Consider the following 72089-nt stretch of genomic DNA (forward strand, 5'->3'; position numbering starts at 1 on the left):
GGGGCGTGGCCGGGCTGTGACAGCCCTTTCCCCGCCTCCCTCCCATACCCCTCTCTTTGGAGCGGCTGGAGCTGGTCGCACTTCCCACTTCCGCCCCGACGCCAGCCGTGGGGGGAACCGGCTCGGCTGAACCAGTCGCGGCTGCGGAAGCGCCCGCGCGCCCCGGCCCCTGCCAGTCAGTGCCTGTGGTCTCGCCCGCCGCCGCCGCCGTCCTGAGTCCTCGCGACCGATCGTGCGGCCCCGCAGCTCGTGCGCCGCGGCCGACATGAGCTTCTTGTTGTGAGTAGCCGGGCAGGGCCCACGCTTTGTGTGCGGGACCGGGGCTTGGCACGGTTGCGAGAGGGCGCCCGGCCCAAGCGATCGCAGGGGCAGCACAGCACAGCACGCCCAGGCCGCCTGCAATCTTCTAGCTCCGAGCCACACTGCTTTGCCTAGCCTCCCCCATGGCACGCCCCAATGCCCGAGGGGGGTGTTTCCCCTGCACCCCAGCCTTGCTTCCCTCAACTTTTAAGGGCGCCCTCCTGGCTCCGTCTCTTTTCTCGCAGGCCTTTTCTCTTGTGTCTCCTGGTGGGTTTAAATCTTCTGTGTCCCAAGCACAGAAGTGAGGGCGCCTTACTTACTACCCCCCTCACTTTTCTTTTTCTCCCCCCAACCAGGTCATACCAGCAGCCTTGAGCTTCTCTTTGGTGTCAAGGAAGGAATGTGAAGTGGGTTGGGATGACAGGTTGTGTGAGCATGGCACACCCCAAACAAATCAGATCTGCTGGTGGTTAATGTGGATTTTGGGGTGGGGGGCGCACAAGTCCTTTTTGACTTTCCTGGGGCAACCCCATCCCCAAGACTAGGAGCTCTCTCTCTGTCTTTTGAGATAGGCACCAGATAGAGATAGGGTCTGGGTGATGAAAGGCCCCTGCTTTGATCAGGTCCCTTACTCCTTTAAGTTGTCATTTGTAAATACTAGCTTGAGCATCATCTTTTTTTTGGGGGGGGGGTTGGATCACACCCAGCAGCACTCAGGGGTTACTCCTGGCTCTACACTCAGAAATCGCTCCTGGCAGGCTCGGGGACCCTATGGGATGCTGGGATTCGAACCATCGACCTTCTGTATGCAAGGCAAACGCCTTACCTCCATGCTATCTCTCTGACCCAGAGCATCACCTTTTTTTTTTTTTTTTTAGCACTGGTCGTTATTTCATTTATTCCTCGCCCCTCCTTTTTTTCCCAGATAAATGGAATGTGGGGAGACATTCGACCAGCCTCAAGTAATCTGGAGGGTTACAGTAGGGCTTTTGCCTTGCACGTGGCCCACCCGGGTTTGATCCCCAGAATCTCTTACAGGTCACCCTAGCACCGCCCAGAATGATCCCTGAGCTCAGATCCTGGGGTCACCCCTGAACACCGCGTGACCTGAAAACAAAACGCAAATGAAAACACACACAAAACCTCTTGAGAAAGGGTTACTTGAAAGTTAATAAAAAACTCACAGATTAAAACCCACCCCACTCCTCCACTCATTCCTTCACTGTGGAGAGAATAGCTTTTAAATATTTTTGTTCTGACTTGTTTTCTTCCATGATTATGTAGTCGTGTCATTGACACCTGAGCCTTACAATTGAACTAGGCTTTATTTTCATATACTCATACGTGGGAAACCAATTCTTTACAGGGTGTCAAAAGTAGGTTAACTGGCAGGTCGACTTGTTGAAATTTCTAACATGCAATGCCCACATGCCAGGTACTCTTGAGATTGGGGAAACCCCTCTCTTAGGCCAGTCCCCTCTGAGTTGGTTAGATTGGTTGTACTAGCTGAGAGTACTGGTTGGCTTCTTGAAAGTCTTTGCTTCCTATTTTAGTTGGAATGAACATATCCAGACAGCTCAGCTGGAAGCTTCTTCTGTTGAGAATAATGTGCAGTGTTGATATTTTATTTCTTCAGGAATTTAAAAGCTTTAGAATCTAAAAGCTATGTCTTTGAAATAGTGTAGAAGATGTACAATGGCTGCTACTCTTTAGCTAGGTGGGTCTTCTTTGAACTCAAATGTATGCAGAACCATATTTATAAACTTGGGGAGGGAGAAGGCTTTGGTGTATTTTCTGAATACAACTATTACAATATCCTACTTTTACTTTATTCAGTGTTGACTACATATAGAAATGAATAACAAATTAATTTCTCTAGAAGCATGTTAACTAAGAAAAATCTTGCTAAAGCTAATGTGTGTGTGGGACATATATATATATATTTAACTATTTGAACTAAAAAGTAAAATGTTTTAGTCAGGTGATATGTAGCAGGTGATATTGTAGTCTCATATTTGTTTCATGTTTTAAACAATCTAAGAAAAGTTGACCCAATATTTTATTGGTTTGTTTTAGGATTTTTTGGGGTTTTTTTTGTCCATACCCAGTAGGTCTTTAGGGTTACTCCTGGCTCTGTGCTCAGAAATCACTCCTAACAGGCTCCGGGGACCATTTGGAATGCTAGGAATCGAACCTGGGTCAGTCCCTGGTCAGTTGTGTGCAAGGCAAATGCCCTACTGCTCCACTGTCACTCTGGGTCTGACCCAACATATTTGATTTTGGTAGTTCTATCCTCCTGTAATTTAAATTTTGAAGACCACATAGCAGTGATTACTAAAAGTGAAAAAAAAAAGTTTTGTTTATTTTGTCCTTTTTTTGGTTTTTGGGCCACACCTGGAGTCCTCAGGAATTACTCCTGGCTCTGTGCTCAGAAATTGCTCCCAGGGGGCCGGGAAAGTGGCGCTAGAGGTAAAGTGTCTGCCCTGCAAGCGCTAGCATAGGACAGACCTCGGTTCAATCCCCCGGCATCCCATATGGTCCTCTCAAGCCAGGGGCGATTTCTGAGCGCATAGCCAGGAGTAACTCCTAAACGTCAAACAGGTATGGGCCAAAAAAAAAAAAAAAAAAAAGAATGAGAAGAGGCAAAGAGCCGCATTCATTTGGGCCTGGCGGTGGCGCTAAAGGTAAGGTGCCTGCCTTGCCTGCGCTAGCCTTGGACAGACCGCGGTTCGATCCCCCGGTGTCCCATATGGTCCCCCAAGCCAGGAGCAACTTCTGAGCGCATAGCCAGGAGTAACCCCTGAGCGTTACCGGGTGTGGCCCAAAAACCAAAAAAAAAAAAAAAAAAAAAAAAAAGAAAGAAATTGCTCCCAGGCACGGGGGACTATTTTGGATGCCAATTCTAACTAAGGTCTGTTCTGGGTCTGGAGTTTGGAGGCAAACGCCCTACAGTTGTGCTGTCTCTCCAGCCCTATTCTTTTTTCCCTCCACATTGGTGGTATTCAGGGCTTTTGTCTGGCTATGCACTCAGGATGTAACTCCTGCAGGTGCTTGAGGGACAATATGGGATACTGTGGGTTGATCTGAATTATTTCTTATAAGTGAGGGGAGAAAATAGAAATTTCTGCTTAGGATTGAATACAAAGACCCTTCAATTTTTGCAATTTTATTTGCAAGTTCACTATAAGTAGTTGGAGCTGCAGAAATTTAGGGTAGTGTGAGATAGGGTTGTAAAATTCATGAGTCATAACTACTGAAGGATGTAAGATAGAAGGAAAGACTTGACTAAAAGAATTTTTTTTATTTGCAGTACTAGGCACTGTATTGAATATCATTTATGAAGAAAAAAGGCAAAAAATCCAACGTTAGTGGAGCTTATTATGGTTTGATATGTGCCCATAGACACTTGAAATCAATAAATATATGGTAGGTGGTTGTATGTATGTGGAAAAAAAGTAGAGCAGGGTAGAGATTTTTGGGTAGGGAGCTGAGGTAGATTAGGTAATCTTCAGAGTGTAGTTAGAGGATATGCTTCAGTAAAATAATACCTTTGTGTAGATTTTTTTTTTTTACCAAGTTTAGTATAAATTTGCACTGAATCTGTATTTCTGGCTAGGACAAATGGTGCCTTAGAAAACTTCAAGGAACCTCATTTAACTTTGTATACTCAGATTTTTAAACATATCCTTAGCACCTGCTGTGTGTAAGACTTTGTGTAAGTTGTGTGACTATGGAGATGATAGTTTATAGTCCTTTGTAATAGATGAAATACTTGGGCCTGAGAAGAGAGAGCAGTGGGTTAGGCACTTACCTTGCATCCTACTCATCCGAATTTGATCCCCAGCACAACATATAGTCCTCTGAGCACTGCCAAGAGTGACACCTGAGCATAGGCCAGGAGTAAGCCCTGAGCATTGCTGGGTGTGACCCAAAAAAAAAAAAACAAAAAGGAAAAAGGAAAGGGGGCCAGAAAAATAGTACAGCAGATAAGGAAGGTGTTTTCTTTGCATGCTTCTGACCCAGTTTAATCTCTGGTACTGTATATGGCCCCCAGCACTGCTGGGAGTGCTCCTCTGAGCACAGAGCTAGGAATAAGTCTTGAGCACAGCTGGGTGTGGCTCAGACCACTCCTCTACCTCCTGGGAGGAAGGTTTCATAAACAGATGGATAATATTAGTGGGACATAAACAAAATATCTTTAAAAGACTAAAGTAAAATGGACTTTCCATCAGAAGAAATTGCCTGTAATTGTCTTTTTTCATTTATTTTTTTGACCACAGTTAGTGGTACTCAGGGCTTTCGGATCATTCCTGATGGGGTTTGAGACCATATGGGTTGCTGGGATAAAACCTGGATCTGTCACGTGCAAAGCAAGTACCCTGTTTGCTGTACTGTCATTGGCCTTAAGTGATTGTCCATTTTGAAGTTTAATAATAGTAGACTGTAGAATTTTGGAATAGATGAAATTTAGTAGTGGAATAAGTTTACTCATTTCCTTTTGACAAATTGTCCAAGCTACCATCATCGGCCCCCTAAGCATTTTTCAAACATAAATTTAAGTGATTTTATTGCTTCAACATCCTTACTTGTACAAAGTGAGTTATTATTTTTTGAAAGATATTATTGAACTAATTTGCAAGTGGGAGGAAATGTGAGAGGAGAGAAATAGGGGATATATCTTCAAGAGAGAACCCAGGCTTCTTCAAATGGAAATAGACAGCAAGGAAACATATATGTAAGTGCTATATATATATATATGTTCAAGTGAGAATATGGGCCTGATGAACAAGCCAGAAATTAGTTATTTTAAAAAGCACATTCTGTATCATTTAACCTAAAACAATCTTTTTTGTTGTTTGTTTTGGTCCCACACCCTATGTGCTCAGGACATAGTCCTGGTTCTACACTCAGAGATGTTGGTGCTTGGGGAAATCATATTTGGGGGTTGATCCTAAATCAGTCATGTGCAAAATAAATGCCCTATTTGTTGGACTATCTCACTGGCCTCAACCATCTTTTATAGTTTAGTTAATTAAATTATAATTAACTATGAACCTGTTTGCAGAAGGGTTTTTAATTTTTTTTTTTTTTTGGGCCACACCCGGCGGTGCTCAGGGGTTACTCCTGGCTGTCTGCTCAGAAATCGCTCCTGGCAGGCACGGGGGGACCATATGGGACACCGGGATTTGAACCAACCACCTTAGGTCCTGGATCGGCTGCTTGCAAGGCAAACGCGGCTGTGCTATCTCTCCGGGCCCGGGTTTTTAAATTTTAATTTTAGAAAAAATAATTGATTTTTAGAAAAGTTGTGAAGCATAATGAAGATTTGAGCAAGAGAGAAGCTTTGCACACAGCTGACCTGGGTTTGATCCCTGGCACTGCATTAAGCTACTCTGAACTCCTGCAGGAGGAATCCCTGAGCACAGAGCCAGGAGTAAGCACAGCTGGATGTGGTCCCTCCATCCCCCCAAAAAATATATCCAGAAGAGAGAAGCACAAAGAATCCATATGTGTTCATATCCAGAGGCCCCTATTTAATTTCATTAATTGCTGCATGATATCTTCAAAAAAGGATTCAGTTATAAATCGTGTATATATTCGGTTTTGTGTCTATAGCTTTCTGAAATGATCAGTTTTTTCCTTGACTTCCAGGACCTTTCCCCTGGCAGGCATGGGGGACCATATGGGATGCCAGGATTCGAACCATGGACCTTCTGCATGCAAAGCATTCGCCTTACCTCCATGCTATCCTTCTGGCCACTCCGGACCTTTACATTTTTAAAGATTGTGGGCAGGTCATGTTGTGGAATATCCTATAGTAGTTGAAGGCTGATTTTACTTTTTTTCTTTTTGCCACATCCAATAGTGCTTAGAGGTTATTTTTGGCTCCATGCTTAGGAATTACTTCTGGCTGACTTAAGGAACCCATATAGGTTGCTGGAGATTGAACTTGGATGGGCCTCATGCCAGGCAAATGCCCTATCCACTGTATTATCGCTCTGATTTCTCCTTTGCTAGAGTTTATTCTGATATTTATTTATGGTTAGACCTGGTTATGTTTTTGGAGCAGAAATATCACAAAAATGATGCATTTTTTTTAGCTTCTTATCAAGTGCATGTTTTTCTGTTACTGAGGTGATATTTTGATTAAAGTTTTTATTAAGATTCAAGTTATATCTTTATTTTCTTCTGTGTAATGCTTTGTGGGAGCTATTTTGAGACAGTGCAATTTACCCACTAGTTTTAGTTTCCCTTGGTTCTTTTTTTGTTGTTTGTTTTGGACCACACTTGGTGTGCTTGGGAGTCACATTGCTCAGGCGATCAGGGATAGTAGGGATTGAAACAAGGTTTCCTACTTAGAAAACAAGTACTCCAACCCTTTGAGTTTGCTCTCTAGTTCACTGTCTTCTCTTAAAAAAATTTCCCCCACCATTTTTCTTCCCCTTCTTTAGTTGTTGTAAGTGCTTGTACACTTAATTGTGATGTTCATTGGGAGTGGGGGTAGGGGACATACTTTTTTGCCTTCACTTTGTATGGCATCAGGGATCAGAACAAAAACAGCAGTGTTAATACTGTGATAGTAGCCCATGTTGTAAAGCCATCAACTACTACTGCATTTATTATTGGGAGGAAGAAATTACTCTTTTATTTTTTTATTTATTTACTTTTTGGGGCTACACACTGTGACACTTAGGGGTTACTCCTGGCTCTGAGCTCAGAAATTGCTCCTGGCTTGGGAGACCATGTGGGATGCCAGGGGATCAAGTTGCGGTCCGTCATATGACAGTCACGTGCAAGGCAAACACCCTACTGTTGCTCCACCGCTCTGGCCACTCTTTGTTCTTTTTTTTTTTTCTGTATGGTGTATGGACTTCTATTTAAAAAGTTGGTATGATGGGACTGGAGTTTATAGCACAGTGGTTGGGCATTTGTCTTGCATGCAGCTGACCAAGAATGGACCTGGGTTCAATCCCTGGCATTCCATATAGTCCCCAAGCCTGCCAGGAGCGATTTCTGAGTGCAGAGCCAAGAGTAATCTCTGAGCACTACCAGGTGCGGCCCAAAAAAACAAAAAAAAAGAAAAAGAAAAAGTTGTTATGGGTCGGAGAAATAACTCAGTGGTTGGAATACATGCTTTGCAAAGCAGGAGATTCAGATTCAGTTCTCAGTACCACATGGTCCCTTGAACAATATCAGGACCAACTCCTTATCCTTGAGCCAGGAATAGCCTCTGAGTGCTGTGGATGTGGCCACACCCCAAAATTATTAAAAATGTTTTTTTAATTTGGTGTTCAAATGATCTTTTTTTTTTTTTTTTGGCTTTTGGGCCACACCCTTAGATGCTTAGGTTACTCCTGGCTCTGTGCTCAGAAATCTCTCCTGAGAGGCCCGAGAGATAGCACAGTGGTAGGTTGTTTGCCTCGGGACAAATAGTGGTTCAAATTCCGGTATCCCATGTGGTCCCCCGAGCCTGCTTGGAGCGATTTCTGAGCACAGAGCCAGGAATAACCCCTGAGTGCTGTAGGGTATGATCCCAAAACCAACCAAAGAAAGAAATAGCTCCTGGTAGACTCAGGGGACCATATGGAATGCCTACGATTCAACCCAGGTCAGCTGCATGCAAGGCAAACGCCCTTTTGGCTAAGAGGAGCCCTGTTCATATTGACTTCTGTATCCTGGCTCTCTGAGTAGCACTTTACTCTTTGGCATAACCCAGTCATCTAAATTTATCCAATAATCTCTCTTGTGCAGCTCTGAGTTGGCCATTTTTCTGAGACAGAGAAATGTTCAGTGGACAATATTAGTTATATAAACCAAAATCTAGGTAATAGGTATGCTCAGTACTATCCATGTGCTATTAGTTTCTAGAATCTCTTATTGGATAGTGCCAGAAAATGTATATTTATATACATTTGCACCCATATTTTTTTTCCTCTATCATAAGTTTAACTGAATTGTTTCACAACAATGTCTATAATTCTAAACCAGCTGCTTGTAAAGGGTTTATTCTAGTCTGTCCCCTTAAATTTATTTATAGTTTTTTGAAAGTGAGAAACCTAACTCCCCTTCTCCTGAAAATGTGAAGTTGCTCAATTCTCTGTATATTCTTTAACCCTGTCTGACCACTTTTTTGTGGCTTTGGGCCCTGGCTGGCATCCAGCCACCATTGCTCTTCTAGTATGTACTTCAGCCATATATAAAGGATGAAAGCAACCTGAGACTCCATTGTATATGATCTGAGTGTGACACTAATAAAATGTTTTCCTTTGAACCTGCTTAGAGCAATATTCAAGACATGTTTGGAACTATTAGAGATGGTGAATGTAAAAGCTCTCCCTCAATAAATTGAAGTTCATGCAGTAGTGATTTATAGTTCATTATTGCTATCCCAACAATAGTTGTTACTAGTTTTTTTTTAATTTGTTTTTGTGTTTTGGGCTACACTTGTTCCCAGGAGCTCCTTCTGGCTTGGCGCCTGGGAGGAGAGGACGATCAAGTGGATTGCTATGGATTGAGCCCAGGCCTCTTGCATATAAAACATGGGTTCAGCCCATTTCTAGCCCTATTACTAACTTTTTGAAAATTATCCATTTATGATTACTTAAATCATAACCAGTTTTTGCAGGTTTATTATGATAAATATTGTTTTCTGGTTACACCTAGGAGGTCTTGGGATTGCTTACTCCTGGCTCCATGTTTTCTTGGGTCACTTCTGGCAATATTGGAGATACTGGGATACTTGGGATATCAGGGATTAAACTCAGGCTTCCTAACTACCAGATGTGTACTTCAGCCTAAGAAGCTATCTTGCTAGCCCATGCTCTTATTCTTTTGAAGTTAAAATTTTTTTTTTTTTTTTTTTTTTTTGGTTTTTGGGCCACACCCGGTAACGCTCAGGGGTTACTCCTGGCTATGTGCTCAGAAGTTGCTCCTGGCTTGGGGGACCATATGGGACACCGGGGGATCGAACCGCGGTCTGTCCAAGGCTAGCGCAAGCAAGGCAGGCGCACCTTACCTTTAGCGCCACCGCCCGGCCCGGAGTAGTGGCACAAGCCGTAAGGCATCTGCCTCACCCGCGCTAGCCTAGGATCGACTGCGGTTCGATTCCCCCAGCATTCCATATGGTCCCCCAAGCCAGGAGCAATTTCTGAGTGCATAACCAGGAGTAACCCCTGAGCATCACTGGGTGTGACCCAAAAACCAAAAAAGAAAATAATAATAAAAATTTTTAAGTGAGGACTTTGAAGGTAAGCAAACATTATTTGAATAATATAAGTACCTTGAGTAAAAACAGGTAGCATTATTGTTATTATTTTGATAGAAAGCTTGAATTTTCTTGTTTCTGCTATTTCTGTCTTAACTCTTTTGTTCTCAAATTGAAATTTGATGGGAATTGTTGAATAGTTGTAGTATTATTGGATATTAATAGGCATAAATTGCATAGAAATAGATAATGCTATAACATACCTGTATACAGTATAAACATAGAATTATCAGTTGAGCAATCAAAATCATTAATGGTGACATTTGGGCTTTTTTTTTTTTCCCACACCCGGCAGCGCTTAGGGTTTACTCCTGGATCTGCATTCCGAAATCACTCTTGGCAGGCTCGGGGGACCATCTAGATGCCGGCAATCGAACCAGTGTACGTCCTATGTTGGCCACATGCAAGGCAAACAACCTACCACTGTGCTATTTCTCCCACCTTAATGGTGACTTTTTTTTTGTTTGTTTTTTGAGTCACACCCATTAGTGCTCAGGGGTTACTCCTGGCTCTGTGTTCAGAAATTGCTCCTGGCAGGCTCGTGGGACCATATGGGATGCCAGGATTCGAACCACCAGCCTTCTGCATGCTATCTCTCTGGCCCCTCTAATGGTGACTTTTTTAGTATTACTATGAATAAGAGAGGGAAACATCAGGTCCAGGGGTCATATATAGCCTCAAAGTCATGAGGTCTGACTCTTGTACATGATGGAAGACACATGCTCTTCCTGGTTTCTTTTAGTGGTCTACATACAATCTGCCTGTATTGTATAGCATTTGAATGATACAAATAGGTAAAGACCCTTTGCAGAAAAAAGACTCCCAACTCTGGCCCAGAGTTTAGAAAATGTGCTCTGCAGATGAGCCAGCCATATTATCTTCTGCTCTTCAAAGAAATAATTTGTTTACTAGGATTTTGTAATGTGTAATTTAGCAAAAATAGCTGTTTTATTTTAAAATTCTCTGATGGGGCCGGAGAGATAGCACAGCGGTAAGGCGCTTGCCTTAAACACAGAAGGACAGTGGTTCAAATCTTGGCATCCCACACGGTCCCCTGAGCCTGCCAGGAGTGATTTCTGAGCATAGAGCCAGGAGTAACCCCTGAGCGCTGCCGGGTGTGGACCCCCCCCCCCAAATTCTCTGCCACTATAGTTTTGCTTATATATTTTGGTTCCATTCTCCTTAATTTCTTAACATACCCTACTTAAATATTAAACTGGCCTTCTTAGAAACTGCATTTTAGAGTCAGTGAACAACAAACCGATTTGTTAAAATTCAAGTCAGCACAGCATTATTTTGAGGACTGGTGCCTTATCTCCAGTCTATTATTATTAAGGGTTCCTAGAGGGATCTTATTTTATATATATATTTTTGTTTGTTTGTTTTTTGGTCACACCTGGTGGTGCTCAGAGGTTACTCCTGGCTGTCTGCTCAGAAATAGCTCCTGGCAGGCAAGGGGGACTATATGGGACACCAGGATTCGAACCAACCACCTTTGGTCCTGGATCGGCTGCTTGCAAGGCAAACGCCGCTGTGCTATCTCTCCAGGCCCTTATTTTATATTTTTTGATTTGGGGACCACACCTGGCAGGGCTCAGGGGTTACTTCTGCTCTGTGCCCAGAAATTGCTCCTGGCAGTCTCGGGGACCATTTAGGGTGCCGGGAATCGAACTTATGTCTGTTGGGTTGGCCGAGTGCAAGGCAAACATCCAATCACTGTGCTATCTCTCTGACTCTGATTTAATTTTTTTAATTAAACATTTGAAGGGGCTGGAGCAATAGCACATCAGGTAGGGAATTTGCCTTGCATGTGGCTGACCCAGTTTAATCCCTGACATCCCATATGGTCCCAAGCCTGCCAGGAGTAATTTGTGAGTGCAGAGCCAGGAGTAATCCATGAGTGTTGTCAGGTGTTGCCAGTAACAAACAAACAAAAAATTTTTTTTTAGATATGTTGATTTTAACTTGCAGGTAGAAACATTAATATTTGTTTAGACTATATTGCCTAGTTACAATTGAAGGTTCTAAGATACTGTTATCCCCTTGAATGTCATTTAAAGTTTAGAAAAAAAAGTCATGTAATTGGAAATTAAGGGTATTTTCTACGCTTTGTGGGAAGCAGACCCAGTTCTAAGATTGTCTAAATCAGCATCTGTTCATAACTGTAACTTGAAATGTCTTCTTTATCTAGTGATCTGCTGATTTAGTTTTGGCAACTGAATAATGCTGCTCTGATGTGTGACTTTTTTGAATCGATGTTTTCATATTCTTTGGCTAAATGCCTTGGATTAACACTGCAGATCATGACATTTCCATTCTGTTTACTTATTTCTCTGCATTTTCCCCTATCGTTTTTGTTGCAGTCACTAGCAGTCACTCACACTTGGTTGCAGCACTTGCACACCAGTTCAGCAGTACTCACACTCATGGGCTGTATTGTCATTTTTGGTATCGGTGCTTGCTAAGGCTCTCACACTTTCTGCTGTGCTCTTTCGATGAATTATAGATTACATACTGTGTTGTAGTAAAAGAAAACCCAAACAGCAGAGCCACTGGCATCATACTCAGTCAAGTAAGTAAGTTGGTGCCAGGGATTGAACCTTCAGTCTCACCAGTCTCATGTTTGCAAGATGGCCACTTTTGCCCATATGCCTTCCTTGGCAACCTTCCCCATGACTTAACCTTTCCACCCTCACCTCCTTTTGAAAAAGGAATCTGTACTGTTTACAGATTAGAGGCTGTTCTAATTTACATTCCTGCAGTGGACCAAGGTTTCTTTTTCTCTGCATCATCATTAACATCTTTGGTCTCCGTTCTTGTTAGGGTATCTTTAAATTTATATATGTAACATGTTCCTATGTGATGCAGTCATTTTATGCATACTTCTATACCTTCCTAGTTGTTTCCTCTTAGAAATTAATCCTCCATCCTGGTCCTTTTCTTAAGGTACCCTCTTGTCCATGCTGCATTTGGAGTTGAGCTCAGTTTCGTTACATATTGTGAAGTTCCACTGTTGTGGTCCTTATACTTCTCAATGTTCCTTAATATACCTCTGTACTAACTCTCTGCCTCACCTCATTCCTTATTGTTCGGGGGTGGAATTTTGGAGGGCTTCTAAACCATACTCAGGGAACATGGGAACCATCACCTGGCACTCTGGGGTTTTTCTGATGCCTGGGGATCTAACTTGAGGCCTTTATTATTATTATTATTGTTATTTTATTTTTTTACTTGAGGCCTTTTGAGGCCAGACATACACTAACCCTTTTGGGCCCCATTCACCACTTTTCTTTTTTTTTTTTTTTTTTTTTGGACCACATCTGGTGGTGCTCAGGGCTTTGTGCTCAGACATTACTACTGACAGGTTCAGGGGATCATATAGGATGATAGAGATGGAACCCGGATTGGCTGGGTACAAGAATAACTCCCTACCCTCTGTGTTATTACTCTGGCCTAGTCATTCACTACTTTTTTTTTTTTTTTTTGAGCCATGTCCATTGGTGCTCAGAGTTTACTCTTTGTTCTGTGCCCAGAGATTATTCTTCATGGGTCAAGGGAACCATTTGGGGTGACAGGAATCAAACCTGGTTCTGTGTGTGCAAGACAAAAGAGCCTTACTCGATGTACTATCCCTACAGCTGCTCATCACTTTTTGATTGCCAGTAATTTGTAAAAATAAGCTTACTATTTTTATTTGTCAAGAGATTAGAAAGATTACTTTTTCTTTTTTTTTTTTTTTTTTTTTGGTTTTTTGGGCCACACCCGGTGACGCTCAGGGGTTACTCCTGGCTATTCACTCAGAAGTCACTCCTGGCTTGGGGGACCATATGGGATGCCGGGGATCGAACCGCGGTCCATCCTAGGCTAGCGCAGGCAAGGCAGGCACCTTACCTCTAGCGCCACCGCCCGGCCCCAAAGATTACTTTTTCTTCTGATCAAAATGTTATTGATAGCTTAGAAAATTCAAATTCACAGAAAAAGGTTATTTTTTTGTATTGTCATGTAAAATTTAAGACTATTACTAGTTTGGGGGCTCTGTTTTTTCCAAATCTGAAGTGCATTGTTCTCCATCTGTCTCAATATTTTCTGGAAAACATGTCTAGATGACTCCTGTCATCCCTTAGAGTAAATCATATAAGGCAGTACTTGACTGTTCAAATTATGCATGGAAATAATTGCAAGCTGTATATATCCTGAAAAACTTAAACTAAATAATTATTTTTATTTCTCTTAGCAATAGAACCAGAAAACCATTTTAACCCAGGAAGAACTATGATGGAGTGACAAAAACAGCAATTGTAACTCATTTCAGTTCTGTGATTTTTTTTTTTTTTTTTGACCTGGGGCCTGGTGCACAACTGGTTTTGCTCTCTGCTTGTGAATCGTTTCTAGCAATGCTCAAAGAATCACACAGTGCCAAGGATCACATTTTTGCCTCTTGCATACAAAGCATGTGTATAGCCTTTTGAATTGTCTCACTGGCCCTACTTTTGAAGGTTTTGTGAAAACATGACTTTGGAAACTCATTATTAGGAGTCTTCAATGTCTTAGAAAATGACCTGTTTGTTATTTGAGAATTCCTGAAATTTAAACTTTTGTTTTTGTTTTTCGGCTACATCCAGCAGTATTCAGGGGTGGCCACTTCTGTCTTTACACTCAGGAATTACTCCTGGTGGTGCTCAGGGAACCATGTGGGATGTTGGGGCTTGAATCTGGGTCAGTCACATGCAAGGCAAATGCTCTACCCAATCACTCTAAACTTTATCACCCTAAACTTTAGTGATCTGGTAAATTGAATTTTATAATCTTGTGCTGTAATTTTTTGTTTGGAGGTTACTGTCTGATAATGTTGGCACACTCATCTTGAACTACACTCTTACTAGTCTCCAACATTTGAGAAGGGGCCGGGACTGGAGTCCGTGCTTACAAACATGCATATAAGGTGTTAGTGATGCGTCAAGTTAGTGTTTAAAATCGGGTCACATGGACCCAAGGATATTCCAAGGGGCCATAGATGAAAATTGCATGAGTTTTCTTAAAACTCATAGATCAGAGAGACTATTCTCTGTCTATCTTCTTCTGACTTATTTCACTCAGCATAATAGATTGCATGTACATCTATGTATAGAAAAATTTCATGACCTCATCTCTTATGGCTACATAGTATTCCATTGTGTATATGTACCAGTTTCTTTAGCCATTCATCTATTGAGGGGCATCTAGGCTGTTTCCAGATTCTGGCTATTGCAAATAGTGCTACAATGAATATAGGTATACAGAAGGCATTTATGTGTTGTGTTCCTAGGGCTTATCCCTAGGAGTGGTATTGCTGGATAATATGGGAGCTCAATTTCTAGTTTTTTGAGAAATCTCCATATTGTTTTCCATAAAGGCTGGACTAGACAGCATTCCCACAAAGCAGTGAATGAGAGTTCCTCTCTCCCCTCATCCCTGCCGGCCTGATTGTTCTTGTTCTTTTTTTTTTTCCTTCCATTTCTTTGGTTTTTGTTTTTGGGTCACACCTGGCAGTACTCAGGGGTTACTCCTGGCTCTGTACTCAGAAATCGCTCCTGGCAGGCTCAGGGGACCATATGGGATGCCAGGATTTGATCCACAACCCTTCCATATGCAAAGCAGATGCCTTACCTCCATGTTATCTCTCTAGCCCCTGTTCTTGTTCTTTGATGTGTGCCAGTCTCTGTGATCTGAGATGGTACCTCATTGTTGTTTTGATTTGCATCTCCCTGATGCTTACTGATGTGGAACATTTTTTCGTGTGTCTTTTTGCCATTTGTATTTCTTCTTTGAGGAAGTGTTCATTTCTTCTCCCCATTTTTTGAAGGGGTTAATGGCTTAGATGATTTTTTCCTTGTTAAGTTCTGTCAGTGTCGTGTGTGTGTGTGTGTGTGTGTGTGTGTGTGTGTGTGTGTGTGTGTGTGTGTGTGCGCGCGTGCATTTTTTTTTATTAGCCCCTTGAAGGATTGTGGAGTCGGAGGGGGAGTCTGGGGAAATTTTGGGTACCTGGAGTGGGAGTTGGAGCCCGACTCCACAGCTCTGCATATCTGGTGGGTATTGGATGAATAGTGCAGAAGCTTCTCAGCTTAATACAATTCCATCTGTTTATCTCTGTCTCCACTTGTTTGGACAGTGCTGTTTCCTCCTTGGAGATGCCTTTAGTCTCAAAGTCATGAGAGTGTTTTACCTATGTGTTCTTCTATTTACCTTTTGGTTCTGGGTCTGATATCAAGGTCTTGGATTTGACCTTTGTGCATGGTGTTAGATGGAGGTCTGAGTTTGCTTTACTTTTTTTGGGGGGGGGGGGTCACGCCTGGCAGTGCTCAGGGGTTACTCCTGGTTCTGCACTCAGAAATTGCTCCTGGCATGTTCGGGGGACCATATGGGATGCCTCGATTCGAACCACCATCTGTCCTGGGTTGGCTGCGATCAAGGCAAATGCCCTACCACTGTGCTATCTCCCTGGCCCCCTAAGTTTGCTTTTTTACATGTGGCTGAGATGTGGTCATGTGGTCCCAGCACCACTTGTTGAAGAGGCTTTCCTTGCTCCATTTTGCATTTTTTGACCCTTTATTAAAGATTAACTGGTTGTGTGTCTGGAGAACTTTCTCTGAATACTATTCCATTGATCTAAGGGAGGTTCTAGCTTTTTGGTGATCTTTAAAATGACTGGCTATTGTCTAGGGGTACCTTCCTACTGCTCCCATGTGTCCTTCCCTGATAGGCTACCTGATATGGCCAGATAGCTTGGGACAGTGTTAATGGAAATAAGTTTGTGGAAACCTAGCATATGGCTTATACCTTGTGGTCCTTACAAAATGGCATCCCCCCCTTGTTCAGAACCCAGGACCCCACAGATTGTTGTAGAGTCTATTGAAAATTTATGTCTTAAGTATTGATGTGTTGCCACAAAAGCACCACCGGGAGAGTAAATGATCCTGAACAGAGTCTATAGTTAATCCCATGACATTATACTCCAAGGACGGAGAAACCCCATATCTCTTAGGCCAAGTGAATTTCTTTTCGAATGACCCCAATATTTATGTGCCAGGGCAGGAGGAAAAAAAAAAGCACAAAACATTGTTTATTTTTTATATATGATTTTTATCTTTATTTTTTATTATTATTATTATTTTTATTTACCTATCTATTTTTGGTCAATTTCTTTGTTTGGGTGTGGTTATTGAAGTTGTTGTCCCCAGTTATACTTATTTTTTTTTTTCTCTTCTTTTCTTTCTTTATGTGCTATGCCATGTTTCTTATCTCAAGACCATGGCGTTTTTTGTTTGTTTGTTTGTTTTTGTGGTGCTTATCGTTATTGTTGGAGTCCTCACTGGATATTTTACACTTCTTTTTGTACTGGTGGAGTCTTTCACCTTCTTTTTCTCCTTCATCTCTCAAATCGATGATGAGAGCCTCAGGAAGGATCCCGCCCATTTTCGGCATATTAGACTTTTACCCCAGTTTATTGCTCTTCTCTTCTTCAAACAAAACCACGTAACTTGAACTAGCTAGTCCTGCCTCCCAGTTAGAGGGGGAAAAAGGGAGGCACCAAGACCAAGCAAGTGCAAGACTACTAAATAGTGGGCTAGGTACAGAGGGGACCAAATATTCTAGCAGCCCTGGGGGTGAGGGAAGAGGATTTGGGAGGTAGGACAAAAACGGAGGTGTAGGGAGGACAAATTGGTGATGGGAATCCCCCCTGATTGTATGTAAATATGTACCTAAAATATTATTGTCAACAATATGTAAGCCACTATGATCAAAATAAAAATTATATTATTAAAAAAATAAAAGAAATAAAATGAAAGAGAAGAGAAAAAAGAAAAAGAAAGTATTGATGTGTTGAATCAGAGAATATAGTGGTCTAGTGTGTGGCTAATTAAGGTTTATTCTTTGACAACATTTATGGTCCTCTAAGTACAGCCAAGTGTGATCTCTGAGCACAGAGCCAGGAGTAACTCAAACACACATAAACAAAGTATATCTCTATTTCTTTTTACAGTGGTAGCCGGTCCTCTAAAACATTTAAACCAAAGAAGAACATTCCAGAGGGGTCTCATCAATATGAACTCTTAAAACATGCAGAAGCTACACTTGGCAGTGGCAATCTTCGGATGGCTGTCATGCTTCCTGAAGGAGAAGATTTAAATGAGTGGGTTGCAGTAAACAGTAAGTAGCCTTTCTCTTTCTCAACACAGTTGCATTGTTTTAAAGTTATAACAGTTTTAAGATCTAGTTAGCAACCTAATATAATTAGCATAGTAAAATTTAATGTTATCATTTTAGCTTTTACATTATTTTACTTGTATATGGAGTTTTATAAAATTATAATGTAATAGAAAGCACACATTTAATGTCTTAAATGTAATAATGATAATGTATAATAGTTATGAAATGTTAATTTATGTGTCTGGTATCCTGTTCTTTCTACATGAATTACTTGATTTCATCTTTATAATCTTATAATGAAGGTACTATTATTCAAATTTAATGGATACAGAATCTGAGAAGAAAGATTACTAATTTATCAGGTCATCTAAGTATGACATATGACATATAAGTATGACAGAACCTGATCTTATCTATAGAACTATAGCTGCTATGTAGTGGGTACTTGATTTATATATTTATTTTTAATTTTTGGGCCACACCTGTTCTGTCCTCAGTGATCACTCCAGGCTTGGCTTGGGGTGCCATATGGGGTGCTGGGGATCGAACCCAGTTTGGCCACATACAAGGCAAATGCTCTTAAGTACTACTCTTCTGGGGCCGGAGAGATAGCATGTAGGTAAGGCATTTGCCTTTCATGCAGAAGAACGGTGGTTCGGATACCGGCATCCCATATGGTCCCCTGTGCCTGCCAGGGGCGATTTCTGAGCCTAGAGCCAGGGGTAACCTCTGAGCACTGCCGGTTGTGACCCAAAACAAAAACAAAACAAAAAAAGTACTGCTGCTTCTGTGCTGTATACTTTTTCATCACTATGCTAAATTGCCACTTTTAGACAAAAAGCACAATCAGTTTTTTCTAAATTATACTTTAAAAACACAATTTAATCATAATCTTAAGAAAATAGTAAACTATATTTGAGATATTCTTAGCTCCTAGAAAGAAAAACATAAATTGGGGCTGGAGTAATAGCACAGTGAATAAAGTGTTTGTCTTGCATATGGCCGACCCAGCATCAACCCAGGTTTGATCTGCAGCACCCCATATGGTCCCCCAAACCTGCCAGGAGTGTTTTCTGAGGCAGATCCAGGACTAACTCCTGAGCACTGCCAAGTGTGGCCCCAGCCTCTCCCCTCCCCACCAAAAAAACATAAGTAAAAGATAAATAATATTCCAAGGAAATAAGCTTAGAGAAGGAAGGAAAATAAAAGTAGTGCTCAGGGGCTCTTCCTGGCTCTGTGCTTAGGGAGCCATGTGATGCAAGGCATCAAACTGGTATCTTTTTTTTAAAAAATATGGAACGCTTCATGAATTTGCGTGTCATCCTTGCGCCGGGGCCATGCTAATCTTCTCTGTATCGTTCCAATTTTAGTATATATGCTGCCGAAGCGAGCACCAAACTGGTATCTTAATGCTTTAATCCCTGTACTATCTCTCCAATCCTTAAAAGTAGTACTTTTTGATATTTGGGGCTTAAAATTTTTTAAAAATTGGGGGCCACACCTTTTGTTCTGGGTTTACTTCTGGCTCTGCTCTCAGGGATCACTCCTATATGTGCTTGGCGGATATATGTGTTGTGGGAATTGAATCTCTGTCAGCTGTGTGCAACTCCTTAACCTACTGAACTCTCTCCCTTTCCCAGTATTCAGGGTTTTTAAATATTAGTGAAGGAAACAGAATAATTAGAGAAAACTTTTGATTCTTGTGAAAAAAATTTAATTGAAGATGTTAATTAAGTTTAACATCTAAATGCCCAGGCTTTGATTAAGGAAAAAAGCAAACAGGGCTGGTGAGACAGCCTCTGGGGCTGTTGGGCATGTATAACATGTGTGAGACAAGTGTAAGGAAGTAACTCCTGCACAGTCAGGTATGACTCCAAAATATGAAAAAATGATGTTTCTGTTGGACTTAATGAATTTTATTATGGTTTGATATAAACTGAGCTGCCACCCATATTATGCAAGGAGTATTATAATGCACCATTCTCTTAGAACTAGAAAATGTATTTAATAAAAGAAAAACTATTCACTTGCTTTATTGATAAAACTCATTTTGCTTGTTGTAAGATGCTTCGTGATATTTCAAAGGATATATATGCAGAATTAATTCCTATTTATGTACTTATATACTCGAGTATAAGCCGAGTTTTTCGAGTTTGTGTTGAAATTTGTGTTGAAAAACCCAAACTCGGCTTATACTCAGGTCATACAGGTTATTTGATTCAATGCACTTGCACCAAATCAAATCCAGATAGTCTCCAGTTGTCTTCTGCCATCTGCTGGAGGGGGCTGTGCTTCAGCTCAGTCCACTTGTTGCTGCTGAGCTGAAGAAGTAGGCTGCTAAACTGAACTGTATGCCACTGAACTATGTAACCCACAATATTCTGCGCTTTGTATGAGACCGACAGCAGTGATGATGATATTTGTAAACTCAGTGATGATGACATCTGATATAGCTGAAGCTCTGGACATACAGATTAGGAGGAGGAGGAATCAGTTTTGAAGGATTTAACCTTTGTGACTTAGCTTGGTTACCTGTTAAGCTATAGTTTTCTGAACTTTATTTAAAGTTTTAAATTGTTTAAGTTGTTGCTAGTTTACAGTTTTTCTTTAGCAAAAAATATTGAAAACATTTAGCCTGATTCCTCAATTACTGTAATTGTTTTGGGTATATATTTTTATTTTTGAAATTTACCAATGGCTGCTGCATTTTCCACCTTGGCTTATACTCGAGCCACTAGGTTTCCCCAGTTTTTAGGGTAAAATTGTGGAGAGGGGTTGGCTTATACACGGTCAGTTTATACTCGAGTATATTTGGTATATATTATCTTAGTATTTTGTGCTGTTTTAAAAATTTAAAAAAAAACCTCATTTACCAAGTTATTCCCACTACAGTTGTTTCAGGCACCAAATAATCAAACACCAATCCCACCATTAGTATGATCTTTCCTCATTATTGTTCCCAGTTTCCCACCCACCATCCTAACTTGCTCCCTTGGAAGCACAAGCAAATTTACCTTATATTGTTGTTTTACAACACAGAGGCAAGTGGAATTATCAAAACTTAGTAAGAATCAATTTGAAATAATTGTTATATCTGTCAATGGTATTGCTAAAGTCATTGTCTAAGGACTGGGTTGTGGAAACTGTTTAGGCACCTTGGTGGTCTTCAGTGCAACTTTCCCACCAGATTTGCTGATCCTACTGATTTGACACTACAGTGCAATTTTGTGGTGTCACACAGCCACATATGAGGCTGTATGGTACAAAATCTATAGATCTGGAACAAATTTGGTTACTTGGTAGTTTGATAGGTTAAGTTGTGGAGCTCACCCTTTATGTCTGGCGTGGTGGACCTTGAGGCAGTCAGGGGAATCTGCCTGTCCTCATTCCTGGAAAACGCCAGTGTTGTCAGCCAGAGCAGTCTGCTTGGGAAGAGTTGGTGCCCATCATTTTTTTTTTTTTTTTTTGGTGTTTTGTACTGTTTAAGTTACTTACTAATTTAAGAGAACTAAAAGAAGGGCCCAAGTGATAGCACAGCAGGTAGGGCATTTGCCTTTCATGTGGCCAACTCAGGTTTGAGCCCCGGTATCCTATATGACCCCCAGGCCTGCCAGGAATAATTTCTGAGCCAAGAGCCAGGAGTAACCCTCTGAGTACCACTAGGAGTGGTCTATAAACAAAAATAAAAAAGAAAACTAAAAGGGGAGATTTCATACTACATGAGATTGTAATTTGAAAGTATAATAGCAAATCATTACTGTCTGTCTGTGTCTTCTATCTCAATTGCCAGAATGATCTGTACTTTTGAAATGGCTGGAATGTCAGAACTTCTAAAATATCAGAAGCACTTGCCAATTATAGATGAACAAAAATTACTTTGAACTGATGCATTAGAAAATTTTCCATAGAACACAAATTCTGTTTTGTAAACAGCATTTGACTGAAGTATTGATTCTAAAATTTTCTTATTTATTGTAATGATCCCAAAAGATACTTCCTAAAACAAATAGGAATTGAGATTTCAGAGGTATTTCCATTTACCAGTAATGATTGAGTAAATATTTTGGGAACATTAAATAGTGAAGGGAAATTGTTGATGAGATTGGTGTCTTATTATCTTATGCCCTTTTGGTTTCAGCTCACTTGTTAGATGAAAAATAATGGTAGTAGGGGCCGGAGAGATAGGACAGTGGTAGGGCATTTGCCTTGCAGATTCAGGATGGACAATGGTTCGAATCCCAGTATCCCATATGGTCCCCCGTGCCTGTCAGGAGCGATATCTGATGCTGCTGAGTGTAGCCCAACCCCACCCCCCCAAAAAAAAAGAATTAACCTTTCAGAACCTCAGCTTCCTACTTTAAAAGCACATTTTTAGGGACTAGGCATGTTGCTCATTAATAGAAAGCACATCTCATATGTGTGAGATGCTGGCATCTACCACTGATCCTGCATAATGAAATTAATTTTAAATAAATACTTACTAAGGAATGCCATTTAAGAAGATCTATATGTCACACTTAAATTATGCATTTAGTGTTGTTTCCTTTCAGATAAGAAAATATGATTTTTATATAATATCGAGAGTTTGTGTCAGATAAATTGTTTATATAAGCTATTATTCTAACATTTTTCCTTCACCAAAGGGAAGCTGTTTACTTCTATAATTTATGCTTAAGATGGGGCTGGAGAGATAGCACAGCAGCGTTTGTCTTGCAAACAGCCGATCCAGGACCTAAGGTGGTTGGTTCGAATCCCGCCGTCCCATATGGTCCCCCGTGCCTGCCAGGAGCTATTTCTGAGCAGACAGCCAGGAGTAACTCCTGAGTGCTGCAGGATGTGGCCCCAAAACCAAAACCAAACAAAATAATTTATGCTTAAGAAAACCTCAAATTATTTATTCTCTTTAGCCTATAAATTCAGTAACCAGGATTAAGTAAATTTGCCTAATTGTGATCACTAGAGGCTCTGATAGATCTAAGGGTCATGCATAGTTTTAGTAGATCTAATATTTGTGTTGATTTGGGCTTTAGAAATCAAGAGTGCTTGCTCTATATAGAAAGCCTAGCTTCTGGGGCCAGAGAGATAGCATGGAGGTGGGGCTTTTGCCTTACATGCAGAAGGACAGTGGTTCGAATCCCAGTATCCTATATGATTCCCCCGAACCTGCCAGGAGGGATTTCTGAATGTAGAGCCAGCAGTAAACCCCTGAGCGCTGTTGGGTGTGACCCAAAACCCAAAAACAAACAAACAAAAAAAAGTCTAGCTTCTTAAACTTTGGGCATGACCCCATAGGTTATATATAATTTGTGAAAAATTTGTTTTAAGAGCTGAAGAGATGGTACAGTGGGTAACGCATTTGCCTGGTATGCAGCTGAAGTGAATTCTTCCCTAGCACCACATACAGCCCCTTGGGCACTTCCTGAACATAGTCCTGGTGTGTCTCAAAAAACTTTTTTTAAAAAATGGTTTTGATTATCAATAAATGTTATATATATAAATGTTTATATATAACAAATGTATAAATATATAAATGTATATACATGCCTATTTTATATGCTTCTATATCTGGGGTTTGTAAAGATTTCTTAGGTGAAAAGCTGAGTTTACATTTATATTCCCTGTTGGTGGAATATCATCTGGCTAAGCCTCTATAGAAAGAAATAGGAGATTTCTAAAAATTAGAAAAAAGGCTCCCATAAAAACCCAGTGATACCACTTCTTGGCATCTATGCCCTTCAAAAAATTAATTTGAAAGAGTATGTTGGATATTCTTAGTTCTCTGTCTTTTCAAATAAATTTTAGTCCTTTTTATGACTATAGAATTGAAGCTCACATTTAAAAAACTGAAATTTGAAATTTCATTTGAAATTTCCTGATTGCCAACATTTTTTCATATACATTGTAATAATCTGAAAACTACTTTTGGGACATTCCCTTACAAACTCTTATATTTCTACTGTTTTATATTTCTTATTGATCTGTGGGATTTCTTTTTTTCCAGTTGTATATGTTGCAAATATTTTTTCCCAAATGTATTTTCTTTTATTGCCTACATAAGGAGTCAATTACTAGTAAATAGAAACTCCTAATTTCAGCATTACTAAACATCATGATTTCTGTTTGTTTTTTATCTGTTGATTATACGGAGAGGATATTGATGTATTTAGTATTCTACTTGAAAAAATTAAAGTTAAATTTTGTTTCTATCATTCTGTTTATAATTGATGTTTACTTTGCAGCTGTTGATTTCTTCAATCAGATCAACATGCTTTATGGAACCATCACAGATTTCTGTACAGAGGAAAGCTGTCCAGTGATGTCAGCTGGCCCAAAGTAAACATTGTTTATGTTATTCTTTGTTTTTACTTTATTGTACAGTTTTTAGATTAGAATAGAGTTTATGACCATGTAGTGTCTCTATTTGGCATCCCCTTTAGTGGTCAACTATTTCTAGATTATTTAGCCTGACCTTCTATCCTGTCTTTCCTTTATTTGCTTATTTATTTCCTTTGGTCTTTCAAAACTATTACTAGAAATATCTAGCTAATTAAAAAAATCCAGTCAACTTTTAGGAACTAGAATGTGACTCAAGAGATTGTTAGGAGACCTTGGTACCATGTGTGTCCCTGAGCATTGCAGCATATTCCAATGACCCCCCCCCCCAAGGAGCACAACAATAGGATCAATAACAAGAAACAAAGACAATCAGTTTTTAAACAAAAAGGGTAAAAAGATAAAAGCCATTTGATCTCAAAGTTTGAATGTATTTTAAAAGATTTTGAATATAAGTAGCATTTAAAAACAACTTCAATATTTGGTTCTGGAGTTAGTGCAGTTATGGTTGCAGCTTTCTCTTTTCTAGTAGAACAGTGCTGTTGCTTGGATAGCTGTGTTGACCTGGCACCCCTAGCACTCTAGAGGTTAGTGATCTAGGCGGAGATTTGCATATTTGGGGAAGAAGTGCTCTTGAGCAACACATGAGAGAAACACAAGACAGCGCTCAGGGGTTACTCCTGGCTCTATGCTCAGAAATCGCTCCTGGCAGGCTCAGGGGACCATATGGGATGCCGGGATTCAAACCACCGACCTTCTGCATGCAAGGCAAATGCCTTAGCTCCATGCTATCTCTCCGGCCCCCAGACATTTTAATTTATTTTTTGTTTAAAAAATTATTTTTTGTGCCACACCTAGTTGTGCATAAGGCTTACTTTTGACTCTGCACTTAAGGATCCTGGCGGGGCTCAGGGGACCCCAGTGAGATACCTAGGATCAAACCCTGGTTGGCCAGGTAAGGCAAGCAACTTACCTGCTATACAGCCCTGTTTGAGACATTTTTAAAGTTGTATTATTTTATTTTTAACATTTACCCATTCTGGTTCTCTTGATTTTTCATTGTGTTTGCTTGTTTGCTTTTGGGCCATACTCACCAGTGCTTAGGGCTTATTCCTGACTCTGCTCTCAGAGCATATGCCTATCAGGTTCAGGGGATCATATAGGATTCCATATAATCCTATATGGAATTAGGAATTATATGTTGGCCGTGAGCAAGGTTAACACTACCCACTTGTACTGTATAACTCTGGTCCCCTCATTCTCTATTTTTTTTTTTTTTTTTTTTGGTTTTTGTGCCACACCCGGTGACGCTCAGGGGTTACTCCTGGCGTCCTCCCTTGGGGGACCATATGGGACGCCAGGGGATCAAACCACGGTCTGTCCTAGGTTAGCGTGTGCAAGGCAAATACCCTACCGCTTGCGCCACCACTCCAGCCCCTTGTTCTCTATTCTTAATACAAAAATTAAAAGACAAAATATTTTCTATAATAAAACATATATTTATCATTTTTGTTTCTCTTTCTGTTTTTGGAGGGTTTTTTTTAGTCAAACCAGAGTATTCAGGCTCACTTCTGGCTCTATTCAGGGATCATTCCTGGCAGTGCTTAGTGAATCCTATGTGATGCTGGGAATCAAAACAGGGTCATCCATTGAAGGGCAAGCTCTATAACTTCATCTTATCTCTTTGACCTCAAAAACAAATGTTTTTCTTGTCCTCCCTCGTTTTTTGTTTTTGTTTTTATTTTTGTTTTTGGTTCACACTTGGTACACAGGGCTTATTCCTGGCTTAGCATCAGGCATCACTTCTTGTAGTTCCTGAGGGACTAGACCACATGAGGTACTTTGGATTGAACCTGGGTTGTTGCATACAAGACAAGTGCCCTCTTTGCTGTACTATCACCATTCCCAATAATTGTTTTTTGAGGACGATAATCATAAAGAGTTAAGATGCTCATTACGGAATTGAAGATGTTAGCTATTTTTTTTACTATGTAATTTATGGTTTTTTTTTTCACTATATAAGAGGATATTCAATAAGAGTTATAGCTGTTAAGGGAATATATCTAAGACACATAAAAGAGATATACTTGTCCCTTTTAAATATATGGTTTTTAAAAGGAAATGTTTGGGGGTTGGAGAGATAGCATAGCGGTAGGGCATTTGTCTTGCACACAGCTGATCCAGGATGGATGTTGGTTCGAATTCCAGCATCCCGTATGGTCCCCCATGCCTGCCAGGAGTGATTTCTGAGTGCAGAGTTAGGAGTAATGCCTGAATACTGCCGAGTGTGACCCAAAATAACCAAAAAATAAATAAAAAGGAAATGTTTTATATGAAGGAAAGCTGTGTAAGAACACTTAAATGTCGGAGAACATTAAAAAATCTGAAACGGGCTGGAGTGGTGGGCACAAGTGGTAAGGTGTCTGCCTTGCCCACTCTAGCCTAGGATGGAATGCGGTTCTATCCTCTGGCATCCCATATGTTCCCCCAAGCCAGGAGCGGTTTTTGAGTGCATAGTCAGGAGTAACCTCTGAGTGTCACCAGGTGTGGCCCAAAAACAAACAAAAAAACCTGAAACAAGGGACCAGAGAGATAGTATAGTAGGTAAGGCACTTGCCTTGCATGTGGCTAACTTGGGTTCGATCCCTGACATAACATATAGTCCCCTGAGTCAGCTAGGAGTGAGTACAGAGCCAAAGTAATCCCTGAGCACCGCTGGGTTGGGTGTGGCCTCAAAACAAAAAACAAAACAACCAGAAATGAATTTAACAGGATTAGTTTGAATTGTGATAAATGCAAACTAGTCCAAATACATTTAAATGCCAAGTGCAAAAATTCTTTCTGGAAGGAGTAATTTGATTCAAACATATATATGTTCATAGTACACATATGAATATAATATTAAAATGTACATGTGTATGGATGGTTATATACTAATCTGTTTTTAATTTAATCCAGATATGAATATCACTGGGCAGATGGAACAAACATAAAGAAGCCTATTAAGTGCTCTGCACCAAAGTATATTGATTACCTGATGACCTGGGTTCAGGACCAGTTGGATGATGAAACATTATTTCCATCAAAAATAGGTACAGTTTTGTACAATTGGGATGCTCTGTGAATAATCTAATTTTTCTTGTTCATATAAGTTGCTGACTTTCTAGTTCAGAAACAACAGGAAGTTATATTTATTAAAAGTATTTGGCTTTTCCATATCAAGCTTACTGTGAACCCCCCTCTAATTTTAAGCAGTGTGACATATAGTAATAATATCTGGCTTGTATAATGACAAAAAGATAAGGATATAGAGTAGGGATTTAGTATTATCTGCCTCAGCCATGTCTGTTTGTATTTTGGAAAAAGTGCTTATATGACTTCTAGTTTATTCATATTTTACATTATATTTATGGCAGAGAGCTTGAATTTTGGCCAAAGCTTGAATCTTAGTCTATTAAAACGAGCCAGATGAAAATAAACAAGAATAGTTAAGGAAACTAGAAATGAACCTCCCCCCAAAAAGGAAAAAACCCAAAGAAAGTTTTAGAACTATATTTTTCTCCTTTTAGGTTTGATTAATGTTGAAAAACTCTGTAACTCATTAAACAATGAATTTGGCTAATTAGAGACTGTACGTAATTCAGTATAAACTTACACCTCTAGGTATAATGAAATAATTTTCATAATAAGATTTAAAATATATTACAAGCATTTTGAGTAAAGCTAAACATGATTCATATATTTATGTGTTTAGTAAATATTTGTACTGAGGCTTTATGTTAACAAATCTGAGAATCTGAGTTTTAGCTCCACCATCATCGTAGTTATTTTATTTCAATAAAGTGATGGTACAAGTAGAGGCCTTAATAGTCATATTGAGGGCCAGAGTGATAGCACAGCGCTAGGGCCTTGCACTCTGGACGGACCTGGGTTCGATCTTCGATATACCATATGGTTCCCCAAGCATGCCAGGAGTGATTTTTGAGTGTGGAGCCAGGAATAACCCCTGAATGCTGCTGGGTGTGGACCAAAACCAAAATGATAATAATAATAGAGATATGGTAGTTCTTATTTTATTTATGCTGTGAAGTTTATTTACATTTATGAGATTGAAAATTACTGCAAAGTACAGTGTATTAAATTGAAATCTATATATATTCTGTTATGGGCTTTTTTTTGATAATGTACATTACTAATTAGCAGGAATTTTCTATTGCCTTGCTCTCATTTTCTTGCTATTAATAGAGAGGGTTGTTTCTCTATTTTTAAGGTGTCCCATTTCCGAAGAATTTCATGTCTGTGGCAAAAACTATACTCAAACGCCTTTTTAGAGTTTATGCTCACATTTATCATCAGCATTTTGACCCTGTGATCCAGCTTCAGGAGGAAGCACATCTTAACACATCTTTCAAGCACTTTATTTTTTTTGTCCAGGTAAGTTGGATTAGTTTCTTTTCACTCAATAAAGCAGTTATTGACATGTGTCTTCTTGGTCTATTGTCATCTTCACTGCCAACTTAAAATTTGCTTTATTTCTTTAGTCTTTATTCACTCTTTAACTTGTTTTGATGACAAGAAGTACTGGTGTTCTACGTTCTGTTTGTGGCATGAAAGTTTTAATTTTGGGGGCCTGGAGAGATAGCACAGCCGACCCAGGACGGCTGCTTGCAAGGCAAACGCCGCTGTGCTATCTCTCCGGTCCCCCAAAATCTTAGAATTTATTTATTTATTTTTTGGTATTTTGGTCACACCCGGCAGTGCTCAGGGGTTACTCCTGGCTCTATGCTCATGAATCGCCCCTGGCAGGCACAGGGGACAATATAGGATGCCATGATTCGAACCACCATCCTTCTGCATGAAAGGCAAACGCCTTACCTCCATGCTATCTCTCCGGCCCCAAAATTGAGTAATTTTAAAGTTAGGAACTACCCCAAGACAAGGCAAAAATGCCCAAAAGAGTTTTGTTATTCTAGAGGCTCCAGATTTCTTTTGTTGACCTTCTTTCCATCCTGTTGTAATAGAGAAATAAGTAGTAGTGATAAAGAGTTGAGAATGGGTAACATGATCTTTTTTTTTTTTTTTAATTTCTGGGCCACATCTAGGGTTTTTCAGTGATTATTGGCTATACATTCAGGAATTGTTTCTGCATGTACTATAGGAACCATATGGGATGCCAGGGATCAAACTTATGTAGGCCATGTGCATGGCAAATATAGTACCTGCTGCACTATCACTTCTTTTTGGAGAAGTTCAAGTCTTGAGTCTGTGTTCTCGTCAGGTTTTGGCTTTTTGTTTTTTCATGTGATTAATGAGTCTTTGGGGGGAGGGGATGGGGGCCGTATACAGTGATGCTCAGGATGGACGTATACCTAAAATGCTTTCCCTGAGCCCATTTCCAACTTAAAGAAAAATGCGTTTATTTTTCCTCACACTGCTCACTTTAAGGGGATGTATTTTCTGTTTGCAATTTTATATAAGAACCATTTTTTGGAATCACTAAAATCAGCCAGATTTATTGCTTTGAATAGTTACTTATTGTGGCATTTCATATATAAATATCTGTAGTAACATAGAAGGTATTAATTTAAAGTTTGCATCTTTGATTCAGGCAAAGCATAATTTATAAAGTTCAGGTTTGTGGGGCTGGGGTTAAGGAGAACATATTCTCCCACTAAAAAGATTTGTTTTTCTTTACTCTTATTATCTTTTTTTGTGGGGGGGGCACACCCGTTTGATGCTCAGGGGTTTACTTCTGGCTAAGCGCTCAGAAATCGCCCCTGGCTTGGGGGGACCATATGGGACACCGGGGGATGGAACCGCGGTCCTACTCTAGCTTAGGCTTGCAAGGCAGACACCTTACCTCTAGCGCCACCTCGCCAACCATACTCTTATTATCTTAAAGTATACTGTTTCTCCCAACTCCTAGTAGATGAGACTGGTATTTGCGTTACTGATTTTATTTACATCTTAGGACACTAAAATCTCTCTGTACAAGGTAGGTCCATTTACTTATATTAGTCTTTATTTTATAGAGGGATTACTGGCGTAGACTATGTTTAGAGAATACTGGTATGGTCCTTCTCTAGCTGAATTCCTTAATACTAAGTGAACTTTAGAGCAAAGGGCATACCTACAAAGATACTTTCTGGCTTATTATTGGGTTCCTGTGATTTGAGAATTCTCTTTTTTATCTGATCCAAAGTTCATTACCGGGTCTTTTGTTTTGTTTTTGGGTCACACCCTGTGGCACTTGGGTTACTCCTGGCTCTGCGCTCAGATGTCATTCCTGGCAGGCTCTGGGGGATGCCGGGAATCGAACCGGGTGTGTCTAGGGTTGGCCCTACCACTATGCTATCGCCCTGGCTTCTTACCAGGGTCTTGATGGCTGTAATTTTGGGGTCATGGGGTGGTCCATACCCAGCAGTGCTCAGGGGTTACTCCGGGCTCTGTACTCAGAAATTATTTCTGGCAGGCTCGGGACCATATAAAATGCGGACGTTTGAATCCAGGTAGGCCACATGGCAGGCAAATGTTTTACCCACTGTGCTATCACTCTTACTCGATGATCTCTTTTTAAATAGTACCATGTTTACTTTATTCCAAAAATTATATCAAGTTCTACCAAAGTTTTATGAAGTAGAGATATGTAATACTATCTTAATATTACTCTGAATGTAAAACATGCTATCAGAAGTGATTAATTTATCTAAGACACAGGTAATAAAATTTTTTGGAAAATATCTGATCTCAGTTTACTTTTAAAACTAATTTCTGACAAGTGTTGATAGAAATAAGCTTTGCAGTAGAACTAATACATATTGCTTTTTTGCCTTTCTTTCACATGTACAGGAATTCAATCTCATTGATAGAAGAGAACTTGCACCACTTCAAGAGTTAATCGAAAAACTCACCTCAAAGGACAGATAAAAGGATGCAGAACTGTGCAAATCGTTCCTTACATGAAGCTGTGTGGAGTGTCTTTGTATTTTTGTTGTTTTATTTTTATCTCAATTTTGTCTTTGGGTTGCTTGTTTAGGTTCCTTTTTTTTTTTTTTTTTTTTTTTCAGTAAAACTGAAACCATATTTTGTTGTTGTTCATGGAAGCCAAAAACAATTCTCTATACATTTAATAGTGGTAAATTTTGTCAGTGGCATTGTGTGTGTATACATATATATATTTGTATATGTGCAAACACATACTGTATGTATTTTTAACTTGATTTTGGTTACTCATGGAATTTAGGACGTGTTTGGAAAGAAAATGTTTATTAATTGGACTACTGATGGACTGGGATTTCTGTGTTGTATAAATTGTGGCCAATTTTTGATGTCCCCAAAAGACTTCTATTTTTTAAGTGCCTTGGCAGGCTCACTTCTGAGGTGCAAAGCACAGACATAATACTAACAGGGCTGGAAATAATATTAGGATTAATTATTATCCAGGGCACTTAACAATGCATGTTTAAAATAGCTATGATAAGAGCCATAGTTTACCTAAATTGGTGATCTTCAGCTTTTATTATACCGCAAAAAAACACTTGTAAAAGTATGCATGTAGAATAGAAAAAGGTAGCATTTGGGTGCCAGAGCAATGGTGCAGCGGTAGGGTATTTGCCTTGCACGTGGCTGACCCAGTATGGACCAGATTGCCTGGCGTCCCATATGGTCCTCCAAGCCAGGAGTGATTTCTGAGCACATGGCCAGGAGTAACCCCTGAGCGTCACTGGGTATGGCCCAAAAAGAAAAAAGGAAAAAAAAAAAGAAAGAGGTAGCATTCTTAATTATTTTTTATATTAATAATTCTGTTCTGCATAAAGTTCTCTACATAAAGCTCTTTTTCCATCTCCCATATCTGTGATAGTGAAACTTTTTGTAATTGAAATGTTGCAATGTAAAACCTATTTAGTTTTGATTTCTACATGTTAACTGCACTGTGGGTATAAAAATTCAGGTTATATATAGATATGCCATCTTCAGAGGTGATAACGAACTGTGAGGTTTCTTAGCACTTGCCAAATGAGCCATAAATCTGGAGAATTCCCTTTACTTTGAAGAGGAGATAGGAGTGAGTGTTAGATAGTTTGAGCTCCAAGAATCAGTTTGGGGAGATAGGGATGGTCTTATGTATAGGGAGTTGAATTTTAGGAAGTCCTATCTTAGAACTCTTAAATAGAACGGCATGGAAATTTTAATTTCTTATATACAAAGTCTAAGAGACTACTTTTTAGGAATCAACTTCCATGAGAAGTTAAATTAAATTCTTAACTTTGGGATATAGACATTAAACATGGACTGAGGGGGAAAGGAATTACTTTTCAGCAATTCCATTCAGTGAATGGAGCTAATTTTTGCCTGTCATTTTAAAGTGATAGAAAGTGTATTCTTTGTTATTATAGACCCAGCATTTGAAGCTTTGTATCATCTGTTTATTCTACTGTGAAAAGAAGTTTTTCTTTTCACTGATAGCAAATAATGACAGTGCTATTTTAGTGGTTACTAATTTTTATTTATTTTGCCATGTCTGTTTACCTCATAAATAAGTTCAGAAATTTAGTTTAAAAGATGAATACTGATATTCTGATACTTCAGTTTTATTCTTGAAAAATATTCCTTTCACACTTAGTTTTAGTTTTGTCATTTCTGATTAATATTTTTTCTTCATTTAGACATATTTTTCTTCATTTCTTCAGAAATAGCATACCTTCTTGTAGAAGTAAAATGCTGCTCTGAAATTATATAGACTACAACACATTACGAATAGAATCTGAGGGGCTGGAGAAATAGCACAGTGGTAGGGCTTTTGCTTTGTATGCAGTCAATCCAGGATAGATGGTGGTTTGAATCCCAGCGTCCCATATGGTTCCCCATGTCTGCCTGGAGCGGTTTCTGAGCACAGAGCCAGAAGTAACCCCGGAGCATAGCCAGGTGTGACCCAAAAACAAAACAAAACAAAACAAAACAAAAAAAGTAGATTCTGAGGTGAAGTCATTCTTTTACTGCTAACAACTAGAGCAGTGATAAAATTTAATGCCATTGTAGTGTGATCACTTGGAACTGGCCTTTTTTTCTCATTTCTAGTAATTATTAGCCAATTATTAATTGTTAAATAATAGAAGAACCTGGCAGAGGCAAATATATTGTATATTTGTTGGTAACCTGATTTATAAATTGTTCTGGGAAGTAGCTGATTTCCGTAAAACAAATCTTTACTATCCAAATAGGGACTATGGATTGATTCAGAAATAAAATTTCATGTCACGTGATTTGGAATTTACTTTATTTAGGAGAATGAGGCCCCTGATTATGTGTGAAAGATATTTCACACATTTGATTCAAATCAATGTAGTAACAGGGATTACAGTAGTCAGGTGTAGAAAGAATGGTAAAAGATTGTGCTTCCTTTTTTATTAAGCCTTATAAAAATGAACATTGTAAAAATAAAAAGATGTTTTTTAAGTTAACACTTAGTGATAGGACATACTTTCCCACTATATATAGATAGATACAAGTTGCCACTGCAAGAATTTCAGTACTTGCTTCTGAGTATTTCTTTAAATAGAGGGTAATGAGAAGTAAGGAGATATGTATATGTATATATGGTAGTAACATAGATAAGATCTTTCAAGGTGAGTCCTGGCAAACCCTCGAGCATGCCAGAAGTAGCCAATTTAATAAAGGATTGTTTGAGTTATTCCTATGGAGGTTAGCAAGATACCCTTTATAAAATGAGAATCAAATCTTGGTTTTTAAGTAGCAGGGCTTGTTTATAAATAGTTACTTGATTCTTTACAGATGAATTTATTAAGACTACAATAATGCCTCCCCATGCTCTTACACAGAAATATAAAACAGATTAATATTTAAAAATATTAGCCTTTTATTTACTGATAAAAGCATCCCATACAATGTAAGAGCTGATATGATATTATTGCCATGATGCTTTGGTTAAAAGTTTATGTGAAGCAAGTTTAGAAGTTATTTTAATGATGAAAAATTGGAGTCGAGGGGTGGAAAAAGATTAATTAACAGTGAAGATCTTTTAGTTAGCAGTAGATGGTGCTGCTAGCTTTCATTTGTTGACTTAATTAATTCTCACCAAAAAGGTGACATTAGGCTGCACTTGAACACTAAGCTTATGGTAGTTGAGAGTGTGTGCAGGTAGACTTTGAAAATCATTATTAACCCATTTTCTTCTTTTGATTTTATAAGTTTTAAATGGTCAGCATAAAACATTAAGTAGAAGATGTGTTTAATAAGTATCAAACTGAGTTACTGCCTCATTTATCAGGAATGACAATAAAACACTACAATCTTATATTTAGGAAATATAAATGAATGTATGGGTATTTATAAATTACACAAAATTACCAAACTATTATGCATTAACATTTCCTTGCTTATGGAAAAATAGAAAAGTGACAAACTTTTTTTATACCTTTCTGTACACCCTCTCTGAGAGAGGTTTGATAACCACTGAAATGATAAAATATGAGATGCAATTAAGTTATGGGACTTTCTTTGAAAATAAATATTTTATACCTTAAATATCTAGATAAGTTGACTATCAGACTGATTCCTTAGGGATCCTATTTATCAGTTATGTTCTAAAGGTATAATGTTTTTGGAGTGCTAGAGAATTGATTTATGACTGTGCAAGACCAAACAATTCTTCTGTTTTCTTAGAAATAAAAACAATATATTTTACGAAGTGCCATAGGTTATGAATTTGCAAAACACAATTCTAACTTTGCAGAAGAGAATGTTTTCAGAATTGATAACATGTTTCTTGGTTCAGTACTTTTAAATATACCATATCACTTGAATGTATAAATTACATATTATTACCTTACAGTTAAATATGGTAGTTTTTAAAACTCTTGTGCTTGCTGTTTTTTTTGTATGTACTGATAACCTGAATTCTGTGTTGACTACTGTAAAATTGCTTTGAAGGAAGGAAAAGTAAGAAAAAAAGGATTTGATATTTTGTTTTTGTTTTTGGGCCACACCCAGCAGCATTCAGGGTTACTCCTGGCTCTGCTCATAGAAATCGATTCTGGCAGACTTGGGGGACCATATGGGATATGGAACCTGAGTCAGTCCTAGGTGGGCCTCTTGCAAGGCAAACGCCTTACCACTGTGCTATCACTCCAGCCCTGGCTTTGATTATTTAAGATAGAAGCAGTTTAAGGAAAAGATAGCTTTTATCTCCACCTTTTGTCCTCTCAAACTTATTTTTGTTTGTTTTGCTTTTGGGCCACACCCAGTGGTGCTCAGGGGTTTCTCCTAGGTCTTTGCTTAGGGGTCTTTCCTGGTGGTGCTCTGGAGACCATATGGGATATTGGGATCTAACCCAGGTTGGCCACATGCAAGACAATTGCCCTAACTGCTGTGCTATTACTCTAATAGTATTACTATTAGAGCTGTTACTCTAATAAGTTAAAAAACAACAACAACAACAACAACTCATTTTTACTCAGATCAGCAATTTGATTTTTTTGTTTGTTTTTGGTCACTTCTAGAGGTGCTCAGGGCTTTACTCCTGGCTATTTGCTCAGGGATTACTCCTGGCCTTGCTGGGTGGGAGGTGAGGGTGGGACACTTCAACTATGATGTGGAGCTGGGAATCAAATTGGGATTTGCCATGTGCAAGGCAAGTGCCTTAACCTCCAGTCCTAAAAATTAGATTATAAAGACTGAATTTCTTTTTAGAAAAAAATTATAATTTTTTTTTTTTTTTTTGGTTTTTGGGCCACACCCGGTGATGCTCAGGGGTTACTCCTAGCTATGCGCTCAGAAGTCACTTCTGGCTTGGGGGACCATATGGGACAACGGGGGATCGAACCGCGATCCGTCCTAGGCTAGCGCTCGCAAGGCAGACACCTTACCTCTAGCGCCACCACGCCAGCCCAAAAATTATAATTCTTAATTTAAGCCTCCTTATCACAAATAAATTATTTAAAATTGTATTGCTGTATCAGTATAACTTTAAACATTTTGAGTGTCTTTCGAAAAGAGATTGGGCTACACACAGTTGTATTAAAATATGTAATCTATATACCATGAGGAAATTAACTTATTTTTACACTTAACCTGTCATATTAAAGAATATATAAATTATTTTTTAAATTATTTTTTAACTTCACGGGGTTACACCTCTAAGTTTTAAGATGGGTAGAACTTCAGGGCAACCAGGGCATGCCTTGTGGTGTTGTTGGGTGGACTGAAATTAAATTTAGACCCTCCCACACTGTTTTTTTCTTTGGTTTTTGGGCCACACCAGGCGTTGCTCAGGGTTACTCCTGGCTCTGCAGTCTCAGAAATCGCTCAAGCGGTGGGATGTAGAAGTGGGAGGTGGGGAGACCAGGTAGGACACTATATGGGTTGCCAGTAATGGAACCCAGGTTGGCTGTGTGCAAGACAAACACCTTTCCTGCTGTGCTATTGCTTGGGCCCCAAGACCCTCACACTTTTACATCAGGTGCATTATTAATTTAGCCACCTCCCTGGCCCTAAAAGTTTTTAGAAATGTTATTCTAGAGCTATACTTTAAGTCACATTTCTAATACTTTAAATATCAGGCATTTGTTAATATTGTGTTAATATTAATCACAGCATTTACTGTTTTTCAGTATTCTGTTTAATGGTATATGAGATAAATGCTTATTGATAAAGCTATCCCAAGAATTAATAGAATTTAAAATTTTGAGATGTAATAATGGCATGCAATTTGAATTTTTAATGTTTTTCTTGTGAACTACTCAGAATTTGTTTTGAAAGTATAAAACTGCTCTGGTCTCTACTTATAAATGAATTGATAGAGTTCACAAAAGAGAGAATAGAGAATTAAAGTGTTTAGTACTCAATTTTGCTGCTGTGATGCAGATTTTTTTCTGCTTATAAGACCATACAATAAAGCAATTTGGGATTATAGTTCTAAAAAATAATAAAAACATTGATCTTTCTTCAAGTCATATATTTACTTTTGATCGCCTTCTCTTTGGAAATAAATTTTTTCTTACGATTAGTTTTCTTTATGTCATCCTATTCCATCCCCAGTACATAAGTTTGGAAGCAAAACAGGTGATTGTATGGGTCTTCATTGTTAATAATTCTTAAGTACTTCTTGTCAATACATTGTTTAATTGGAAGATATATACATAAGCATTTTTGGTTTCTTTTGGTTGATAGCTTTTTTAAAATTATGTCACTGAAGCTGACTCAGATTATTGAAGTAGTTTCATTGATGTTTAATTTCTCACATAATATCTTTTTTTTTGGAGGGGGCACACCCGCTGGTGCTCAGGGGTTACTCCTGGCTGTCTGCTCAGAAATAGCTCCTGGCAGGCACGGGGGACCATATGGGACACCGGGATTCGAACCAACCACCTTTGGTCCTGGATCGGCTGCTTGCGAGGCAAACGCCGCTGTGCTAGCTCTCCGGGCCCGCATAATATCTTTTAAGTTCTTATACGTGGATGTCTCATAGCTTTGCATATATTTTATTTTCTATTTTGTTTCTAAAATTCCTTAATTGTGCAAGCTGTAAACAATTTACTCAGTTTTATTAAATTTATTCTTTTTTAGTTCTGCAGAGGTTAACTATTTTTAGGGGAACTGATTATTACAACTAACTGGTATTGTTTTTGAACATGTGTAACTAGGCTGGTAAAGGCATTTATGTTATGGGAAACAGTAGTTACTTTTTTGTTGTTGCTGTTGTTGTTCTTTTTTTGGTCACACCTGGAGGCGCTCAGGGGTTACTCCTGGCTTTGTGCTCAGAAATCACTCCTGGTAGGCATGGGGGACCATATGAAATGCCGGGATTCACACCACCATTTTGTCCTGGGTTGGCAAACGCTCTACCCCTGTGTTATCTCTCCAGCCTGAACATTTCCTATTTCTTTTTTTTTTTTTTTTTTTGGTTTTTCGGGCCACACCCGTTTGATGCTCAGGGGTTACTCCTGGCTAAGCGCTCAGAAATTGCCCCTGGCTTGGGGGAACCATATGGGACGCTGCTGGGGATCGAACCAAGGTCACGATCTTTCCTTGGCTAGATCTTTCCTTGGCTAGCCGGGGATCGAACTGAGGTCACTATCTTTCCTTGGCTAGATCTTTCCTTGGCTAGCGCTTGCAAGGCAGACACCTTACCTCTAGCGCCACCTCCCCGGCCCCCAACATTTCCTATTTCTTATTATTTTCTAGAAGTGTTGTCCTGAGATCTAGGCTGAGAGGGAATACACTCTTAAGTTTAAGAATACTTCAAGTTGGAGTACAAATTATTTCTGAGGACAAAAGTGGAAGAACAGAGCCAGGTCTAAACAATAGAGAATAAAAAAATATTCACATGCAAATACTGCAGGGGATCTGTATCCTGTTCACATTGAGACAGGCAGTTCCTTTATATTATCAAATTAGCCTGAAAGGGAGAATGGTTTAAAATATGAATGCAAGATGGGCACTGTATTGCAAATTGTGCCAAGACTACGTACATTGTAATTATTACTGATCAAAGTGTAATACCTTCATTTTTATTTCAAAAGGGTTACTGAATGTTTTGAGAACTGTACATAACGTATATAGAGTTATATGTGGTGAGATGGAGAATATTTAAATTCTACATTTTTATTTATTTATTTTTTTTTTTTGGGCCACACCCCGCGTTGCTCAGGGGTTATTCCTGGCTGTCTGCTCAGAAATAGCTCCTGGCAGGCATGGGGGACCATATGGGACACCGGGATTCGAACCAACCACCTTTGGTCCTGGATCGGCTGCTTGCAAGGCAAATGCCGCTGTGCTATCTCTCCGGGAAATTCTACATTTTTAAAAGAGAAACTATTTAAAATATTAATAAATAGTTATGTTTGGCCATGAATTCTGTTTTTTTTTAACTAATACTTATTTTTGATATGTTACTCCCTCAATACATTTCTAGAGAAATATTCAGGGTTCTCAACAGTTCCATAAGATAGTATTTCAGAGTCTGTTATAAAACTAAAATTCAGAAATGGTATGTCACTGATTAGAATTAGGGTTTAAAAACCCAAATATGCTTGATTTTTGAAGCTCATTTTCTTTTTTGTTGTTTGTTTTTTAAAATATGGAATGCTTCATGAATTTGTGGAGGGGTCACGCCTATCTCTATATCATTTCAATTTTAGTACATTTGCTGCTAAAGCAAGCACAGAGCTCTTGTTTTTGTTTGCTTTTAAAATGATTGGGCTGGAGAGAGAGTACAGTAAGGTACTTATCTTACATGCAGTAGATGGGTTCAATTCCAGTACCAAATTTGATTCCCTGGATCCTGCCAGGAGTGATCCTGGAATGCAGAGCTAGAAGCCCTGAGCACAGCCTTGTGTGTCTCCCAAATTAAAATTAAGTAAATATACTTTGATCGTAAGAACAGTTAGGATGATTATTTATTAACTTATCCAGGACTGAAACTAGTATTTTTTTTATTTGTGTTTTTGGGCTACACCTGTGTGATGCTCAGGGGTTACTCCTGGCTAAGCGCTCAGAAATCGCCCCTGGCTTGGGGGGACCATATGGGATGCTGGGGGATTGAACTGCAGTCCTTCCTTGGCTAGCGCTTGCAAGGCAGACACCTCTAGCGCCACCTCACCGGCCCCTGAAACTAGTATTTTTATTTAATAAACCAAAAATAATATTGATAATGATATAAGTAAGGTATCTGCCTTCCGTGTGACTGACCCTGATTTGATCCCCAGTACTATGTATGGTCCCCCAAGTACCGCCAGGTGTGATTTCTGAGACAGATCCAGGAGTAAGCCTTGAGTAATTCTGTTGTGTCCCCAATCCCCACAACATTCCTGCCAAGTATTAGACAATCTTTATTTTGCCCTGAAACCTAATTTATAATAAAGCGTGTCAAATTTATCTACAATTTCATAGAAGTTGATAGGTACACACAATATGCTTTGTTAACTTTTTTCTCTTTATTTTCAATATACAATGATATTAATTTCCAGAGATATTGGGTTGTCTTTGGGTGGTCTCTAGTGCTGTGGGAAACAGAACTGAGACCCAGGAATGTAAAAGCATTATCTAAAAAATTAACAGCTACTGTGGTAAGTTTACTGCCCAAGTCCAAGCCTGAGAAGATCTGCAGATGTGGAGATGGAGAGCCTGGGCTCCCATTCCTGGGGGGAGGTGGGTCGGGGGGAACAGAGATGTAAACTTTTTTAGTAGTTGATTTTCTAGAAGTGAACCTCGAACTAGAAGGGCCTGATGAAAGATAGAAGAGATTATCCTTTCCTTTCTGCCATTACCTAGGGATCACATGACCCAAGGGCCTAAAGTTACTTGGATAGCCGATACTTGAATGTCATGGAGGAGACATCAGCTTACTTCAAGCCTGATTAGCTGGTGGAATGGTTGCCATAAGACTGGAGATAAACTGCTCCAATTTGTGTGCCGCTTGTTTCCCAGTTTCTAGGACTTCCTGTGATTGACCTTCTCCAAGGATCCATAATCCAGGATGACTTTATTAGTGATAAGAGAAAACCAGAAGACTCGGAGTCCACAGTGTCTTGCAACTATAACTTCTGGTACTGTGCTCATGCTAACAGCATCTGCTCCCAGTTTTTGCAACAGATGACATTTTGTCACGGTCTCAAAGTTGGGTATAGGTGCCTTCCTGAAGCTCTCGCTGCTCTCCCATTTGGTTCCAAATACTGTGAGCTATATGCTTTATTTTCCGGTCATAAGCATCAGACATGGGAGGGAAATGAACCTGAAACCTATCCTCATTGGGGCCTCCAAGGATTCTGGCCACAGAGAACAGATAAGTTTATATGATCATGAATAAACATGATCTCTTCGACTTCAAACAGGGTTGAGACCTCCAGCTGCATTGGTCACTAGTTACTAGAGTATTCACATTCAGAAGTTTGAAAACCCTCACTGGAAATGTCACTTTTGAGAGTAAATAGCCTTCGTACAAGAGGAATCTAACCTGCATCATCACACAGGCTTTGCCATTCAAGAGCCCAAATACCAATCGACCTGTATGGCCTGGTACTGTACTTTGAGGAAAGTTTGGTATATCACTGCAATTAAAGACCTGCCTTGCAAGCAGCCGATCCAGGACCAAAGGTGGTTGGTTTGAATCCTGGTGTCCCATATGGTCCCCTGTGCCTGCCAGGATCTATTTCTGAGCAGACAGCCAGGAGTAACCCCTGAGCACTGCTGGATGTGGCCCAAAAACAAAAAGACCTGGGTCTCTGTTAATTTATCTGTCAGCCCTCCTAAGCCAGATTGCTACTAGAGGTTGGTGATTGATGCGGGTTTGCGGTATTCTGATAATCTTCATATGTAAATTTGGCAAATCCTAGAGCCGGGGACAACCCCAACTCCTAGCACATGCATGACCAGGACCCCCGAAGTCAATTTTCCCCGCTTCCTGGTCTCGAGGTTGTGTGATGGGTTCCACTGCCAGTGGTTCTCATCGCCTCCCATCACTTGCGGTAAGGTGCAGCAGGCCAAGCGGCAACTCTTAACTATTTCTAATTGTGATTACTGTTTTATTTTTTTCCCTCCTTTGCTTCTCTTGTTTCGGGGCTACCTCGCAGTGCCAGGGTTGCTCTGAGAAGCGCTTTGTGGAGACTGGTACCAAGGATCAAACCTGGACCTCCTACACACAAAACATGTGTTCGCATATTGAACTATCATAAAGAAAGTTGTGTTTTTTTTTTTTTTTTCCGGAGGTCACACCCGACCGGGCTCAGGGGTTACTCCTGGTTCTATGCTCAGAAATCACTCCTGGCAGTCTCAGGGAACCATATGGGATGCCAGGATTCAAACCACCGACCTTCCATATGCAAGGCAAATGCCTTACCTCCATGCTATCTCTCCAGCCCCATAAAGAAAGTTTTTATCTCGTAAAGTTTTATTTATTACTTGTTGAGTTGGTTTAAATTTTTCTTTTTTCCTTTTTGGGTGACACCCAGCGGCGCCCAGGGGGTTACTCCTGGCTCAGTGCTCAGAAATCTACCTTGGTAGCACTGGGGACCAAATAGGATGTTGGGATTCGAACCACTTTCCGTCCTGGGTCGGCAGCATGCAAGGCAAATGCCCAACCAATGTGCTATCTTTCCGGCTCCAGCTTAAAATTTTCTTAACTTATTTTTCAGGGCTCTCAGTCTGTGCCAGCATTCCCACAGGAGAAAAATAACCTTTCAATGGAATGAGTAGTAACATTTCTGGAAGAAAGCTTAAGGTGGTAAGATTTTATGATTGAGGGGTCTCAAACTCAATTTACCTGGGGGCCACAGGAGGCAAAGTCGGGGTGATTCTTGAGTGCAAAGTCAGTAGTAAGCGAACATTGGGGGGTGTGACCCAAACAACTAAAACAAAACAAAACGAAAAAAGATTCCTCTAAGGCAGGGCCACAAAATGTTGTACGGAGGGCTGCAAATGGTCCGTGGGCCAGGAGTTTAAGACCCCTGAGATACTTCAGTACCATTAAATCTGCAATTCTAATAGCTAAAAAATTCAGACTATAAAACCTGTTCTTTAGTTCAGAACAGCCTGACTTCAGATTAATAATCTTTAACTTTAAATTATTGTAAATGTTGGATGGAAAAATACTGGTGTACTTGATTTATTACCAGTGCAGGAGGGTTGGCTGAATGTAGGTTATTTTACAAGATGTTTTCTTAATATATAAACATTTCTTTTTTTATTATTATTATTATTTTTTATTTTTTTTTTTTTTTGGTTTTTGGGCCACACCCGGCGGTGCTCAGGGGTTACTCCTGGCTGTCTGCTCAGAAATAGCTCCTGGCAGGCACGGGGGACCATATGGGACACCGGGATTCGAACCAACCACCTTTGGTCCTGGATCGGCTGCTTGCGAGGCAAACGCCGCTGTGCTATCTCTCCGGGCCCATTATATAAACATTTCTTATTTGTGTTAGTTTGGGGCCACATCCAGTGGTGCTCAGGGTTTATGATCGGCTCTGCACTCAGGATCACTCCTGCTGGGCTGGAGGCCATATGTGTTGCCAGGGATCTAACCCACTAACCCAGGTCAGCTATGGACAAGGCAAATCCCCTACCTGTCCCAGCTCCCCCTTTTTAATTAATTGTTGCACATTTCTTATAGATGATATATAGTTCATCATATATTTGCGACTTCTGAAGTCCAAAAACTTTGGATAAGGAATTGTGGACAAAAATCAGGAAGGTGCCTTTAAAAAAGTTCTTTTTCTGAAGTGGGAGGGATTATGGTACTTGCTTTGCACACTGCTGTTGGTTCTAGCCTCAGCTCTGCCTATGTACCTATGAGCTGGAGTGAACCCTGAGCAGTCTTGAGAGGAAGCCCCTGTCACTGCCAAGTGTCCTTTCCACCCCACAACCTTGTTTCCCAAAAGGTGCTTTGCTTTTATTTTTTGTATCACCCACCAGCTATATGAGTGGGAAATTAGGTCTAACTTATTTCATGCTTGTGCTCCTTCCCCAAAAAAACCACAACCCTCCTCCAAAGTCCAGAACACAGACCACTCATCACAATATAGTTGGTTAAATGGATATTTTGCCCAGGTGTACAGTTACCAGGATCAATATGGTTTGTGTAGTCAGAGAGGACGCTAGGCTAGGCCTAGGGCCTAAATCTAGTGGGAGAGAAGTCTGGAAGTGTTTGCTAAAAAAAGGCTCAAGCAGGAGCCACCTGACTGGCATGCACTTGGAACCCTTCTGAAACACGCAGACGCCTTCAAAGGCAAATAAATGCCACAACCGGTCCGACCTCCAGAACTGCATTACTCGTGCTTAGAAAAGCCCTGACCCAGTGCTGGGCGTTCTGCTGGAGTGCCACCTGTCACCTAGAGTAAGTAGCCTGCTCAGAGTTCCTTAGCTTTTCACATAGTTTTTCCCGGGCAAATTCCAAGGTTCACGTCTTAATCAGTTCAGCCCACATGCTAGGTCTTATCAGCCAACACACCACCGGGGCGACTCGCCAAGTCCCGCTTCAGGCGGGATCCAGGGCAGGCCCCACCCCAGCGCCCCTGCGCCTCCCTGACTCCGGAAACTACACTCCCGGTGTGCCCTGGGGCGCGGGAAGAGACAGGATCTCTTCTGCGCCTGCGCCTGCTCCCGCGGGGCTGGACGTCTCTTCCGGAAGCGGTCGCGGGAGCGAAGCCGGGTCCCGCAAGCCCGGGGCTGCTTGCCGCTGGTGGCTTCGCAGGCCGCGGAAAGGGGGCGTGGCCTCCCTGGCGGGCTGCTGCGTCACGCCCCGCCCCTCTGCGGCTCCTCTGCGCGCCAAAATTGAATCTGGAGCCCTGCTGGCCCGGAGACCCGAGCGTCGCTGCAACCTCCCTGCGTGCTCAGTGCTTTGGGGGAAGGCGGCTGTCGCTCCCGCGTCCCTGCCCAGCTCTTCCTCTCTCCGCGACCCGTCGCAATGGCCAGTCCCCCCAAGAGGAGCTGCACGTCTCCTGCCAGCAGCTCAGAGGGGATCCGCATCAAGAAGGTTTCCATCGAGGGCAACATAGGTAAGGAAGCAGCTGGGAAACATCTGCACCCATTTGCTGGGGGTGGGGGTGTCTTGACATTTCTGTGACTTTTCATTGGGGGCTTTGGTTTCTCCTCCCTCCTGCCAGGCCCCACTTGCTCATTCCACTTGCCTAACATTGGCTTGCAGAGATTTAACGTTTTTTTATGTTTTAAATTTTACTTTGGTCACGACTGACTTTGTTACTTGATCTTTATGATTATTGCCTTTGTGCCATTGTTTTTATTATCTCCACCCCTCAATTTATCACACTCTTTAGAACCTATGACTGTACCAGTTGCTGTTATTCTAGTGTTTGCTTTCGGTTTCTTGGTTTCTCTTGACTAGTCAAGCTTACTTTTGGTTCTGCATTCAGGGATCACTTCTGCTGGTGCTTGGGATATATGGCAGCCTGGATTAAAAAAAACACACACACACAGAAACAAATAATAAAAACCCTGTTCAGCTTTTTGCAGGGCAAAGGCCCTACTCACTATATTATCTTCCCAGTCCTGCTTGGTGTTTTGTTCAGTGGCAACTGTCAGTGCCATTATGCTTGAGAATGTGGCTACTTTCAGCACTATGCTTGAGAATCATTCCTGGCAGTTTTGGGGAACCATGTGGAGAGAGACTGAGACAGAGACATAATATGCTGACCAGAGGTATTTAATGTAACCATGTTTGGTGTTTTCTTAGATGAAGGGTGTGGTGGTCATAGGGATTATGATTACATAACTATTTTAAGTGCTACATATCAGTAGTATCCCAGTTAAGGCCATTCCTCCTTTCTTTTAATCAGTGACTATGATGTTGTAATTTGTGTTAATTAAACCACATTCATTCAAGTTAAACCACTGTTGGTACATGCTGGTGTTACTGTGTTTAATGTATTTCTAAATTTAAGAATTTAGGATAGGGGGCCGGAGAGATAGCATGGAGGTAGAGCGTTTGCCTTGTATGCAAAAGAACGGTGGTTCAAATCCTGGCATCCCATTTGGTCCCCCGAGCCTACCAGGAGCAGGGAGCGTAGAGCCAGGAGTAACCCCTGAGAGCTGCCGGGTGTGACCCAAAACCCAAAACCCAAAAAAAAAAAAAAAAAAAAAAAAAAGGGCCCGGAGAGACAGCACAGCAGCGTTTGCCTTGCAAGCAGCAGATCCAGGACCAAAGGTGGTTGGTTCGAATCCCGGTGTCCCATATGGTCCCTCGTGCCTGCCAGGAGCTATTTCTGAGCAGACAGCCAGGAGTAACCCCTGAGCACCGTCGGGTGTGGCCCAAAAACAAAACAAAAACAAAAACAAAACAAAAAAAAAAGAATTTAGGATAGTAAATGTATAGTATATTTTTATCATCACGCCAAAACTATTTCACTCACTGTGCCATGCTGCAGCATCTATACCACCCAATATAAAAGACTAATGAACTAGGAAGAAAAGTAAAAAGATACCTCTCTTTTTTTAAGGTAGAACCTAGCACTTTATTAGATCTTCATTAAACTGTTGGAATTGAGAACCAGATATAATGAATAAACCTCCAAAAATAGATCCTGAAAGGAACTTTCTGCTTAGGGCGAGCAGTCAGGAATACGCATGTAAACAAACTGGCTTCTGGGCCCGGAGAGATAGCACAGCAGCGTTTGCCTTGCAAGCAGCTAATCCAGGACCAAATGTGGTTGGTTCGAATCCCGGTGTCCCATATGGTCCCCCGGTGCCTGCCAGGAGCTATTTCTGAGCAGACAGCCAGGAGTAACCCCTGAGCACCGCCGGGTGTTGCCCAAAAACCAAAAAAAAAAAAAAAAAAAAAAAGAAAAGAAAAACAACAACAAACTGGCTTCTCTGTACCACACCAGCCAAGTCTGCTTTCTCCATGGCTAGTCGCACACCAGCACTGCCCTCCCTTCTGTTAACACCAGCCAGAACCCCTGAACCCCTGTAGGTCCAACCCAAGGTTTTTTTTCTGTTTTTTTTTTTTTTGTTGTTGTTGTTTTTTGTTTTTGGGTCACACCCGGCAGTGCTCAGGGGTTACTCCTGGCTCTATGCTCAAAATTCGCCCCTGGCAGGCACAGGGGACCATATGGGATGCCGGGATTCAAACCACTGTCCTTCTGCATGCAAGGCAAACGCCTTACTTCCATGCTATGTCTCCGGCTCAACCCAAGGTTTTTCTTTTCTTTTTTTTTTTGGGTTTTTTTTTTTTTTGGTTTTTGGGCCACACCCGGCAGTGCTCAGGGGTTACTCCTGGCTGTCTGCTCAGAAATAGCTCCTGGCAGGCACGGGGGACCATATGGGACACCGGGATTTGAACCAACCACCTTTGGTCCTGGATCGGCTGATTGCAAGGCAAACGCCAAGGTTTTTCTGTAGGACACCTTGGCCTACCTGGGAATGCTGAAAACATGTTAAAGGAATCATGATGTTGAGGGAAAAAATATCTTTTAAAAGCTGCCATCTGAGGTGATGACTTCTCTGTACCTACACTATACCTCAGAATACAATAAATAAGCAATTAGAAAATATTCAAGTATGAAGGGATTTTTCTTCTCCTCACCAAAGCACTTCTCTCTGAAGGAAAGCTGGTTTCTCTGTACTACACCAGCTACCTTAAAAAAAAATACAGACAAAAAAGTGTTAGATAGTATATACACAGAACCATAAAAGTAAAGTAGAGAAAACAACCATTGTTTGTAGGAAGTGCTTTGCAGAAATCTTACTTTGTTAGACATATGCAGTGCCATATGATGATGTTATAATAATTGGGCTTGAATGATAGTTCAGTGGGTAGGGTGCTTGTCTTGAATGCAGCTTACTCAGTTTTACTCTAGCTGCAGCTCCATATATGGTTTCTTGAGCACCAGAGTGTAGCCCAAAAAACAAAACCAAACAAAACCAAAAATAAAACAAATAAAACAAACAAAAAAGCCCAAAGAAGAACAAGTAATACAGTAAATGATCCTCATTTATTGCCCTCACAATGATGTTATAGTTTATTTTTTTAGACTATCTTGTAGCTTATATGCATTCCTATAGAAAGTTTAGGGAATAAAAATGCTTTTGGATTTGATATTGTTATACCTTTTGTTATAGTTGATCATTTTGGTCTTTTTTTCTAGTAAATTTTTTCCCTCAATTAAAAAACTTTTTTTTTTTCCACAACAGCTGCAGGGAAGTCAACTTTTGTGAATATCCTTAAACAAGTTTCTGAGGATTGGGAAGTGGTTCCTGAACCTGTTGCCAGGTGGTGCAATGTTCAAAGTACTCAAGATGAATTTGAGGTATGAATACAAAAGAAAATTCAAGTCTTGGTGTAAAGGATAAGCAATTACTACTCTTGAGTTTTTGGTTGCTTTTCAAATTAGATTTTCAAATCTAACTATATCTTCTTCTGGGCAGTAGTTATTTATTTTATATTTTTGGTTTTAGGGTCACACACAGCCATACTCATGGTTATTCCTTGCTCTGCATTCAAGGATTTCTCCTGGTCAGCTTGGGGGGACCATAAGGGCGCAGGGGTGATTGAACTTGAGTCAGCCACATGTAAGACAAGTGGCCCTAGCCCCACTTTTTTGTCTTCTAAAAATATTAACTTGCTTTTTGTTTCTCTGTTTTCAATCCTAAATAGGAACTGACAGCGTCTCAGAAAAGTGGTGGGAATGTTCTTCAAATGATGTATGAGAAACCTGAACGGTGGTCTTTTACCTTCCAATCTTACGCCTGTCTCAGTCGAATAAGAGCTCAGCTTGCTTCTCTTAATGGAAAGCTCAAAGATGCGGAAAAACCTGTATTATTTTTCGAACGATCTGTATATAGTGACAGGTATATGAAAATGAATTGTCATCTTCTCAGAATTGTACTAACAGCATTAGGGAAGTCTTGCACTTACAATCCTTACATTTATGGGAACTGAAGGGAATATGAAGGTCATCATATCCAAATTTTTTTTCCCTCCAGCTCTCTCTCCTCTTGAGAGACCAGAGAGATCAATGAGGGTGCTTAACTTGTACAAAGTGACCCAGGTTTGATCCCCAGTATCCCATGAGGTCTCCCAAGCATGTGACACTCCCAGGCAATGCTGGTTGTGGCCCAACAGCAAAAAGTATGGGTTCCTGCATGTGTGGGGCGCCTCCCACATTAATCTATCTGCTCTGGTTAAATCTCGATCTGTTTACCTATACACTTTACCTAGAATAGGATATCAAACATCCTGTTATCTTGTCTCAAAATTACCTTTGTTGGGATTTTGTTTTGATTTGTTTTGTTTTGGGAGTCACACTCAGTAGAGCTCAGGAATTATTCCTGGCAGGCTTAAAAATTCAAAGGATCGGGCCCGGAGAGATAGCACAGCGGTGTTTGCCTCGCAAGCAGCCGATCCAGGACCAAAGGTGGTTGGTTCGAATCCCGGTGTCCCATATGGTCCCCCGTGCCTGCCAGGAGCTATTTCTGAGCAGACAGCCAGGAGTAACCCCTAAGCGCTGCCGGGTGTGACCCAAAAACAAAAACAAAAACAACAACAAAAAAAAAATTCAAAGGATGCCAAGGATCATCAAACTTGGGTTAGCTGTTGTCAAGGCAAATATACTAGCTGTGCTATCACTCTGACCTCTGCTAGGATATTTTGAACCTTTGGGGTTTTTGTTTGTTTGTTTTTTGGGCACTTGGGTTATCCTGACAGGCTCAGGAGACCATATGGAATGCCGGGAATCAAACTGGGTCGGCTTCATGCAAGGCAAATGTGCTATTTGCTCCAGCCCTGAATTTTTTTTAACGCTTAGAGTTTTGACTAAAGGTCTTCAAACTTTTTGGTCTCAGGATTTCTTTATATTGTCATCATCATCTTCATCATTATAGTAATATAGTTTTTATTGAAACTTATTTAGAAAGATGGGAGGGATGAGAAAGAGAGAGGTTGGTGTTCAAGAGAGAAACATAGGCTTTTCCAGAGTTAAAAACACAAGCAATCAAAGAAACAGACAAGCAGATGATATGTATTTCAAGGGAGAACTTGGATTTGAAGAACAAGGCTCCTTATTTACTATTACTATTATTAATTTTGTATTTATGGTTGTTTTCTTTTTTCTTTTCCTTTTATTATTATGTTGATTTTGAGCCACACTTGTCAGTACTATGGGTTTACTCCTGGCTCTGTGCTTAGGGATTATTCCTAGCTGAGCTTGGGTGACCACAGGGAGTTCCTAGGATTAAACCCAGGTTGTCTGTTTGCAAAACAAGTACCATACCCACTGTACTTTTATTCCAGTTCTCTCTCTTTTTTTTTTTTTTTTTGGTTTTTGGCCACCCCCGGCGGTGCTCAGGGGTTACTCCTGGCTGTCTGCTCAGAAATAGCTCCTGGCAGGCATGGGGGACCATATGGGACACCGGGATTTGAACCAACCACCTTTGGTCCTGGATCGGCTGCTTGCAAGGCAAACACCGCTGTGCTATCTCTCCGGGCCCTATATTTTTTTTTTATTGTTTGTTTATATTATAGTCACAGAACACTCTCCACTAATGCTTATGGATTACTCTAGGCTTAGAGGACCATACAGTACCAAGCATCAAATTCAGGTTTCTAACTTTTTTTTATTTATTTTAGCGTCACACCTAGCAGTACGCAGGAGTTACTCCTGGCTCTGTGCTCAGAAATCATTCCTGGCAGGCTCAGGGGACCATATGGGATGATGGGAATTGAAGTACTGTCCATTCTGGGTTGGCTGTGTGCAAGAAACACTCTACCACTATGCTATCTCTCTGGCCCCTTTCCTTTTTTTTTTTTTTTTTTTTAAATTCAGGTTTTTTGTACTCCACATTGAGCACAGCACAGGGCATTTGCCTTGCACGTGGCTGACCTGGGACAAGGCTCGGGTTCAGTTCCTGGTATCCCAGAGATCCCCTGAGGCTGTCAGGAATAATCTTGAACACTGCCTGTGTGGCACCAAAAACCAAAAGAAAAAAAAAAAGAAAAGAAAATTGCGTGGCAGAGATCAGGCTCTGCCCTTCATCTCCACAGGACATTTTTAAAAAGCTGCAGATCAAGATCATATTTCTCAAAGTTAGAGATACCCCCCCCTATCATTATTTAAAATGTTCTCTAAAGCATCCAGTGCCAGAAAGTTTTAGAACTTTCCATGTCCGTTTAATAGATTAAATTTTTGTCCAGTTCTCTCTGCTTTCTGGAAAAGATTTGTGTATTGATGTAGACTTTGTTTCAGGTATATATTCGCATCTAATTTATATGAGTCTGAATGCATGAATGAAACAGAATGGACAATTTACCAAGACTGGCATGACTGGATGAATAACCAATTTGGTCAAAGTCTTGAACTAGATGGAATCATTTATCTTCGGGCCACTCCAGAGGTGAGACATAGTATAAGTGTGTTTCATTTAAAATTTAAAAATGTTTACCAATATTTTTAATATTAATGCAGTTTCTCAAGACAGTTTAGTTCAATTTCATCCCTTTTAACCAAATTAGAAATGCCAGTTTTCTACTTTTTTTTTTGGTTGGTTTAAATTAAAAATGTCCAGTTTTTTACTTTTTCGTTTTTGTTTGTGTGTGTGTGTGTGTGTGTGTGTGTGTGTGTGTGTGTGTGTGTGTGTGTGTGTGTGTGTGTGTGTGTGAATGTGTGCTCGAGCGCGTTTTTTTGTTTTGTTTTTGTTTTTGCCTCACCTTGTGGTGCTCCGGTTACTTCTGGCTTTATGCTTAGATCTAATTTCTCCAGACAGGCTCGGGGACCATTTGGAATTTCGGGGATTGAACTTGAATTAGCCATATACAAGGCAAATGCTGACCTGCAGTGCTATTGCTCTGTCCCCAATTTTCTACTTTTGTTTGTTTATTTTCCTGGGCCACACCCTATTACTCCTGGCTCAGCACTCAGGAATTACTCCTAGTAGTCCTCCTAGGTGCTGTGGATTTGCAAGGCAAGTGCCCTACTTATCGTACTTTGGCTCACCCATTTTTGCCGAAAACTAGAAATTTAGGTATGTTGAAATGCTTTTGTAAACGCTTCTCTCTTCAGTGTTATGTTACCACCATTTTCTTAAGTTTTGTGAACTCTCAAATATGTCACAACTACTATAAAAACCTACGCATTTGACCTGACCACATTTCAAGTATGCTGGTTTGGGGGCTGATATGACCAGGATATCTTGGAGCTAGTACAGGCACACTTCCACCCATACCTTCTTTCTTCCTACTGAAGTACATGCCCCTAAAAGTCAGTTTCAGTAATAGTTCTTATTTTAGTTTAGTTTTGGTTTTGGTTTTTGGGCCATACTGGTGATGCTCAGGGGTTACTACTGGTTATGTGCTCAGAAATCGCTCCTGGCTTGGGGGAACCTTTTGGGACGCTGGGGGATAAAATGGGGGATCAAACTATGGTTCATCTAGGTTAGCATGTGCAAGACAGATGCCCTACCGCTTGCACCACCGCTCCTGCCCAGTAATAGTTCTTTGAATTTTGTACAACTTTCTTTGTTTGATGCTGTCATCCCTAACAGTTAAGAACAAGAGCTTACTATACCTTCTGCCATTGTATTCATGGCTTCATTGGAGGTACTATAATGTTCACAAATATACTTGCTACTGTACTTTTTGTTTTTGTTTTTTTGGGCCATACCTGATCCTGCTCAGAGGTGTCTCCTAGCTCTGTGCTCAAAAGTCACTCCTGGCAGGCTCCAGGGGACCATATGGGATGCCAGGGATTGAAACTGGGTTGGTTTCATGAAAGGCAAATGCCCTATTCACTATGCTATCACTTTTTTTGTGTGTGTGTGGTTTTTGGGTCACACCCGGCAGTGCTCAGGGGTTACTCCTGGCTCCATGCTCAGAAATTGCTCCTGGCAGGCATGGGGACCATATAGGACGCCGGGATTCGAACCAATGACCTTCTGCATGCAAGGCAAACGCCTTACCTCCATGCTATCTCTCCGGCCCCTATGCTATCACTTTTGTCCCCTGCTACCATACTTTTTTCTTTTATTACTTCTCTTCTGTTTTTTTTTTTTTTAAACAATTCTTTCTATTTTATTTTCAATAACTTTGATTTCACTTACCTGGAAACAAATGTACTATGATCAACAATGTCAACTCTGATGCATTACCTTTAAGTAAATACATAAAAGAAACCAGGTTTCAGGAGGTGGAACTTTGCTACAAAGGTCAGGTATTATTGTTGCTTGTTTGTTTGTTTTGGGGCCACACATGGGGTTATTCCTAGCTCTGCGCTCAGGTATCTTTCCTGGTGGGCTCTAGGGACCATATAGGATAATGGGCATTTAATCTAGGTCGGCCACATACAAGACAGACAAACAAATGCCCTACCCTCTGTACGATTGCTCTGGCCCCAACTAACTTTGCCTGCTTTGATCACAGCTGACTTTTAATGCCTAGAACAGGGTTACTAGCTATGTCTGTGTTCAGTTAATGCTTGCTGATTAAATCACAAACTTTATTTCCAAAAAGTCTTTTATAGTTGCTTGTGGCTTCATATCTTTCAATTGTAGCTTCTGCTTTTGAGAAGAGGATTAGACGACCAGTTTAAGGGAGCAAACTTAAAAATTGCCTTTATGGGGTGCGGGGCTGGAGAGATAGCATAGAGATAGTGTGTTTGCCTTGCAGGCAGGATGGTGGTTCGAATCCCAACATTCCATATGGTCCCCCGAGCCTGCCAGGAACGATTTCTGAGTGTAGGGTCAGGAGTAACCCCTGAGCGCTACCGGGTGTGACCCAAAAACCAAAAAAAAAAAATTGCCTTTATGGTAGATTTTAGTATAGCTATTATTGCCTATTGCCTATACCTGGGATTATTTAACAAATGTAGGAATACAAAGTGAATGACTTTCATAAAAGTAATATATATATATTAGGGGCCGGAGTGATAGCACAGAGGTAGGGCATTTGCCTTGCATGCTGCTGATCAGAGACAGACCGGAGTTCAATCCCCAGCATCTTATATGGTCCCCCAAGCCTGGCAGTGACTGCTGAGTGCAGAGCCAGGAGTAACACCTGAACACTGCTGGGTGTGACCTAAAAACCAAAATTAAAAAAAAGAAATATATATATAAGTTCTTATTTTAGCATCTGGATGAATAGTATAGTGAGTAGGGCACTCATCTTGAATGTGGCCAACCTGGGTTCTATCCCTGACATCACATATGCTTCCTTGAGCCTGCCAGGAGTAATTCCTGAGCACAGAACCAGGAATAAGTTCCTTAGGACAATGGATATGACCCCCAAAAACAAACTAAAAATGTTCTGAGTTTAGTACTTGCATTTCTTTTCTTTTAATTTTTAAAAAATCAAAAAAAATTTTAAATGATGAATATACATTTCATGACTTCTCAAAAAATGTACTTTTTTTTTTTGTTTGTTTTTTGTTTTTTGTTTTTTTTGGGCCACACCCGGCGGTGCTCAGGGGTTACTCCTTGCTGTCTGCTCAGAAATAGCTCCTGGCAGGCACAGGGGACCATATGGGACACCGGGATTCGAACAAACCACCTTAGGTCCTGGATCGGCTGCTTGCAAGGCAAACACCGTTGTGCTATCTCCCGGGCCCAGTGTACTGTGTTTTTATTGAAGTTGCATTTTCAAAAAATTTAAGTTTCTGATTCCAAAATTGTTTTTTTTTTGGGGGGGGGTCACATCTGGCAGCGCTCAGGGGTTACTCCTGGCTCTATGCTCAGAAATTGTCCCTGGCATACACAGTGGACCATATGGGATGTCGGTATTTGAACCACCGTCGTTCTGCGTGAAAGGCAAATGCCTTACCTCATGCTATCTCTCCGGCCCTGATTCCAAATTTTTATTTGGAATGTTAAGCCAGAATTTAACAATTTTCAATATTTGTGTTTTGGGTTTTTTTTTGGCCATACCCAGTGGCCTCAAATTGTTTTATTTTGATTTTTGGCTTGTCTTTTTAATTTTTTTATTGTTTTTGGGCCACACTTAATGGTGCTCAGGGGTTACTTCCTGTATTATTATTCCTGTAGGAATAATTTCTGGCAGCTCGGTTGGAACCATATGGAATGCCAAGGATCAAACTGAGTCAGCTGTGTACATGGCAAATACCCCTTAATGTAACACTGGCCCTGTGATTTTTGTCTTTAATTATAAAAAATATTAAATGCAAATAGAAAAGGAACAATTACTAATAATTTCATTTTGCTAGAAATAATTAGAGTTGATATGCATATGCCTAAATATGATTTTACTAGAATTCTTATCAATGTCTTTATACCATTTAATTAAAGAATTATTTAATATTTTGAGGAAAATTTATAATAGACTTAGAACAAGCACAGTTTGGGTTTGTTTATTTTACATTTGAATTGCTTTATTTAAGCACCATGGTTACAAAATTGTTCATTGTTGGGTTTTAGTCATACTGTATACATTATCTTTCACCAGTACACCTTCCCTTTACCATTTCCCTTCCATCCCTACCCGTACTCCTGCCTTGCTCTAGGGCAGACTGTTTGCTTCTCTCTCTTTTGCTCTTCTTTTATGATCCTGTGGTTTGTACTATTGTTGAAGGGTTGCCTTGCCTGTTGTTTTTCCCCTTTCAGTTCCAAGTTCTTAGCTAGAGCAATCTGTTCCAACCATCATTATCTTGGTAGACCCTTCTCTACTCTAGCTACAGTCACCGCTCTGTGGCGAGCTTTCTATCCTGGGCTATACCTTCTGACCTTTGTTTCTATTGTCTCTAGGTATTACAATATTATTTCTGGTTTTCTTTATATCCCACAAATAAGTTTTGGGGGGATTCACACTCAGTGTGCTCAGATTCTACTTGTGATCTTGTATTCAAGAATCATTCTTGGTGGGGTTTGGATTATTGTGTGGTACTGGGGTTTGAACATGGGTCAGTTGTGAAAGAAAAGCCTTTTACCCACTGTACTATCTCTCCAGCCCTGAAGCACAGTTTGTATTCTGCACTTTTTTCTCTTTTTACTAAATGTATTTTAGACAGTAAATTTCAAATATAGATGCCAAAAATTTATAGACTTTCCCCGAGAGTAAAAATTGGTTTAGAACCCCAAATAAATGATTGAAAGTACAAAGAGGAAAAACAAACTGTTTTTGCTTTCTAGAAGGAACATGTAGAAATTTGACGACTATAATCGAGTCAGAGATACTGGAGAAAAAAAAATGTAATGACAGAAGAATTTATTGTTCTTGGCACTTTATCTCTTTTACTGTTTGATTTTAGAAATGCTTGAATAGAATATATTTACGGGGAAGAAATGAAGAGCAAGGCATTCCTCTTGAATATTTACAGAAACTTCACCATAAGCATGAAAGCTGGCTTCAACATAGAACACTCAAGTAAGACTTCTTAATTTACTATTCATTTTTTTAATTTTTAAATTTTAAACCAAAACATGTAAATATTGTTTTTGTTTTGGGCTACACCTGCAGAACTGAGGGACTTCTAACTCTGCACTCAGTAATATCTCCTGGTATTGCTCTGGTGACCATAAGAGTTGCTGGGGATCCAATCTGGGTGGGTTGTGTGCAAGACAAATGACCTGTCTGCTGTACTATCACTCTAGGCCCCCAAACCTGTAATTTTTTGTTTGTTTGTTTTGTATTTGGGTTACATTCAGTGAAGATCAGGGCTTACTCTTGCCACAGGAATCACTTCCGGTAGGCTCAGGGGACCATATGGAGAGTCCAGGATCAGAACTGGGGCAACCATCACTTTGGTCCCTAATTTTTAATTTTTATTCATTTTCTTTATTATTATTATTATTTTGGGGGGGGGCACACCTGGTGACTCACAGGAGTTACTTCTGGCTATGTGCTCAGAAATTGCTCCTGGCTTGGGGGACCAAATGGGATGCTAGGAGATTGTACCATGGTCTTTCCTAGGTAAGCGTGTGCAAGAAAAATGCCCTATGGCTTGCGCCACCACTCGAACCCCATCATTTTCTTTATTATTAGCATTGTAGCAAATATTCCCCCAGTGGTGAAGATGACATAATAATTAGAATTCTGCAATAAATGAAAAAAGGAAATAAATACATATATGCATATATGTGTGTGTACTTATTTAGATTTTTTTCTTTTCATAGAGAATTTTTGGTGAGTGGGAGTGTTTGGTCTTGCCAAGTGGCACTCAGTGGCTATGCTGGCTCTTTGCTTAAGTTATCTTTCCTGACCCTGTATTCAGGAATCTTTCCTGGTGACACTGAGGGGAACTTTTCTGGACCGGTGTCATTTGTATGCAAGACAAATGCCGTTAACCCCTATACTCTTTCCAGCTCCTACTCCTCTTCACCTAAAGGGATTGAACCTAGGGCCTCACTCACAAAAGATACATGCTCTGCTGCTGAGCTAATCTTCAGTGCCAAAGAGAATTTTTTTTTCCCCTCCGAAAATTTTAAGATATTTTAAAATTGTTACTTCAATTAAAACTTGGGAGGTGGGGCCGGAGAGATAGCACAGCGGTAAGGTGTTTTGCCTTAGATGCAGAAGGACGGTGGTTCGAATCCCGGCATCCCATATGGTCCCCGAGCCTGCCAGGAGCGATTTCTGAGCATAGAGCCAGGAGTGGCCCCTGAGCACTGCCGGGTATGACCCAGAAACCAAAAAAAAAAAAAAAAAAAAAAAAAAAACCAAAAAAAAAAAAACTCTTGGGAGGTGGAAGAGGTATATAAAGTAGTTGTTAAAAGTATGGATGTTTGAGGGGCCGGAGAAATAGCTCAGCGGCGTTTGCCTTCAAGCAGCTGATCCAAGACCCGGCGTCCAGTATGGTCCCTCGAGCCTGCCAGGAGCTATTTCTGAGCAGATAGCAAGGAGTAACCCCTGAGCACCGCTGGGTGTGGCTCAAAAATAAAAAAAAAAGAAAAAAGAAAAGAATAGAAAAGAAAAAGAAAAAAAGTATGGATGTTTAAGTTGTCAGCTCTTGCTTCACATTCAATCATACTAGTGTACATACAGTCTTTCGAGGCTGGAGAGATAGCACAGCAGTAGGACGTTTGCTTGGCATGCAGCTGATACAGAATGAATGGTGGTTCAAATCTTGGCTTTCCATATGGTCCCCAGTGCCTACCAGAAGCAATTTCTGAGTGCAGAGCCAGCAGCGCCCCCCACCAGCAGATTTTGTTTAAAAATGAAAAAAATTTCCTATGTCATGGAATTTTTTTTTTCTTTTTCTTCTTTAAAGAAAGAGGGGGAAGAAAGGGTGACTGCAAACCAGGGGTTGTTGTCCAAAATTACTATTTTATGACCCATTAAAGGAATATTTGGATAATGGGAGGAGGAGTATATAGACCGCAGAGACTGTAATGCCCCTCATGAAAGAGATAGATTGACAGAGGGAGTGGAAAGAAAATGGTAAAGGAGAATGAGAAAGGGAGGAATGGGAGGACATGTGGAGGGGAGTAGAGAAAAGGAAGAGAGGAAAAGAGGAAGAGAAAAGAAAAAGGGATAAGGGGAAGGATAAGGAAGGGAGAGAGAAGGGAAAGGGAAGAGAGAAAATGAGAGAAGGATGGGACCAGAAGGAAGAAAGGGGAGAGAAGGGAGATGGAAAGAAGAGAGGAAAGAAGGGAAGGGGAGGAGAGGGGAATGTCATGGAATATTTTTGATTTTTAAAAATTAGAGTTTTAAAATTGTGTGTGCAGTTGTGTGTGTGTGTGTGTGTGTGTGTGTGTGTGTGTGTGTGTGTGTGTGTGTGTGTGTGTGTGTATAGTTGTAGTTTTTTGGGTTTTTTTGGTTTTTGGACCACACCCGGCGGTGCTCAGGGGTTTCTCCTGGCTGTCTGCTCAGAAATAGCTCCTGGCAGGCACGAACCAACCACCTTAGGTCCTGGATCGGCTGCTTGCAAGGCAAACACCACTGTGCTATATCTCCGGGCCCTGTAGTTTGTTTTGAGGCAACATCTGGCAATGCTCTGGGCTTACTCCTCACTGCACAGGAATCACTCTGGCAGTGCTTAGACCATATGTGGTGTTGGGAATCGAACACAGTTTTATATATTTTATATCTAAGACTTTAAGATATTAAAAAAGGTAGGAGAAAAAGAAGAGGCTACCAGATACAGTTCTTAAAGCTAACTTTAATATTATTATAGTAACTTTTTGATTTGAGGATAATACAAGAATTAGGTTTTTAATGTTTCTCTTACTACTTTTTTTTTTTGGTTTTTGGGTCACACCTGGCAGCGCTCAGGGGTTCCTGCTGACTCTACGCTCAGAAATTGTTCCTGGCAGGATCGGGGGACCATATGGGATGTGGGATTCAAACCACCATCCTTCTGCATGCAAGGCAAATGCCCTACTCCATGCTATCTCTCTCTGGCCCTCTTACTTATTTTCTGATTATATATATTTCTTCCTATTTCCAAACAGAACTAACTTTGATTATCTAGAAGAAGTGCCTATTTTAACACTGGATGTTAATGAAGACTTCAAAGACAAACATGACAGTCTGGTTGAAAAGGTAGATTTAAACAGTCTTTAATGTTTGTTTTGTCTTGTTTATAGTAGATGTAATTATCTCGTAATAATAATTTTGTTTTGGTTTTGGTATTTGGGTAACCAATGGCTGAGCTTAGTACTTACTCTTGACTCTGCTCAGGGATCATTCCTCACTGGGTTTGGGAGATTCAATGCAGGTTGACCATAATTTATATGGCAAGTGCCTTATGTGCTGTTTTGTCTATCCAGCCATAAGAATAAAAGTTTGCGGGGCCAGGAAGGTGACGCTAGAGGTATGGTCCCCCCAAGCCAGGGGCGATTTCTGAGCGCATAGCCAGGAGTAACTCTTGAGCGTCAAATGGGTGTGGCCCAAAAACCAAAAAAAAAAAAGAAAAGTTTGCAACAAAAAAGCTGTGTTACATTAAATGTTAAAATTGTAGGGTGAGGGGCCGGGAAGGTGGCGCTAGAGGTAAGGTGTCTGCCTTGTAAGTGCTACCAAGGAACGGACCGCGGTTCGATCCCCCGGTGTCCCATATGGTCCCCCCAAGCCAGGGGTGATTTCTGAGCACATAGCCAGGAGTAACCCCTGAGCGTCAAACGGGTGTGGCCCAAAAACCAAAAAAAAAAAAAAAAATTGTAGGGTGAATTAGATTTTTTAGACTCTGGCTTTGTGGCTGTAGTTAAAGTGAGAAGTTTAAAAATCTATAAAAAGAAATCCGAGTAGCATATGATGGGCTAATATCTTCTAATTTTTTATGTTGTATCTTTTGCTATATAGAAGATTGCTAATTTTATGGTCTTTTTTTTTTTTGTTTGTTTTTAGTTTTGAGGCCACACCCGGTGACGCCCTGGGGTTACTCCTGGCTATGAGCTCAGAAATCGCTCCTGGCTGGGGGGACCATATGGGACGCAGTGGGGTTGAACCAAGGTCCATCCTAGGCTTGCACATGCAAGGCAGATGCCTTACCGTTTGCAACACTGATCTGACCCCTAATTTTATGATATTATGTAGTTCTGTTTTTTCTTTTGAATCTCCATGTGTGTTATCAATATTGTATCTAGGACCTGGAGCTTCACACCTGTTTTCTTTTATGTAGTTTATAGCTTGAGGTCTAATTCAGGTGTTTAAGTCACCTTAAATTAATTTTATGAGTGATCCTAAATTTTGATCAAGTTCCTCTTTTCCATTTTGCTATTAGTTTTTAACACTTTTTCCTGACAGACTTTTTCTTCATTGGATGGACTTAACATTTTTTGATGCCTTTATTTATTTTTTTTCCTCAGGATTGCTTTGACTATTCTGAGTTGTTACTGAATCATCTCTTTTTTTTTTTTTTTTTAACTTTATTGATTGGTTGACTGATTGATTGGGTTTTGGACCACCCCTGGTGGTTACTCAGGGTTTACCCCTGGTTCTGCACTCAGAAATTGCCCCTGGCAGACTGGGGATTAAATGGGATGCCAGACTCCAACCGGGTCCCTCCCAGATCGGCCACATGCAAGGCAAACGCCCTACCGCTGTGCTACCTCTCCGACACCTTTTTGTTGTTGTTTTTGCTAGTTTTTATTAATAATACTGGCAACTGGCATTCTTTTTAAGGTTGGTTTTTTTTTTGTTTTTTTTTTTCGGTTTTTGGGCCACACCCGGCATTGCTCAGGGGTTACTCCTGGCTGTCTGCTCAGAAATAGCTCCTGGCAGGCACGGGGACCATATGGGACACCGGGATGGGATTCGAACCAACCACCTTTGGTCCTGGATCGGCTGCTTGCAAGGCAAACGCCGCTGTGCTATCTCTCTGGGCCATTTTTTACGGTATTTTTACAAGGCAGTAAATATTGTCTCTTAAAGAGAACTGTGTAGTCTAGAATAACATAAACAATAAAATTGCTGCATTGTGATATTGGTTAGTTTACATTGCAGAGTATATATATAAAATCTAAAATTGTGCTTCAGAAAAAGTACAACTTTTGTATATATGTGAACTTTCAGAGTTCCTTAAATTGTTGCAGTTAATTATTCTTATCAATGCTAAACCTACACAGATCAGTTGTTTGATATTTAAGTAGATTATAAAATTAGGGTTATAGCTACTAGAATACTTTATTAATCAGGTGAAAATATAGTGTGTTTTATCATAGTATTATGGGCTATTTGTCTATAAATAGCTGTATGTTTATTAATATTTCTTTGAATGTAAGTGTTCTGTTGGGTCTATTTAATATATTAAAATTTTTATTTAAATTTATATTATACTTTTGGGCCGGAGCAGTAGCACAGCGGTAAGGTAGCCTTGCACGTGGCTGACCCAGGATGGACCTCGGTTTGATCCCCGGTGTCCCATATGGTCCCCCAAACCAGGAGTGATTTTTTTGTTTGTTTTGTTTTTGTTTTTTGGGTCACACCCGGCAGCGTTCAGGGGTTACTACTGGCTTTGTGCTCAAAAATCGCCCCCAGCAGGCTCAGGGGACCATATGGGATGCCGGGATTCAAACCACTGTCCTTCTGCATGCAAGGCAAATGCCATACTGCCGTGCTATCTCTACAGCCCAGGAGTGATTTCTGAGTGCATAGCTAGGAGTAATCCTGAGTGTCACTGGTGTGGCCCCAAACCAAAAACCAAAAAGTAGAATTTGTACAAATTAGGGACCAGAGCAATAGGACAGCAAGTAAGGCATTTATTTGCTTTGCATGCAACTAACCCAAGTTCAATCCCTGGCATCTAATATGCTCCCCCAAGCACTGTCAGGAGTAATTCCTGACTGCAGAGTCAGGAGTAATCCCTGATCATCATCAGATGTGGCTCCCAAAAGTAACCAAAACATTAAAAATTGTACAAATTAGAATGCTTGTATATTGATCCTCAAAATAACAAATAAAAAATATGAAATGAAAAACTGTAAACTCCCCAAAAACAAAATTATATTACTATTTATTTTCTTTTTTTGGGCCACACCTGGTGACGCTCAGGGGTTACTCCTGGCTATGCACTCAGAAATTGCTCCTGGCCGGGGATTGAACCAAGGTCTGTCCGTGTGCAAGGCAAATGCCACTGCTCCAGCCCCTATATTAAATTTTTAAGTAAAGATGCATATTAGGTATCTCAGGATATTATGTTAATATATTTTTTCCTTCCCTAGGTTAAAGAGTTTTTGAGCACATTGTGATCTTGCTGAAGACTTTCAACCGCCAAATGATTCCATATATTGCCATTTTGTTTGTCTTTGTTTTTCTATTTTCTTATTGTTTGTTTTCTTTTTTGTTGTTTTTGATTTTGGGCCACATCTGGAGGTGCTCAGGGTTTATTCCTGGCTCTGCACTCAAGGCTTATTCCTGGCCTTGCTCAGGTGACCATATGGGAAGCTGGGGATCAAACTGGGTGGCAGTGTGCAAGGCAAATACCTTCCCTGCTTTGTTATTGTACTGGCCCCTGTTAGTCCATGTTCTTAAGAAAATCATAGTTTGGGGCCAGAGTGATAGCACATTGGCATGGTGTTTGCCTTGCACGCAGCCAACCTGGGACGGATCTGGGTTCGATCCCTGTCATTTCCTATAGTACCCCGAGCCTGCCAGGAGCAATTTTTGAGCACAGGGCCAGAAGGAAGTAACCCCTGAGCACTACAGGATGTAGCTCGAAAAAAGAAAAAAAAAAAAAGAAGGAAAAGAAAAAGAAAACAGAAAAAGTAAGAGAAAACCATAGTTTGTACATGAAAAATATTTTGGGGGTATATGTCATAAAAAAATTATTGTTTAAAAAGCAAGGACTTGGGCTGGAGAGATAGCATGGAGGTAAGGCGTTTGCCTTGCATGCAGAAGGCCAGTGATTCGAATCCCGGCATCCCATATGGTTCCCCGAGCCTGCCAGGAGCGACTTCTGAGCGCTGCTGGTGTGACTCCCCAAAAACAAACAAACAAACAAACAAACAAAAGCAAGGACTTGGGCCATAGCAATAGCAGTGTGGGTAGCGCATTTGCCTTGCACGCAGCCTACCTGAGACCAACCCTCGTTTGATCCTTGGCATCCCATATGGTCCCTTGAACCTGCCAGGAGCAATTTCTGAGTGTAGAGCCAGGAGTCACTCATAAGTGCTGCCTGTGCAGATTGGCTGTGTGCAAGGTAAGTACTGTGACCAATATTTTATTCTGGCCCTAATTTCATTTTTATGGGTAGTAGAGTAAGAGTATTCTTGATTTACATATATAAGGAATAGAAAAATTTCCATTAGACATACTTATCTTAAGAACTTAAGATGAGTAGTTATAATTTAAAATTAAGCATAGATTTATTTTAGGTCAGTATAAAATTAATCATTCCTCTCATATGTGCTTAGTATACAAATGTAGTTTTTTAAAATATACTTAACCTGTACTTGATGTTTTAGAAAAATTCTGCTTTTAAAATGAGGGAGCCACTTTTATGGCCTTCTAATGGTAGAGAAGCAATAGACATTAAAAAAACAATCCATCGGGCCAAAAAGATGGGTAGGGCATTTGCTTGAACATGGCTGACCCAGGATTGACCTGGGTTCAATTCCCGGCATCCCATATAGTCCCCCAAGCCTGCCAGGAACAATTTCTGAGCTTTGCCAGGTGTGAACAACAACAACAACAACAAAAAAAATCCTGAGGCCAGAGCCATAGCACAATGATTAAGGTTTTTGCCCTGCATGTAGCTGACCTCGGTTTGAACCCCAGTATCTGATATGGTGTCCTGAGAATTTGCAGAGTGATTCTTGAGTGCAGAGCCAGGAGTAACTCCTAAGTGCTGCCTCTCTCTCTCTCTCTCTCTCTCTCACACACACACACACACACACACACAGTCTCATTCACAATAGTGCTACAATCAAGTACTTTGGAGTCAACTAAATTAAACAGGTGAAAGACCTGTTCAAAGAAAACTACAAAATAATGCTTAAAGAATTAAAAGAGGGGGCCAGAGAGATAACATGGAGGTAAGGCGTTTGCCTTGCATGCAGAAGGTAGGTGGTTCAAATCCCAGCCTCCCATATGGTCCCCCAAGCCTGCCAGAGTGATTTCTGAGCATAGAGCCAGGAGGAATCCCTGAGTGCTGCCAGGTGTGACCCAAAAAGAAAAAAAGAGAAAGAAAAGAGGATACAAGGAAATGGAGATATGTACCCTGTATCCATGTATCATGGATTGGGAGGATTAACATCATTAAAATGGCAATACTTATGCACTTCAAAGGAAACCAACTAGGATGCAAAAGCTATCCACAGAATAGGAGAAACGATTATACCCAATACCCATCTGATAAGCATCTAATATCTAAGATATACAAGGTACTGACAGAACTCAAAGAAAAAAAACCTTAAAAAATGGAGAGAAGAAATGAACAGACATTTCCTCAAAGAAGAAATAGCCAAGAGGTACATGAAAAAATGCTCCACATCACTAATCATCAGGAGATGCAGATCAATAATGAGGTATCATCTCATGCCACAGAGATTGGCACATATCACAAAGAACAAAAATCAGGTGCTGACATGGATGCGGGGTCACTGTTGATAGGAATTCCATCTAATACAACCTTTCTGGAAAACAATATGGATATTCCTCAAAAAACTGGAAATGAGCTCCCATGTGATCCAGCAATACCTCTCAGGGATATATCCTAGAAACACAAAAACAATACAAAAATTCTGTCCACACTCCTATATTCATTGAAGCACTATTTATCATAGCCAGTATTGTAAACAGCCCAGGTGCCTGAAAACAGATGTATGGCTAAAGAAACTGGTACATCTACATAATGGAATACTATGTAGCTGTTAGGAAAAATTGAGTCATGGAATTTGACTATACCTGGATGGACATGGAGGTATGTTGAGTGAAATGATTCAGAGGAAGAGGGATAGATACTGAATAGTCTCATTTATGGGATTAAAAAAAAAAGAGACAGTCTGATAATATTCAGAGACTAGAGATGAGAGCCGAAAGGACCAGCCCATGATATGAAGCTTTCTATAAAGAGTGGTGAGTACAGAGAAATAACTGCACTGACAACTACCATGACAATGATAGAACTGATCACTTTTCAAGAATTAGGTACTGAAAGGGATAAAGTGATAAGCATGGTACCCCTTATTAACAGTAATGCAAACCACAATGTCAGAAAGGAAAGAGCAAGAGAGAAGCAGAATGCCTGCCTAGAGATGGCAGGCAGAGGGTGAGTGGTAAGAGGAAAATGGGAGACATTGGTGGCAGGGGAGTTGCATTAGTGAAGGTTAATATACATTCTATGACTGAAACCCAACTGAACATTTCTGTAACCACGATGCTTAAAGAAATCATTTTTTTTAAGAATATTTTCTATTATATATTATGACAATTTCTTTTTTTTTTCCAGTTAATCCTAAATTGTAGTGCATCTTTTATACTTTTTCTTTTTTTTTTTTTAACACCACCCATCACCAGTGCAACATTCCCATCACCAATGTCCCAAGTCTCCCTCCTCCCCACCCGACCCCCGCCTGTACTCTAAACAGGTTCTCAATTTCCCTCATACATTCTCATTATTAGGACAGTTCAAAATGTAGTTATTTATCCAACTAAACTCATCACTCTTTGTGATGAGCTTCCTGAGGTGAGCTGGAACTTCCAGCTCTTTTCTCTTTTGTGTCTGAAAGTTATTATTGCAAGAATGTCTTTCATTTTTCTTAAAACCCATAAATGTGTGAGACCATTCTGCGTTTTTCTCTCTCTCTCTGACTTATTTCACTCAGCATAATAGATTCCGTGTACATCCATGTATAGGAAAATTTCATGACTTCATCTCTCCTGACAGCTGCATAATATTCCATTGTGTATATGTACCACAGTTTCTTTAGCCATTCGTCTGTTGAAGGGCATCTTGGTTGTTTCCAGAGTCTTGCTATGGTAAATAGTGCTGCAATGAATATAGGTGTAAGGAAGGGGTTTTTGTATTGTATTTTTGTGTTCCTAGGGTATATTCCTAGGAGTGGTATAGCTGGATCGTATGGGAGCTCGATTTCCAGTTTTTGGAGGAATCTCCATATCGCTTTCCATAAAGGTTGAACTAGACGGCATTCCCACCAGCAGTGGATAAGAGTTCCTTTCTCCCCACATCCCCTCCAACACTGTTTATTCTCATTCTTTGTGATGTGTGCCATTCTCTGTGGTGTGAGGTGGTATCTCATCGTTGTTTTGATTTGCATCTCCCTGATGATTAGTGATGTGGAGCACTTTTTCATGTGTCTTTTGGCCATCTGTATTTCTTCTTTGTCAAAGTGTCTGTTCATTTCTTCTCCCCATTTTTTGATGGGATTAGATGTTTTTTTCTTGTAAAGTTCTGTCAGTGCCTTGTATATTTTGGAGATTAGCCCCTTATCTGATGGGTATTGGGTGAATAGTTTCTCCCACTCAGTGGGTGGCTCTTGTATCTTGGGCACTATTTCCTTTGAGGTGCAGAAGCTTCTCAGCTTAATATATTCCCATCTGTTAATTTCTGCTTTCACTTGCTTGGAGAGTGCAGTTTCTTCCTTGAAGATGCCTTTAGCCTCAATGTCCTGGAGTGTTTTACCTACGTATTGTTCTATATATCTTATGGTTTTGGGGCTGATATCGAGGTCTTTAATCCATTTGGATTTTACCTTCGTACATGATGTTAGCTGGGGGTCTAAGTTCAATTTTTTGCAAGTGGCTAGCCAGTTGTGCCAACACCACTTGTTGAAGAGGCTTTCTTTGTTCCATTTAGGATTTTTTGCTCCTTTATCAAAAATTAGATGATTGTATGGCTGGGGAACATTCTCTGAGTATTCAAGCTTATTCCACTGATCTGAGGGCCTGTCTGGTAGTTTCTCTTTAATGATGTTCTTGACTGTTGATTCTTCCCGGAGATTTTCTTCCTGAGTCTCTGGGACTCCAATGATTCTTAAGTTGTTTCTGTTGAGCTTATCATAGACTTCTATTTTCATCTGTTCCCATTCTTTGAGTAATTTTTCCATTGTTTGATCATTTGCTTTGAGGCTTTTTTCCAATTTCTTCTGCTGTATGTAATTGTTATGTATCTCATCTTCCAGTGTACTGATTCTATCCTCAGCTGCTGTTAACCTGTGGGAAATCTCAAACATGTTTTTCTTCAATTCATCTACTGAGTTTCTCAGACCTGTTATTTGATCTGAAATTTCCGTTTGGAGTTTTCTCATTTCTATCTTCATATTCTCCTGATTCTTTTTAGTTTTCTCTTCTATACTTTGTTTGAGTTCTTTGAACATGTTCCATATTGCAACTCTAAACTCCTTATCTGAGAGACTGACTAGGTGGTTGATCATGTTCAAGTCATCAGAGTTGCCATCTTCATTCTCTATGTCTGGCACTGGCCCATGTTGTTTCCCCATTGTCACACTAGTACTGCGTGTTTTTCTACGTGTTGTGATTGTATTCATTGGCTAAATGCTGTGCACCGTCGCGAAGGGGAGCGGAGCAACCGTGCTCCTCCGGCTTCTCCCTTTCTGGGCGTGTCGACTCACCTCCACGGAAGGCTCACAGGAAGGCAGGCTGGCAGATGGGCCGCACCCAGGATGAAATCAGGCCAAAAATGCAGGACAGCAGAGTAGAGAGGCAGAAGGGTGCTGGCATCTGAGATCCAGCGAAGTTCAGTGGCTCCTCCCTTTCTGGGCGTGTCGACTCACCTCCACGGAAGGCTCACGGGAAGGCAGACTCCCCGGAAAGTTCACGGGAAGGCAGACTCCCCGGAAAGTTCACAGGAAGGCAGGCTGGCTGATGAGCCGCACCAAGGGTGAAATCAGGCCGAAAATGCAGGACAGCAGAGTAGAGAGGCAGAAGGGTGCTGGCATCTGAGATCCAGCGAAGTTCAGTGAAGAAATCATTTTTTAAAGATGAAAGGAGGGAGTCACTGAAAAAATAGTTATATATTTTGTTTTTTTGGCCACATCTGGTGATGCTCAGATTTCTCCTAGTTCTGCACTCAGGAATCACTCTTGGTGGGCCCAGGGAATCATGGAATGCTGGGGATTATACCCAGGTGGCATGTGCAAGGTAAATGCCCTTTACTATCTCTGTACTGTCCCACTGGCCCTGAAAATATTGTTTGAATTAGGGCCCGGAGAGATAGCACAGTGGCGTTTGCCTTGCAAGCAGCCGATCGAGGACCAAAGGTGGTTGGTTCGAATCCTGGTGTCCCATATGGTCCCCCGTGCCTGCCAGGAGTTATTTCTGAGCAGACAGCCAGGAATAACCCCTGAGCACTGCCGGGTATGGCCCAAAAACCAATATATATATATATATATATATATATATATATATATATATATATATATATATATATATATATATATATATTGTTTGAATTATTGCCTTTTTTTTCTTTCTATAGTTCCAGTAAATAGTCCCAGGGCCTGGCACATGTAAAACATGTGCTTTAACCACAGCTATAATCCCGGCCCAATAATTGCTTCTGTAAATTAAGCCTTGAAAATGATTTTTAAAAATATGTTTCCTAGCTTTGAGGCATAAATTTTACTAAAACATTGAGACATTTTTTTTCTTTTCTTCTTTTTCTTTTTTTTGTTTTTTGGGCCACACCTATTTGATACTCAGGGGTTACTTCTGGCTAAGCACTCAGAAATTGCCCCTGGCTTGGGGGGACCCTATGGGACGCCTGGGGAATCAAACCACGGTCCTTCCTTGGCTAGCCCTTGCAAGGCAGACACCTTACCTCTAGCGCCACCTCACTGGCCCCACATTGAGACTTTTCAATGTCCTGGTATGGTTTTATAAAAATATTCATTGCATAAAATCATTTACATCTCTGAGTTCAATATGAAAAAAGGAGCGAGTAGCACAGAAGGTAGGGTGTTTGCCTCACACGTAACCAACCGAGGTTCCATCCCTGGCATCTCATGATTCCCCCCAACCTGCCAGGAATATCTTGAGTATAGAGTCAGGAGTAATCCCTGAACACCGCTGAGTGTGTGGCCCCAAAAAATAACAAAAGGCAAGTTTGTTACAATTCCTTGTTTTCTGTAGTTATTTGGGATATTATTATGCATAGAATGTTTTAATACTGATGTTTGTAATGCCAAAAATATTTAAGTATTGCTCTGTACAAAGTGTTTACTTAATAAACTTTTATCACCTTCAAGGTAGTAATTTGATTCAATACTTGACTATAAAATATTCCCAGTCCAAATGTACTAAAACAAGTATGATTTAGGAAAAAGTATTTAAACATTTTGTCTGTCAGACAAAAAAATGATTTACGTGGCATTTTCTGTTGAGATTGTAATTTTTGGGTATTTCAGGTAACTCTGTTTTGTCAGAAATATGTCAAATGTGATTGAAGACATAGAGATTATGTCTCTTCTTGGACCAAAGTCTGTTTTCTACAGATGCCATTTCCATGCCATGGAAAATTCTTTTGTCTTTTTGCTATAGACCTAGCAATGTCAGGACTTACTTCGGGCTCTGCTCTTAGGTATCCTGGTAATTTTAGGGGACCACTTTATGGGATGCCAGGGATCAAACCAGGGTCAGTCACATGCAGGACTAGCATCCTACCCACTACACCTGCTCTGGTCTACATTTTGGAATTCTTTAAAAGGTCTTTTCCTGTTTTTTTGTTTTGTTTTTTTTGTTTTTGGGCCACACCCGGCGGTGCTCAGGGGTTACTCCTGGCTGTCTGCTCAGAAATAGCTCCTGGCAGGCACGGGGGACCATATGGGACACCGGGATTCGAACCAACCACCTTTGGTCCTGGATCGGCTGCTTGCAAGGCAAACGCCGCTGTGCTATCTCTCCGGGTCTTTTCCTGTTTTGTAAACTTGGTTACCACCTCATTTGTGGTCATGTAACTGAATGAGGCAGTCATGGAAAATTGATTTAATACAAATTCATGATGTATTCCATAAATATTTTATTTTTATGCTGGCTTATTCAGGGTCATATAAAAATTTTCTGGTGAAAAGTTTTGTATGGAAAAATTTAAGAATCCCTAAAGTACATGTGGAACAAAAAACAAACAAAAAGGAATCCCTAAAGTATATTTTAAAGTGTGAGATGGAATGCAAGATATTTCCAAAAGGATCATCCAAAAAGCAGAATTCATCTTCCAAGAATTATTCTCTATCAACTGCTTTGATATCTCTTGTCAAGTTTCTGCCTTGACAAGTCTAATATTATTCTCATATACTTGTTTTCAATGTATAGGATTTTTTGGTATCTTATATAACTATAATATGAACTTTTAAAATGATATGTATTTTTTTGTTTGACTAAAAGATTTTCTTAGGGACCCAGAGTGATAGAATAGTGGGTAGGGCATTTGCCTTGCACACAGCTGACCCAAGTTCAATTCCCAGCATCCCATATGGTCCCTAAGCCTGCCAGGAGTAATTTCTGAGTAGAGAGCTAGGAGTAACACCTGAGCACCATTCAGTATGGCCGAATCCTCCATTGTTCCCCTAAATATAACTTTTTTTGAATTTTATTTTATAAAAATACATTTTCTTAGAAACTGGTGCATTAATTCAGGGTAGAGTCCTTGTCTTGCACAGGCTTACTTAGGTTCACTCCCTGGTGTCCTATGTGGTCTGCACTATCAGGAATAACTTCTGAATGCACAGCCAGTATTAACCACTGAACATTGCTGGGTATTGCCATAAAGTAAAAAACAAATTCATTTTTTTTTCTGACAGCTATCAGGAATTAATTTAAAATGTAACACGGTTAGATATATAAGTTGAATGTAACAGTTTTAATTTCCATCCTTTTAATCTTAGATTGTTGTTACTGCAGCTTTAATATTGTATGTAAAGTATGTACATCCTTAATATGATATTTTCATTTAATTTAAAATTATGTGTTGGGTGCTTGCTCCTGTGTGACCACTGCAGGAATGACCACTGGAGTTGTTTGAGGGTCCTCATGTATTTCCAGCAATTTGAAATGGGATTGGGTGCATGCAATGCAAGCACCTTAACTTCTGTACTACCTGTTCTGCCCTGAGAATATATATTTCTCTTTCAAATGTATTTTTATTGAAGCAGAGTGATTTACAAAGTTGTTCATAGTACAGTTGCTTCAGGCTTAAAATGTTATAACACCAGTCCCACCACCAATGTGATCTTTCTTCCCTGAGTGTTCCCAGTTTCCCTGCCACAACCCAGCCTTCGCTTTAGCAGGTGCATAACAATTTATTCATTGTTCCAATGAAACATGAAATGTATAGTGGAATGATCAGAAAGTAATAAAAGTCAATTTTTTGGATACTATCTTATTTTAGTTTTCTTTTTCTTCAGGTCTCTTATCTGGTATTCTTTGGGCATGCAGGATTTGGTTGCATGCAGTCTTTAGCTGTGGGAGTTTCTCTGTAATGATGTCCTTGACTGTTGATTCTTTCAGGGGATTTTCTTCCTGGGTCTCTGGGACTGCAATGATTTTTATGTAGTTTCTGTTGAGTTTATCAAACTTCTATTTTCATCTGTCCACATTCTTTGAGGATTTTTTCCTTTGTCTGATCATTTGCTTTAATGTTCTTTTCCAGTCTCTTCTGCTGTGTGGAGTTGTTCTGTATCTTACCTTCCAGCTCACTGTTTCTGTCCTCAGCTGCAGTTATTCTGTTAGACAAGCTTTCCATTGAGGTTTTCATTTCATCTACTGAGTTTTTCAGTCCTATTATTTCATTTTGGAGTTTTCAGATTTCTATCTTTGCAGTCTGTTCAACTCAATCTATGCTTTCTTTGAGTTCTCTGAACATTCTTCATATTTCTACTCAAAACTCCTTATCTGAGGGGTGACTAGGTGGTTGGTACTTTTCTGGTCATCAGAGCTGCCATTTTCATTTTCTATGTCTGGTGTCGTCCTGCATTGTTTTCCCATTGCCACACATGTAGTTAGGTTTTTACTATGTATTGTGGTGGGGTTCATGGGCTAGAAGATGTGCATGGCCACAGAGTGAAGCACTTTTTTGAGTGGAGACAGCTTACCCTGTCCTGGGCTCTGAAAAGATTATGTTCGCTCTCATCTTCTTGTCTGCCTCATGCAAGAAAGTCAGGGAGCAAGGCAACAGCCATTTATAATGGC

At 40.3% G+C, this 72089-nt stretch overlaps 2 protein-coding genes, 1 non-coding gene and 1 pseudogene across 3 annotated transcripts; 2 read left to right on the forward strand and 2 right to left on the reverse strand.

Annotated features, from left to right (window-relative positions):
- The first annotated feature begins 217 nt into the window (after positions 1–217).
- On the forward strand, positions 218–31296 carry MOB1B (MOB kinase activator 1B). Its single transcript, XM_049789922.1, has 6 exons — positions 218–279; positions 17586–17752; positions 23992–24085; positions 27044–27177; positions 28356–28519; positions 30935–31296. The coding sequence occupies exons 1-6, from the start codon at positions 266–268 to the stop codon at positions 31010–31012; spliced, it is 651 nt and encodes a 216-aa protein (XP_049645879.1). The 5' UTR covers positions 218–265; the 3' UTR covers positions 31013–31296.
- On the reverse strand, positions 19040–19146 carry LOC126032959 (U6 spliceosomal RNA). Its single transcript, XR_007504118.1, has one exon. It is a non-coding gene; the product is annotated as a U6 spliceosomal RNA (small nuclear RNA).
- Positions 31297–40451: 9155 nt separating the features above from the next.
- LOC126032171 (purine nucleoside phosphorylase-like) lies at positions 40452–43864 on the reverse strand (annotated as a pseudogene).
- A 637-nt stretch (positions 43865–44501) lies between these two features.
- DCK (deoxycytidine kinase) lies at positions 44502–62845 on the forward strand. Its single transcript, XM_049789921.1, has 7 exons — positions 44502–44592; positions 47744–47859; positions 48207–48400; positions 50794–50941; positions 55798–55913; positions 58940–59030; positions 62147–62845. The coding sequence occupies exons 1-7, from the start codon at positions 44502–44504 to the stop codon at positions 62171–62173; spliced, it is 783 nt and encodes a 260-aa protein (XP_049645878.1). The 3' UTR covers positions 62174–62845.
- Positions 62846–72089: the final 9244 nt, after the last annotated feature.

Source organism: Suncus etruscus, chromosome 16 (genome assembly GCF_024139225.1).
Source record: "Suncus etruscus isolate mSunEtr1 chromosome 16, mSunEtr1.pri.cur, whole genome shotgun sequence".
NCBI lineage: Eukaryota > Metazoa > Chordata > Mammalia > Eulipotyphla > Soricidae > Suncus > Suncus etruscus.

What these genes read in the sequence shown, in the direction of transcription:
- DCK (XM_049789921.1), top strand. Translation starts at nt 44,502, where the DNA reads ATGGCCAGTCCCCCCAAGAGGAGCTGCACGTCTCCTGCCAGCAGCTCA. An exon ending in TTCCATCGAGGGCAACATAG is followed by an intron (nt 44,593 to 47,743) that starts GTAAGGAAGCAG and finishes TTTCCACAACAG; the next exon opens with CTGCAGGGAAGTCAACTTTT. An exon ending in CGATCTGTATATAGTGACAG is followed by an intron (nt 48,401 to 50,793) that starts GTATATGAAAAT and finishes ACTTTGTTTCAG; the next exon opens with GTATATATTCGCATCTAATT.
- MOB1B (XM_049789922.1), top strand. An exon ending in GTGATGTCAGCTGGCCCAAA is followed by an intron (nt 24,086 to 27,043) that starts GTAAACATTGTT and finishes AATTTAATCCAG; the next exon opens with ATATGAATATCACTGGGCAG. An exon ending in ACTTTATTTTTTTTGTCCAG is followed by an intron (nt 28,520 to 30,934) that starts GTAAGTTGGATT and finishes TCACATGTACAG; the next exon opens with GAATTCAATCTCATTGATAG.